This window comes from Quercus robur, chromosome 12 (genome assembly GCF_932294415.1).
Source record: "Quercus robur chromosome 12, dhQueRobu3.1, whole genome shotgun sequence".
NCBI lineage: Eukaryota > Viridiplantae > Streptophyta > Magnoliopsida > Fagales > Fagaceae > Quercus > Quercus robur.
This window is the reverse complement of record NC_065545.1, coordinates 26,520,686-26,588,291: the sequence shown is the minus strand read 5'-3', so window position 1 is coordinate 26,588,291 and position 67,606 is coordinate 26,520,686. Positions and strand designations below refer to the sequence as shown.

Below are 67,606 nucleotides of genomic sequence, written 5' to 3'. Positions count from 1 at the left end.
AATTGTTTCCTTAAAACTCACAATAAACAATTAAACCAATATTGTCTTAATTTCACTATTTTTTTATCAAAAAAAAAAAAAAAAGTTTTAAAAAAATGGTTCGGGTTCGGGTCGGGTTGACCCGCAAAAAACACAGGTCGGGTCACGGGTCAACCCGTTTTTGCTTCGGGTCAAAAAAATCAGGTTCGGGTCAGGTATTTTTCGGGTCGGGTCATAAAATTGTGACCCATTTTGCCATGTCTAGTTTTAGGCTACAACCAATTTTGTAGCTAAATTTTGTTCAAAAAAAAATGTGAAAGAAGAAGAAGGAACTGTTGGGAGTAAAGTAACTGTTGTGGTCTGACTTGATGGAGACAAGTCATGATTGCGGGTCCCATACAATTGCTTAGATTTATAAGTATGCCATCGAATCTCAATTTTCATAACTTGAAAACTCCAAAAGGTTGTTCTCAATTTCCATCGGTCTAACTCAATTTTTTAAGTTTTGAGTTATGGAAATTGAGAAAAAAAAAAAAAACTAAACCAAATTTTTTTTTTTTGAGGTGGGGCCCATTAATTTTGAGTATTGGATGATCGAAATTAAGTTTTGAGTTAGAGTTTTGTCTAAACCAAACACTCTTTGTCTCTCTCTCCCTCTCTCTCTCTCTCTCTCTCTCTCTCTCTGATTTCTTAGTTGTTCTAGTTTGCTAATGTTTTTATAATCAATATATGTGTATATATATATATATATAAAACCGAAACCTCTGAAACTCTCACAGTTTTCCATGTCAGTATTAATTAATTAATATTATAATTACAAAATGTAGTAATTATTTAGCATTATTTAAATATCTTTCTTCCCCCACCAAATACATCGGATACTTAAAAAAAAAAAAAAAATCTTGTTGACACCCCATTTTGCAACCTGCATTTAACCTCACTTAAAGGGTAAAATGGTAATTTTTACTTGGAAATATGTATCTTGATTCTGGCCATTAGATCCTTAATCTCATTCCACCAAAATAATTTTGATGTTGTAACAATCAAATCGACTGGTCATAAGCCCTTATCGGACCACCAGATTGAAAGTTATCATCAAATCAAGTTTTAATGGCTCAGATGCACTATCACAAATTGAGTTCGACTATATGTAATTATGAACAATTGATCTCAATTGGTTATAAGTATAATCAATTTGAGATCAATGATGTGTCATAATTTAATTGGTTTCGACTGGTCATAAGCCCTAATCAGACCACCAGATTGAAAGTTATTATCAAATCAAGTTTTAATGGTTGAGATGCACTATCACAAATTGAGTCCGACTATATGTAATTATGAACAATTGATTTTAATTGGTTATAAGTATAATCAATTTGAGATCAATGATGTGTCATAATTTGATTGGTTAGGACTACATTTTATGGTAGGGTCGCACACACCTAATTAAATAGATAGTTAAACATTAATCATTCAATGAATGATTTGTGTTATTATCTTTTAATTAGGGTAAATTTGGAACTAATTAGGTCTAAAATGGGAGTGATTGGAGCCTATTAATGTTAATTGGAAACTAATTTGGGACCTATTAATGTTAATTGTGCTGAAATTATTTTCTAACAAATGACATTTGTTCACCATTTCGTTGATATCTCTCAAAATATTTTTAATCTGTGAATGAGGTCAATTTTCTCAGAAACTAGACATCTAGGGCTTTAATTTGAACATACGAATGAGACAATTCCGATCAGAATTGAGTAAGATATGATTTTTTAAAGTTGGCTCTATAGGCTGTTATAGTAGTTACGGGAAAACCGAATTTTGCTTGCTCCTCACTCTCACTAATCTCCACATTTAATGCACCAGATTTCCCCAAAGGCTAAAATGAGGTCTAGGTTCATGATTCTTTGTCAACTCTCATTAAATGACATTATATTCATATTTTCTCCACCACTACTATATAAACCCTCCTCTCTCCTTCATTCCAAGGCATACAAAAAACCCCCTCTCTCTTCTCCTCTCTTGAATTCTAGTGAAGTTGAGTAATCTTGTCATATCTTGATCTTCCTAAAATTCAAGGTATTGAGTGAGACTTACTCTTCTTCTCCTAGCTCTTCTTTTTCTTCACCCTTAGGACCTCCTTCAAGAGTCTTCTCCTCCACCATATGGATCTTGCATGAAGGTATAATTCATTTCCCTAATTGTTTTTTGTGTTGCTATGATGAGAGTTTAAGATTAAAGCATGATAGTAATCATTTAAATTCCCTTGAACATGTTGTTCTTATATGTTCTTGATTGTTTATCACATGTTCATGTATAACACTAATTTTAATCTTAAATCCACATAAAAAAAATATGAAAAACATGTTTGTTTAATAATTCTTTCAAATCCTTGAATTTAGGATATCACCATCCATACACATTCATTAGAATTTATTTTTCAATCCAAATGACATGCTTAAAAAATGGAATTAGGGTTTATCACATGCACACAAGATGAATTCAACATGCAAATTGATGGATAACATATTGGATGATGTGATATGAATGTTGGCCACTATAATCTAGAAGACCGGTTTCACCGGGCAAGATGGGTGCCTAACACCTTCCCACCTTGTAACATAGCCTCCGAACTTAGATCAAGGGTTGATAGACCAATGCTTATCATTGTAATTTTCAATTTCTAGATTGTAACTAGGAAACAAAACTATGTACTTTATCTTAGATTGTATCTAGGACGAAAGCCAGGTAATTTTCCTATGATCAATGTAAATTCAATTGAAAATTAATAAAATGAGGAGTTTTTTAATTTTGGTTTTCTTATTTATCCCAATAATTAAATAAATTGTGACTCCAATGTAAAACTCTTAATCTAGAGAGGAAAATATAACTAGTCGAACCTTTATTTTGAGAGATAATGACACGACTTCACCCATTCACGTGGGTTTGACCCAACATCCTATAAAACGGGCCGGGGACGCGGTCTCTCACAGTGGTGACTCCACTGGGGATATTGAGGGCTAAGTTTCAATTAGATTATGGTGGTCAACCATGTCATTGTTTGTTTATTGCTTTTTTATATATAATATGTCTAATATGTCATTATTTTGCATGTCATGCATCATTTGCTTGAATGAAATTTATTTTATTTGTGTGCTAGCTCGGAAGCCCGGTAGTATTAGCCGTGGATTGTGGTCTTCCTGAGACTCACATACCCAGCGGTAAACCTACCACCCACCGCGACAAGGATCATTATGGTTATGCCATGGTGGTTCATAAGAACAAACCGTACCGTTTAGACCAACACGGTGCTCTTGGTGTCACAAGTTAGGAGGTACGATGTCCTAGCTTGTGGGGACCTTTAACCTACTTTCTACCCATGTTGTAATGACCAATAGAACCTACCTTTACGTCGGTCCATGTAAATTGCATTGCATTACTCATGTGTATGGACGTTGTTTGAACCATGATGACTCAAGTCCAATGCTTGAGCTTTGAACCTTGTATGCTATGAATGAACTCAAGCCCAAAAGCCAATGATTGAACTCTACTTGGTATGGAAGCCCAAAATTGTTTCTTGAATCATTCTAAGCCCAAAACTTGAGCCCATCAAAGGTGTATATGCATGATCAACGTCAAAGGCCAAAAGCTCACAAGATGCATGCCTTTCAAGTGTAAGCCCAAGTTCAAGCAAATACCAAAATATCATAATCAAGGTTCAAGCTTTCCAAGTGTAAGCCAAGCCATTTTATCATAATCAAAGTTCAAGCATACCAAGTCTCAAGCATCTTAAATGGACCAAGAAGAAGCAAGTAGCCCAACTTTGCCTCACTCCACATTTGGTTTGCAACATCATGGTTAAGCTTAAAGTGTGTTTGTTTATTCCATGTTTATATGTTACTTTGAATTCTAAAAATCCATGTAGCATTTGATGTACTTTGTTAAAAAAAAAATTCCAAAAAAAAAATTCAAATGAGAAAGTGTTTGGATTAGGGGCATTGGGCCTTTGAGTCATTAAAAAAAAAAAAAAAAAAAAAAATCTTTGAACTAGGACCATTGAACTTCCTAGTGACTTTTTCAAAAAGACCCAATTTTTTTCTTTCAAGATTTAAAAAGGAAGAAGAAGAAGAAGTCTCCTTTTCAAAATGGTACATGAGGATCCCTTGGACAAAACATTTTCTAAATCTTGATGTTTAAAGGCTTAAGCAATCAACTTGTACCAAGGAATGATTAATTTCATTTGATCCATGTAAAGACTTTTGCTACTTGACTTAGAATATAAGAAGAAATGGTCTTAATAGGCAATAAAAAAGAATCCATCCATCGGAAAATCCCAAGAATCCATGCACTTGATCCAATTTTCAAAAGTTTTTTGTTTCACATCATTAGAGCATTCATACTTTTTCTTTTAAGATTAATTTATTAAAAGAGCTTGAATCATTATGCCTACAAGCAAGCATTACTAGGGATAGGAGGCCATCTTTGGTTAAACCAAATTATTTCATATTACCTAGAATGTTCATCATCTATTGCTAGCCCATTTAAGCCTTCAAACATTTAGCCTTTTTTTTGCATGAACCCACTAAAGTCTAAACTTGGGGTGGAAAAAATTCAAAGTATGCATGCTTAAATCTCATGTTAAGGAGGAGTCGAACTTGTAGCTTTGAAGCTAATTGATAAAGCTCTCCTAGAAGACATTAAAGACAAGTAGAGAATTCATTAAGCTAAAGATAAGAGATCATCAAAGAAAAACAAGCTTTCACTCAATCAAGGAAAGAGAAATGAAATTCCATCAATGTGAGAAAAGAAATGTGCATCAAGTTTGAAGAACCTAAAATTCATCATGCCAAGAAGAGTAGAAGGTTCATCCAAAAGAAAGTTCATCAAAAAAAAAAAAAAAAAAAGGAAAAGATTCATCAAGCATAGAAAGGTGAACGCGCATTGAGGCAAGAAAGAAGTCTAGAAATCTAAGAAATACAAGGAGGGCAAAAGGTCCCCAAAAGTTCATTCAATCAAGAGATTAAAGAGTTAAAAAAGAAAAGAAGCCCGCTAGGCTGAAAACCCAAAAGGGCGGTCTAGGCAAAAGCTAGGGCTAAAAAAAGAAAAGAAGCCCGCTAGGCTGAAAACCCAAAAGGGCGGTCTAGGCAAAAGTTAGGGCTAAAGAAAAGAAGAAGAAGAAAAGAAAAACTCTACCAAGTTGGAAACTTGAGGATGCAACCTAAAAAGAGAAGAATTTTACAAGATGAAAGTCTAGAGGTATGATTCAAGATGAATGAGCATAAAAACAAATGTTGATACAAGTGACCAATGAAAACTAGTGAGAAGATGACAACGAAGAAATGAGAAAACTCCTCCAAAACTTGATTTTTGAGTAATGCATACTTGGGGGAACATCATAGGGAATTTTGAGCCTTTTTATATCATTCATTTCATAACCTAAACCCGGCCTACATTGCAACCCATGTATAAGACCTCCTTGAAGTCTTGCTAATTGTAGGCGCATCTTAAACTCTAATAATATTTTTCTCTTAAATTAAAAAGGAAAAATTCTTAAAATTGTCAAACCCCACAGGATGATATGTCCGAAGACAAATTTTCTCAAATTCTCAAATCCTCAAAATGACTCAAAAGAACTTCCAAACTTGGAGCACTCTCCTAGTTTGAACCCAACAATGTGATTCATAAATATTATCACATTTCATTTCTTGATTGCCTTTGGAGACTTAATCTGACAATGTTCAAAAGGATGAAGCAAATTTGATTACATAAGTTTAATGATCTTGATCTTTCCTAATCAAAGAAATTTGTTTGATTCTTAAACACTTTGATTTGCCAAAATGGTTGTTTAAAGGATCACCTCTTGTTCATAAAAAAATAAAAAAAATAAAAAAAAAAGAAGAAGAAAGAAGGAGAAATCTCATTTCCACCAAAAAAAAAAAAAAAATCATTCTTTTTCAAAATCCAGTTCTCTTGAACTACGTCTTGACCTGATCCTCTATGAGAGAGGTACGTAGGCAGCCTTGCAGAGGCTCGGTCCCAATCACCGAAACAACCTTGTGGAGTAAAGTAAAAACAATGTGACAAAATTGTTTGGGTGCAAGTTAGGCTAAGCCCATTTGTTTTGCATCAAGCATGCTTAAACTTGGGGCATTGGCCTATTTATATTGTATGCAGATATGTCCTTCTTGCATGAAAGCACATTTTCATTTGAGGCATCATTCCATTTTTTTTTTTTTTTTTTGTAAGCATGTCCACATTAGGGGCATTGGCCAAACTTTTTTCATGATATTTGGTTTCTAATAAGTTAGAGAAAGAAAGCCATTTTGTAGGAACCAGTGATGGCGGACCGTGATCTTCTTTCATGTTCCCCAATGGTTTCAACATCAAATGAACTCAACTTCAATCTAAGCATGAAATATGCCCCAAACTAGGGGCATTGGGTAAGTACTTCCAATTCATTTCAATGAATCAATCCATTACTAATTGAAATTATTATTATTATTTTTTGTAGGAATTAAGCAAGGACTTATGCAGCAATCCGCATCAACTTCTAGCCAAAGTTATTCTCATTCAAAGGATAGGTTTTTCAAAAAAAAAAAAAAAATCATGAATAAATACTCATTACTTTAACTCCATCTTCATCTTCATCTTCTTCACTTTTTGGTAATGAAAAAATCTTCAAATCTAAAAAAAAAAGAAAAAAAGAAAAAAAAAGAGATAAATTAAAAAAAGAAAAAAAATTTCCATATCTTTCAAAAGAGAGAGAGAGAGAGAGAGAGAGAGAGAGAGAGAGAGAGAGAGAGAGAGAGAGAGAGAGAGAAGAAAAGAAAAGAGAGAATTTTCAAAAAGCCTTGGGATTAGGGGCATTGGGCTCGAACTTCTTAGGTTACCATAAAAAAAAATCATCAATCGAAATTTTCAATTCCTTCAAAAAAAATGAAAATAAAAATTTCATCAATAAAAATTTTCAATTCTTTCAAAAAATTCAAGATTCCCAAAAAAAAATAATAATAATAATTTCATCAATAAAAATTTTCAATTCCTTCAAAATATTCAAGATTCCCCAAAAAAAAAAAAAAACATCCATCAATCAAAATTTTCAATTCCTTCAAAAAAATTAAAGATTTCCAAATTTTTTAAAAAAGAAATTCATCAATCAAAATTTTCAATTCCTTCAAAAAAAAAAAAAAATTCAGGATTTCCAAATTTTTCAAGAAAAAAAAAACAATCTTCATTAAATTCTTATTTAGGAACAGAAAGCTATGATCCTCTTCCATATTCTCCAGTGGTGCAAGATCAAGTCAATTTTCCACCCTTAGCATTTTTCGAAGCATGGAATATGTCTCAAACTAGGGGCATTCGCTAGGTATGCCAATGTCTTTTCAATGAATAACTCTGTTACTAATTGAAAGTATTTATTTTGTAGGTACTAGGGTAAAAGGCCCACACACATCAGTATGAATAATGCCATCCAATTCCATTGGACCTCTGGGAAGCGTGTCCTAACTTCAAATCCATCGGACCTTGGGGAAGCACGTTCAAAATTCAATTTCAATGGACCTCTGGGAAGCATGTCCAAATTTCAAATCCTTCCGACCTCTGGGAAGTACGTCCAAATTTCAAATCCTTCGGACCTCTAGGAAGCACGTCCGAATTCAAATCCATCGGACCTCTGCGAAGTACGTCCAAACTTCAAACCATCGGACCTCTGGGAAGCACGTCCAAAATTCAAATCCATCGGACCTCTAGGAAGCATGTCTAAACTTCAAACCATCAGACCTCTAGGAAGCACGTCCAAAATTCAATTTCAATGGACCTCTAGGAAGCACGTCCAAATTTCAGACCATCGAACCTCTAGGAAGTACATCTAAAATCCAATTCCATCAGACCTCTGGGAAGCACGTCCAAATTCAAATCCATCGGACCTCTGGGAAGCACGTCCAAACTTCAAATCCATCAGACCTCTGGGAAGCACATCCAAATTTCAAATCCATTGGACCTCTAGGAAGCATGTCCAAACTTCAAATCCATCGGACCTCTGGGAAGCGCGTCGAAACTTCAAGCATGTCCAAACTTCAAACCATCGGACCTTTGGGAAGGACGTCCAAATTTCAAATCCACTGACCTTTAGGAAGCACGTCCAAAACTTCAAATCCATCAGACCTTTGGGAAGCATGTCCAAAATTCAAGATCACGACTGAAATCCTCATTTTGTTGTGACCACTAGTAAGCATGTCTTGTACTCATTTTTTTCCAAAAAAAAAAAAAAAAACTGCATCCATGAATTACGTTTAGACCTGATCCTTCCATCAAGAGGTACGTAGGCAATCTCCCTTGAGATTCGGTCCAAATTTTGATCCACAACATGACCATCTGCAATTTTATCTACATGCATAATACATTCACCACGGTTAAATACTGATTGGAAAGTTAGGTGTCTCTTTCATACATTGACATTCGCTTTTCAAGCTCTGTCAATGAGGGGCATTCTGTTGACACCCCATTTTGCAACCTGCATTTAACCTCACTTGAAAGGTAAGAGGGTAATTTTTCATTAGAAATATGTATCTTGATTTCGGTCATTAGATCTTTAATCTCATTCCACCAAAATGGTCTTGATGCTATAACAATCAAATTGATTGGTCATAAGCCCTAATCGGACCACCAGATTGAAAGTTATCATCAAATCAAGTTTTAATGGCTGAGATGCACTATCACAAATTGAGTTCAACTATATGTGATTATGAACAATTGATTTCAATTGGTTATAAGTATAATCAATTTGAGATCAATGATGTGTCATAATTTAATTGGTTTCGACTGGTCCTAAGCCCTAATCGGACCACCAGATTGAAAGTTATCATAAAATCAAGTTTTAATGGCTGAGATGCACTATCACAAATTGAGTCCAACTATATGTGATTATGAACAATTGATTTCAATTGGTTATAAGTATAATCAATTTGAGATCAATGATGTGTCATAATTTGATTGGTTAGGACTACATTTTATGGTAGGGTCACACACACCTAATTAACTAGATAGTTAAACATTAATCATTCAATGAGTAATTTGTGCAATTATTTTTTAATTAGGGTAAATTTGGAACAAATTAGGTCTGAAATGGGAGTGATTGAAGCCTATTAATGTTAATTGGAAACTAATTTGGGACCTATTAATGTTAATTGTGCTGAAAATGTTTTCTACCAAATGACCTCTGCTCACCATTTCGTTGATATCTCTCAGAATATTTTTAATCTGTGAAAGAGGTTAATTTGCTCAGAAACTAGACATCCGGGGCTTCAATTTGAGCATAAGAATGAGACAATTCCGATCAGAATTGAGTAAGATATGATTTTTTTTTAAGTTGGCTTTACAGGCTGTTATAGTAGTTACGGAAAAACCAAATTTTGCTTGCTCCTCACTCTCACCAATCTCCACATTTAATGAACCATGTTAGGACATATGTGTTTCACATGTTAAGAACATATGTCATGATTTTATGTAATTGGCTTATCCTTTGACAAAACGCACTTTACTCGTAATTGGGTAAATTTAGGATGTGTTTAAATACTTCAAGAAACCATGTTTCAAGATCAAGTGTTGAAACCTTCAAGTCTATCCAAGAAAACAAGTTGAAAGTGCAAAATTACTAAAGCTCGACAACTAGCATGTGTCGAGATTTAGGGAAGCTGTTTAGCTTGTGTGCTTGAAAGCTACTCGACAGCTACTTGACACCTTCTATCTGTCGAGGTTTAAGAATTTCAGAATTCTTGATCTGATTTTCTTGGGATTCGTGAATGTGTCTTTGGGCTTTCTTTTCTCCTAACCCTAGACATATAAAAGGATTGTTTTAAGGGCCGTCAAATAGTTCACAAGTTGCACAAGTATTGAGCAAACTCTGTTCAAGCAAATTGTGACTGGAGACAAAGTTCTTGCCTTAGTTCATCTCTTTCTCTTGAAGAAGTTGTTGTGTATGTGCACTGTAGGGTTTTGTGACCAAGCATCTTCTTGATCTTCATCGTGTGGATGAACTGAAGAACTTTTCTGTCAATAACCTTCTCTAGTTGATGGTTGAAGTTACGTATAGGGATCCGCGCAATTGGTTAGTCACGTACTTGGGAGCCGTGCATTGAAAGGGGAACTGTCACTACAAAACAAGTCCAATTGGGTATTGGGGTAAGGGTTCAACTGTAGGTTAGTAAGGTACTTAGAATTTCTTTACTTGTAACCGCTTGTTATGATAATAATGGAGTTTCGAGAGTGGTGACCTGAAAATCATCCAGTGGGATTTTTGTCGTGTAGGTTTTCCCCATTCATAAACAAATCACCGTGTCTTTTATTTTCCGCTGTATATTTAGTTGTTTGGTGATTTATTTGTACTATCACGCGCTTTGCATGATAAATTGATTAATTAATAACTTGGCTAATTAATTAATTAATTTCAATCATAAGGGGTCAATCCGTATTTGGCCTATCAAGTGGTATCAGAGCAGACACACTCTAATTAGGTTTAATCTTTGCTGTGTTGATCCATTGACCCCTGTTTGTCGTGGATAGAGGACAGTCATTAATTATATCTCCTTTATTTGATGGCACTAACTATGCATACTAGAAAGTACGCATGAGAGCTTTCTTACAGTCTTTAGATGAAAAGGTGAGGCAAACTATCGAGATTGGTTGGACTAAGCCAAAGGAAGCGTCAGTCGATTGAGATGAAGCCAAGATCAAGGTGGCAAACTTCAATAGCAGGACATTGAATGCTTTATTCAGTGCTGTCATCAATGAGGAGTTCAAGAAGATATCATCTACTAAAATTGCTAAGGAAGCATGGACCATCCTCCAGACAACCTATGAGGGTACAAAGGCTGTCAAGGATTCAAAGTTTTAGAGGCTCACTACAAGCTTTGAAGAGATAAAGATGGAGGAGGATGAGTCATTCGATGAGTTTTATGCCAAGCTAAAGGATATAGTGAACTCAACCTTCAATTTTGGGGAAACCATTCTTGAACCCAAGATTGTAAAGAAAGTGCTCAGATCTCTACCTGAGAGATTCCATGCCAAGATCACGGTGATAGAGGAATCAAAGGATATTGACAAGATTCCTTTGACTGAGTTGGTTGGAAACTTGTAGACCTACGAGCTAGGGTTAACAAGAATCGGCAAGTCGGGTAAAGGCAAGAGTATGGCTTTGAAGGCTAAGAGTAGTGACACAAATGAGTCTTCCGACGATGAAGATTCCAAGATGAAGTCCTACATCACCAGGCAGTTCAAGAAGTTTATGAAGAATGCCAATGGAAAGGGCTTTGACTAGGACCGTAAGTAATCTAGTTCCTCTCAGTTCAAGAGTCAAGACAAAGGGAAGAAGGCTGCTAGAGATGGCAGTCAGTACACTATTCCCGTAGGACCTAAGTGCTTTGGGTGTTAAGGCTTCGATCATATGAAACATGAGTGTCCTACATATCTCAAGAGTATTGGGAAGAGCAAGGCACTTGCGGCTACCTTGAGCGACACCGAGCCTGAAGATGATTCTGACAATGAGGATGACAGAATCTTGAATGCCTTCACTGCCACTGTTAATCCTACTGATGGGATTGTTGAAGATGTGGTTGAAGAAGAGGAATTGGTGGAATCCAAGTTTGAGAAGATGGATGATCAAGATGACATCCATACAGCCTATGAAAAACTGTACAAGCTTTCTGAGAAGTATGAGAAACTGTATAGGCTAACCACTAAGAAGCTTAGTGATGTGGAACTTGACTGTGAGGAGCTTTCCAAAAAGTTTGATGAGGCTAATCAGACTATTAGAGCACTGAGGTTCGAGAACAATTTTTTGGCTGAAAAGACCAAGAAGCTTGAAGCGGAGCTGTTTCAAGTTAGAGCTTAATTGGAAAGGACTTCAAGTGCGAAGCTTGACGAGATGCTTAACATTCAGAAATTTGCTTCAGATCGAACAGGTTTAGGATATGGTCTCTCTTCCTCTAATATTGCTTCAACTAGTACTACTATTTTTGTTCATCCTGCTAATAATGTTAAAATTGTGGATAATGAGATTAAAACTAAATTAGCTAGTGAGAACTTAGACAATGGTAAATCTATCTTAGGAGCACCCCCTAAGCTTAAGAAGAAAGATGTAAAAAACCCTAGGGCTAAAAAGGCTAACTCTCAAAAGCCTAAACAGAAGAAGCAGCATCTCTGTCATCATTGTGGAGCAGCCGATCATACTCTACCAAATTGCTATAAGTAGCTAGCCACTCAACAGAATAACGGCATTATAGCATCTGAAAGCCAGAATCAGCTTCAATCCTCTCTTGCTCCTCTTGGAGATATTCTCAAAGCCCTCATATTCCTTTCGAACTTGAATGGTTTTAATTCTTCCCCCTCACCGCCAGTTCAAGGGTTTGCTAGACGGAAAGGTTCTTCCAAGGTGTAGAAAGAAAAGGGCCCCAAGTGAGTCTATCACTTTTCTCTTTCTCTCTTTTTGTTTTTTTGTGTGCATTTTTTTTTTCTGTGTTTTGCTTTCAAGTTTTGAGTTAGTCTAGTTTTTATACTTTGCTTTGCTTAACATGTTTTTGTTTGGTTGTTTCAGTTTTGCTTTGTTTTGTTTTTCATATAAAAATTAAAATTTTTTTTTTGAAAAATCAGAAAAATACAAAAATAGTGTGTGTTTGGTGTACATTGGTACTTGTGTACCTTGGATGGCTATTGAAACAAAGTCTTCTAAGTTTTGTATCTTTTGTAGCTTAAATGAGCATCTCTATGCACAACTAAACAAGTGAGCTTTGTGGCTCTTGTTTGTGATGAGTAAGATTAAGTTATCTCTTGTACTTAACACTCGTGTCACTCTTTTTGACGAGTAGGACTAAAAAAATTCTAAGAGAAAGGCATAAATAACCATCTCACCACTGTTGACCGCCAATCATAATATGACACTTGTATGCTTCGACATAGTAAAAGTGCAATGTCAATGACATTTGTGTGCTTCGGCATAGCAAAATTGGAATGTCAAATGCTTACCATCATGGGGTATTTTCTTTTCTATCTCTTATATGCCCATGCATGATTTGCTTAAATAAAAATATGCAAAGAAAATAAAAAGCAAAAAGATCAAAAATGCTTTAAATATGATTGCAAGCGTGTATTTTAGGAGATGTGGGAGTTATAGGATGTACATCGAAGGTGATAGTCCCCATCAAGCAGTAATGATTGTGTGAGAGTTAAAGTGATTTTCTCATACCTCAAATCGTCATAACATGTATACACTTATGCAATCTTGCGATGTTTTTCACACATAACACACAATATTCTTTGCTACTTTTGATACATGTGCAGGTACAATGTGATTTGGCCATTACAAGGTTTTACATGTGTTAATGTATGCTCACTAAATTGTCTTGACATGTTTTTGAAAAATAAAATCGGTTAGACTTGTTTAGTGTGTGTGTATTTTTGAAGATCCATGTGCTTAAAATTGCTGTTGAGAGATGATTTTGAGAGGTTTATATGTTGATTGGATCATTGGTTGAGTTGCATGTTGGATTGCATTCATGTCTGTCTTTTTCACTTCTCGAAAAACTGCTTTTAAAAGCTAGCTCGACACCTCCTCGATACCTTGCTATCTGTCGAGCTTCTTTAGCTTTTCTTATCGCAATCTCGACAGCTTCTCGACACTTGGTGGATTGATCGAGCTTCTGTTCTTGTATCTGTTGATTTGTTCCTCGTCACCTGTATCTGTCGAAGACCATTTTCTCGACACCTTCCTCGACAGATGTCTCGACACCTTCATCTGTCGAGATTTACTGAGGCACTATTTAATCTTTCTGTGTGATTCGAACCCCATTTCGTTCGATCTCTCTCTCTCTCTCTCTATAGCTCTTTCTCTTTCTCTACCAAACAATCTCATCTCACTCCAATCTTGATTCTTAAGGTTTCTTCAAGCTTTTTTAAGATTTTCTTCACTTGGTAAGCTTCTAATCTCTTTCATATTCATGCATTTCATGTTTTGAAACCTAGATTTTGGGGTTTTTTCAAAATTGATGAGTTATTGTTGAAATTTTGGGATGGATTTTCACTTAAATGAGTTTAAAACCTCATACATTGCGTCACATTAGCATCATAATAGTATTTTCATGCATTTAGATGTGTGCAAACTATTTGTGTGCTGATAGGTTTGGATTGGGTTGAGCCCATGATGCAATTTCTTTTGCATGTCACATGTTTATACATTTCCCATGCATACGTACTCTCTTTTCAATATACTTGTTATATTTGAATTGCTTGGGACTTTTCTGATTGTCTTTCTTTCTTTCCCTCTCTTTATGTTTACGTTAGTCGTGTCTATGGCACCTAAGTGTAAATCTACTCCGACTCAGAACCCTCTTTGTTTCGGAGCTTCTTCATCTTCTGATCTTGTTCCTCTTTCTCTTCGGTTCTGTGATGATGATGCCCACAAGGCATTCTTAGAGAACTTTTCTAGACGAGGTGTTCATTCAGAACGCCAAGTCATTCTGGCGGACTTTGCCGACACTGACTTTCCCACTATTTTTCACAGTCGGGAATGGGAGTCATTGTGTGACGTCCCGGTCACTTGTCCTCTCGTACTTATCTTGGAGTTTTACTCCAACATGCATGGGATTGATCATTCAGTACCTCTTTTCTTCACTTGCATTCGAGGTACGCGCATTCCTATCACACCGTAGCTTGTTGCGGATGTGCTTCGGGTTCCTAAGATAGAGTTTCCTGACTATCCTAGTTGTGAGCGTCTGCGGACTATGTCCAAAGATGAGCTCATGGCTGCTTTCTGTGAATGCCCTTCTGATTTGCTAAAGGTCCTAGATTCATTAACATAGTGATGACTTTTGTACTCCATCCACTCTCTCACTACAACTCCATCACAGAGTCTTGTACTCGGTTTTTGTTGTCTCTTCTTGAGTATCTTACTATAGACTTCCCTTCTCATTTCATTCTGTCTATTTTAGATGTTCATCTTGATTCAGCGTCCCATGATAAGCTCATCTTTCCTTCCGCTATCACGAGGATCTTACGTCATTTTTCTGTTCCTTTTCCCTCTTCCGACCATTTTTTTGTTATGTGTGCCATAGACTACGCTACCGTTAAATGTAGCGAGGCGCAGTTTCGGTCAAGGTAGTCGAATTCAATAGCTCTTCCCTCCCGTTCAGCTCCATCCACATCTGCTCCCTCCTCTTCTATGAGCAATATGTCACTGGGAGACATCATGGCGCAAATTCAGTGCATGGATGCTCGTCTAGATACATTCTTTACAAAGATGTATCAGATGAACGTCCGTGTTGGCCGTATTGCACGACGTCAGGCGACCATGGGCGGATTTGCTTTTGAGGCTACTCCTTCACCACCTTCCTTTGACTCTGATTCTAATGATGATGATGGAGATGCTAGCTCTACCGATGAGATGTCTACTTGACACTCTTACAATTTGTCACTCTGACAAAAAGGGGGAGTAGTTTTGGATATGAGAGTAGTCTTTCTTAGGGGGAGAGTTAGTATAGGACCATTTTTTTAGGGGGAGAATTGATATGTTTTGAGGGATGTAGTGAGGCTATTATGTATCTTTTCTTTTCTTTCTTTTATAGATACATTGTTCTTGTACATTAGGTCTTGTGACCACTTTTACACATACATTGTACTTATTATCTTTATATGTGGATGTATGTTTCTTTCACTTACCCTTACATGTGTTGTTTCTTTTCTCTCTTTATACACATGTTTCTTATACTTGTATGCAATCTCTTATTTCTATTTCACATTAAGATACCTTGATGAGTTTTGTTTAAAGTGTTTCAGAAATATAGGTTGTCAAAGTCTACTTACCATAAACTCTTTTCTTGCAAAATTTTTCAAGAGTTTGTGTTAGGATCAATTTTATTGTATTCAACAAGTGAATATGAGTTGAGTGATTTATGACTTCTCTCATATGCTCATTTGTTTGTTGTGGTTTTGTCACGGATTGCCAAAGGGGGAGATTATTAGGACATATGTGTTTCACATGTTAAGAACATATGTCATGATTTTATGTAATTAGCTTATCCTTTGACAAAATGCACTTTACTTGTAATTAAATAGATTTAGGATGTGTTTAAATACTTCAAGAAATTATGTTTCAAGATCAAGTGTTGAAGCCTTCAAGTTTGTCCAAGAAAACAAGCTGAAAGTACAAAATTACTAAAGCTCGACAGCTAGCATGTGTCGAGGTTTAGGGAAGCTGTTTAGCCTGTGTGCTCGACAGCTGCTCGACACCTCCTATCTGTTGAGGTTTAAGAATTTCAGAATTCTTGATTTGATTTTCTTGGGATCATTGAATGTGTCTTTGGGCTTTCTTTTCTCCTAACCCTAGACATATAAAAGATTGTTTAAAGAGCCGTCAAACAGTTCACAAGTTGCACAAGCATTGAGCAAACTCTGTTTAAGCAAATTGTGACTGGAGACAAAGTTCTTCCCCTAGTTCATCTCTTTCTCTTGAAGAAGTTGTTGTGTATATGCACCGTAAAGTTTTGTGACCAAGCATCTTCTTGATTTTCATCGTGTGGATGAACTGAAGAACTTTGTAGCCAACAATCTTCTCTAGTTGGTGATTGAAGTCACGTACAGGGATTCGCGCAATTGGTTAGTCATGTACTTGGAAGCCGTGCATTGAAAAGGGAACTGTCACTACAGAACAAGTCCAATTGGGTATTGGGGTAAGGGTTCAACTGTAGGTTGGTAAGGTACTTAGGATTCCTTTACTTGTAACCGCTTGTTGTGATAATAGTGGAGTTTCGGGAGTGGTGACCTGAAGATCACCCGGTGGGGTTTTTGCCGTGTAAGTTTTCCCAATTCGTAAACAAATCACCGTATCTTTTATTTTCCGCTGCATATTTAGTTGTTGGGTGATTTGTTTGTGCTACCATGCACTTTGCATGATAAATTGATTAATTAATAATTTGGCCAATTAATTAATTAATTTCAATCACAAGGGGTCAATCCGTATTTGGCTTATCACACTAGATTTCCCCAAAGGCTAAAATGAGGTCTAGGTTCATGATTTTTTGTCAACCCTCATTAAATGGTTTTCTATTCATATTTTCTCCACCGCTACTATATAAACCCCCCATCTCCTTCATTCCAAGGCACACAAAAAACCTCCTCTCTCTTCTCCTCTCTTGAGTTCTAGTGAAGTTGAGTAATCTTGTCATATCTTGGTCTTCCTAAGTCTCAAGGTATTAAGTGAGACTCACTCTCCCTCTCCTAGCTCTTATTTTACTCCACCCTTAGGACCTCCCTCAAGAGTCTCCTCCTCCACCATATGGATCTTGCATGAAGGTATAATCTTTTTTCTTAATTTTTTTTTTGTGTTACCATGATGATAGTTTAAAATTAAAGCATGATAGTAATCATTTAAATTCCCTTGAATATGTTTGAATGTTCTTAATTGTTCTTATATATTCTTCACATGTTCTTTGTTGTTTATTACATGTTCATATATAACACTAATTTTAATCTTAAATCCACGTAAAAAATATGAAAAACATGTTTGTTTAATAATTCTTTCAAATCCTTGAATCTAGGATATCACCATCCACACATATTCACTAGAATTTATTTTTCAATCCAAATGACATGCTTAATAAATGGAATTAGGGTTTATCACATGTACACACGATGAATTCAACATGCAAATTGATGGATAACATATTGGATGATGTGATATGAATGTTGGCCACCATAGTCTAGAAGACCGGTTTCACTGGGTATGGTGGGTGCCTAACACCTTCTCACCTTGTAATATAGCTTTCAAACTTAGATCAAGGGTTGATGGACCAATGCTTGTCATTGTAATTTTCAATTTCTAGATTGTACCTAGGAAACAAAGTTATGTACTTTATCTTAGATTGTATCTAGGACCCAAGCCATGTAATTTTCCTATGATCAACGTAAATTAAATTAAAATGAGGAATTTTTCAATTTTGGTTTTCTCATTTATCCCAATAATTAAATAAGTGGCGACTCCATTGTAAAACCCTTAATCTAGAAGGGAAAATATAACTAGTCGAACCTCCATTTTGAGAGGCAATAACACGACTCTACCCATTCACGTGGGTTTGGCCTAACATCCTATAAAATGGGACGGGGGCGCGGTCTCTCACAAATCTCTCTCTCATTTGTCACGCTAAGTCTCCTTCCCCCAAAATCAAAACCCAAAACTCAGTTCCTCCCGCCACTGTCGCCGCCACCACGGATCACCACCACCGCATCGATTTCTCTCTGCATCTCCATCGTTTGTATTCTAATATCTGCGTTCATAGTTTTTTTTTTTTTTTTTGGTTTTTGATTTGGAAAACCGGTTTTGCTTTTGATTCACCACCAATCTCCTCTTTCACAGGTAAATTCTTTTCTCTCTTTGGAGCACTGGTCATTTAGGTTTTTCTCTCTCACTCTTTGGGTTTTCAGTTTTGGTAGATATCTAGATTCCAATTGGTTCTTAATTTTTCCACTCCTACTTAGAATTTTGATTTTTAGGTTTTTGAATGTTTTCGTAGATATTTAGGTTATGCTTTCTAACAAGCGTTTAGGTCCTATGCATCTTAGAATATTAAAATTTTGGTAGGGTGTTTGATGATGCAAAAAATCAACAGTTGAGCTCTTCATCATAGTAGATGTACGATGCTGTGAATGGAGTCATCTCTGTAGGTGAGAATCCTACAAAATGAACTGAGGGGAAGAGTAACACACCGATTTGGCGCCAAACCGCCTTTGATGCTTAAGTCAGTAAGGGAGAAAGATTCTATAGAGAAAACGAGTTGAGAGTGATTTCATAGAGTATTTGTGTGTACCTTTAACTTCTATTGTCTTCTCTTTTATAGTTATGTGCCTTATTAATGTGCAATGATGTGTTGTATTTATGCTTAATGGCTAGTGCATTACAGAATCTTCGTCTGGAGATCACAACTCATTTTGTGACTGTTGCTCCATCCATTACGTTTCGTCATCAATGTGCATAATAAATGCGTAGCATCTTCTCTGGGTGAATGATGATCTTCATGTAACGTCGACCATAATTTTTCTGGTTCATCAGCTACCCCCTTTTTTCGTTTTCTCATCTTTTAGACGAGATAAGAACAAGTTCATCCGACGCTTCGTATTTCATGTACTGCGCATTTATGACAACTTGATGTCTAAGTGGTTGGGTGCCTTGTGTACGACTTGGATGTGCTCGACGTGCGAACGTGTCTCGGTTTTCCTGCGTGAGTTTTGGCAACTTGTTTTGCATTTTTCCCTCCTCTTTCCTTCCTCCTGTATTTTTCCTTATTCAGTTTTCTGTTTTAGGGTTTGTCTCTCCTCCAAGGTTCCTTTCTCTGTTCTACGATTCCTAGTAAGTCCTTCGTGTTTTTTTTTTTTTTTTTTAAATTCTTCCATGGTAGATTATTCTGCTATTAAAGCAGATTGTCCTTCCATAACTTTCGTTTTTGCTCATTTAGGTAGTTTACTTGAGTCCATAGAGGGGGAGCATCTTGAGAGGATGAGTTCCTTCATAAGGAAGGACTGTCCATATACTTCTGTCCTTTCTTCCTTATTTCCTTTAGTTTCCCATTCGGCTGAGGTAGCTAGGTTGTTGAGGATGTCCAAGGTAAGGTCTAGTGACCTAGAGATAGGGTTATCCTCGTTTGATGATCTTGTGGTCTTGGAGGCCACTTCTGTTTCTACCCCTTATAAGGGCCTAGAACATATCGTGTTCTCTCTCCGGAAAGGATGAGAAGCAAATTAGGATAGATTTCAGTTCCATGGCTTTGTAAAAATTGGGATCTCGAGTGATGAAGAAAAACCTTGACACTCGTATGCTGATAAGGTTTCTTTCTATGAGGTTGATTTTACCAGCGGCCTTCGTTTCCCTGTTCATCCATTTGTTAGGAAACTTTTTTCCTATTTGCATCTTGCTTCGGTGCAGTTGGTGCCTAACTCTTGGCGGATCCTTTTTTCTTGAATGGTGGTATGGATGTCTGCCAATGAGGGTGATGTCATTAAGAGGGATGAATTCCTTCACTTTTATTGTCTAAGGAAGTCTAAGGACCCCGGCTACTATGAGTTTAAGCCATGGGATAGGGCTTCTGGGTTAATCCTTGATTACCCCACGTCTCTCAGAAACTGGAAGCTGAATTTCTTTTTTGTCTCTGGAAATGGTTGGGAGTTCGTCGCTGGTGAGGACTTGGACAAAACCCTTAAGTTTTTTCGTAGTTGGGGAGTTCCCGTATTTGGTGCGTCTTCTTTGTCTTTTTAGTTGTTTTTCCCTTTTTCTAGGAGTGACGGTGATAGGTGACTTGTATTCTTGTTTTACAGTTACTCAACGTCCTCATTTGAAGAAGAGGTATCAGCTTCGTGTTGAAAGAGTAAAGGAATATTTGGAGACCGTCAAGGATTTTGACGAGCTTATCTCTCCTCAATCTTTAATTCTTCATATCTTGGGCCTGGAACAGTCTACTAAGGTTCGGAAAGACTTGGAAGTTGTGAAAAAGAGTAAGTGCTTCTTTTCCTTTTGTCATTTTCTTATCTCTTTTTTTTTTTTTACCTTTTCTTCGTCCTTTCAGGAATGATGACTAGGTTTAGTATGCTAAAATTAGTTGAAATTTAAGAGAAGAAGGCCAAGGGCGGAACCGTCAATGGCCTTTTGTCCAAGAAGAAGGCCGGTGACGTTGTTAAGAAAGATCCCACAAAAATGCCTCCTCCTGCCAAGCGCCCTGCCTCTCCCACTTCGTCACTAGAGATGATTGCCTCTGGTGGAGAGGAGGTTAGGACGAAAAAGAAATCTGATGGTAAATCTTTCCTTCCTACCTTTTGGGACGATGCTGATGCGGTAGCTTTGAAGGCCCACAAGGTTCTTTTTGTGGACGATCTGAGTCCTCTGATGGCGAAGTCATCTAGTGAAATGATGTGGTCTAACATTCAAAAGCTTATGCAGGTAAGTGTTTTAGGCCATCTTTACTTTTTCTTTTTCTTTACTTTATTTCTGCTAAGGATGGCGCTCTGTAGGCTTTGGGGGAGTCTCTGTTTGTCTCTGGGTAGTTCTTGGACTTGGAAAAGAAGGTGGCTATGTTCGAGCCTTTGATCAAATCTTTATCCACCGAGAATGAGACGTTTAAGAATAAGGTTGTCATCCTTGCTGCTGAAGCTGAGAATGACAAGGAGCGTGTGGCAACCTTAGAAAAAAGCCTGCAAGTGGAAAAGGACTTCTGCAAGTTGAAGGACAAGCAGATTGGTGACTTGGAGCTGAAGCTACCTAATTTTGGGGCCACGACAGTGCAGGATTTTAAAGACTTTGACGAGTACTCCGAAGAATTATACAAGTACTACATGGAGGGCTTTGATCTCCTCATGAAGTGGATGGCAAAGCACCACCCTGGCTTGGACCTTTCTGGCTTGGCTGTTGACAACGTTGAAAAAAAGCTTACGTCTGATCATCCTTCTGAGGCTACAGCGGAGAATGTGATGAAGGAAGCCACAAACGTTGTTGAAGGAATGAAGGAGGCCATTGTTGTAACCCTTGCAGACCCTGTCCTTGATGAGTGGTAGTCTTTTTTTTTTTTCTTTTTTTTTTTTTTAAATTTATTTGCAAGGCAAGAACAATATCTCTCTTTGGGCTCGTTGTGTTTGAACAACTTAGTATTTTTTAGCTGTGTTTGAACAGCTTTTTATTGGGTCATGTTTGAATGACGATCTTAGTTGTGTTTGAACAACTTTTTATTGAGTCATGTTTGAATGATGATTTTGCGCTCTACTCGTGACTTAGAGTCGTGGTATTGGAGTGTCTTCTAGGTTAACCATTTTTTTTTTGTCTTGAATGACGATTATACTGGTTGTGTTTGAACAACTCTAATTTAGTCAACTTTGGTAGTTGCGTATCAATAACTTCAATGGCTATGATGTCGTTTACTATGCGTGAATAGCTTTTGATTAAAAATTTCAATGACGGAAGTCCTTGAGACGTCTCCCAAGGACGACTCCTTAGCGTTGCGCACATTTTGATAGTGACAGATCATGGGTAATCATTGATAAATATGCATGGATAATGCTTTCATGTATCATTGATCTTATAAATGATGAAAGTAATGTTTGTCATACATATTGATGTGAAGGTTAGGCAGCTTGAAATGTAGAGCATTCCTTACAGGTAGTATTTCTTCAAGTATTCTATGTTCCATGGTCGAGGCAACTCCTGGCCGTCTAAAGACTTCAAGTAGTAAGAGCCTTATCTGGAATGACGGATTACCTTGTAGGGGCCTTCCCATGTTGGTCCAAGTGTTCCTTGGGATGGGTCCTTTGTTGCCTATGACACCTTCTTAAGGACGAGGTCTCCTGTGTTGAACCTTCTCACCTTAACCTTTCTGTTATAGTATCTGGCCATTGCTTCCTTGTGCTTGGCCATTCGCTTCATAGCTTCTTCTCTGACTTCGTCAATTAGGTCTAGGTTGCTGTTAAGCTCCTACTGATTTTTCTGGTCTTCATATGTTTTGACTCGGTAGCTCGTCAGTCCTACTTCCACCGATATAATAGCCTCGTGCCAAATGTTAGTCTGAATGGTGTTTCTCCTATTGGAACTTTTATGGTCGTCCTATATGCCCAAAGGACATTTTGTAGTTCTTTAGGCCATGCCTCCTTTGCCCCCTCAAGCCTAGTTTTGATAATTTTGAGCAAGCTTCTATTCGTCACTTTTGTCTAGCCGTTGGCCTGAGGGTGTCTTGGAGAAGAATAGTGATTCTTGACTCCTAAGTCTTGGCAAAATTTTCGAAACTTGGGGTTGTCAAACTTCTTTCCATTGTCTGATATTATGACATGTAGGACTCCAATCTTGCAAATGATGTTTTTTCATACAAAGCTTGTGACTTTAGCCTCTGTTATCATCATCATTGGCTCTGCTTTTACCAATTTTGTGAAGTAATCAATTGCGACTATTAGAAATCTGAGTTGCTTCTTCCTTAGAGGGAATGGACCCATAATATCAATTCCCCATTAGGTGAAGGGCCATGGTAAGGAGATGGGTGTCATCGTCTCTCCTGGTCTCGTCTGGATATTTATGAAGCATTGACACTTGTCGCATGCTCTAATGATGTTGTATGCATCTTTCTGTAGGGTTGGCTAATAATATCCTGCTCTGAGCACCTTTCCTACTAAGGATCTTTCCCTAGTGTGGTTTCCACAGGTTCCCTCATGTGTCTCGCGGAGCACATAATCTGCTTCTTCTGAACTAGCGCATCTTAGATATGGGAGTGAATACCCTCGTCTGTATAGCACATCGTCAATAATGATGAAGCGAGCTACCCTGATCTGTAGCTTCCTTGCCTCCGTCTTATCTTCGAGGGGCCATCCTTCTTTCAAGTAACGAATGATGGGAATTATCTACTCGTCTTGCTCTTTTATCTTTATAACTTGCTCACCTTCTGTGCTCGGCTGCCCCCTTATCTCTACACATAGTTCGGAGGTCGCATTGTAATTGTTCAACAAGGCTAATCTTGCTAGAAAGTCAGCTTCTAAATTTTTGGCTCAAGGGATTTGGACAAAGTCCAGACTGTCAAAGTGCTGTGAGAGTTGTTGGACGATCTTTAAGTACTTTTGCATCCTTTCTTTTTTGGCTTCATAATCTCCCTTCACTTGTCCAATTATTAGCTGAGAATCAGCTTGGACGATAAGGTTCCTTGCTCCTAGAGCCTTTACTAGACTCAGCCCTGTTAGCAATGCTTCGTACTCTGCCTCGTTATTTGTTATTGTGAATTTTAACCTAACTGCATACTTCAGTGTTTCTCCTTCTAGAGGTATAAGAACTACTCCTGCTCCTCCCACTTTCTTCGTGGCTAACCCATCTGTTAGGACTGTCCATATTTCCATAGGAGGTTCTTCTTCCTTGCATGGGTAAGTGAATTCTGCAATGAAGTCCACCAGTACTTAGGCTTTGATTGCTACTCGAGGTCGATATTCGATGTCAAATTGGCCTAATTCAATTGCCCATTGAATGAGTCGTCCTACTGTATCTATCTTGTTTATCGTCTTTCTTATAGGCTGGTCAGTCATAACAACGATGGGGTGTGCTTAGGAATAAGGACGGAGCTTTAGGCGACCAATAATTCGAAAGCTATCTTTTCCATCCTTGGGTAACTTGCTTTTGCTCCTTGGAATGCCTGACTGGTATAATAAACTGGCTTCTGAACATTCCTTTCTTCTTTGATCAGTGCTAAACTTACTGCAATATTGGATACTGCTAAGTAGAGGAACAACTTCTCCCCCATCACTGAGGGGCTTAACAGAAGTGGTTTCGTCAAGTACTCCTTCAACTTGGCAAGGGCTTCCTCGCATTCGTCATTCCATTGTAAAGCTTATTTCAATACCTCGAAGAATGGCATGCACTTGTTTGTTGCCCTAGAGATGAATCTTTTTAGGGCTACAACTTTCCATATCAAGCTCTATCCTCCTTCACTGTTTTTGGTGATTTGACCTTGATTATTGCTTTTACTTTGTCTGGATTTGCCTCTATTCCCCATTGGGACACCATGAATCCCAAGAATTATCTTGAAGCAACAGCAAAAACACATTTTGCAGGGTTTAATTTCATATTATACTTACGTAGTGTGTTGAAGGTTTCTTTGAGATCATCCAAGTGCTTCGTCCTTTCTTTTCACCAGCATATCATACACGTATACCTCCACATTCCTTCCAATCTAGTGAGAGAACATATGGATCACCAATCTTTGGTAGGTGGCTACTGCGTTCTTCAGTCAAAAGGGCATAACCTTGTAGCAGTATAATCCTTGGCTAGTGATGAATGAGGTCTTCTCTTGATCGTCTTCATCCATAAGAATTTGGTTGTATCCAGAGAATGCATCCATGAAACTCAATAGCTTGTGTCTAGTAGTTGAGTCTACCAGCTGGTCAATCCTTGGCAAAAGGAAGCTGTCTTTTGGGCAGGCCTTATTCAGGTCTGTGAAATCGACGCACATTCTCCACTTACCGTTGCTCTTTTTTACCATGACCACGTTTGCTAGCCAATTTGGATAGAAGACTTCCCTGATGAAATCAGCTTCCAGCAACTTCTCTACTTCTTCAGTTACAGCTTTGTTGCGTTCTGGTGCAAATATTCTCCGTTTCTGCTGTATAAGTTTGCATTCTGGTTTAACGTTGAGACAATGTTGTATGATCTTCCTATTTTCCAAGTGAAGACGTCCTAGTTTGCCCTTAAGAAAGAGATCATTTTCTCTTTCTCTAAAGCTGGGAGTGCTGTTCCAATCTTCAATACCTTCGTCGAATCTCCTGGGATGATTTTAACTTCTTGTGGTGTTTCTAACAGTTCGGGAATGGGTTCTGGTTCATTGATCATCCATGTGTGGTTCTCTCCCAATGCTAGGGCAGCTTGATAGCACTCTCTTGCCAGAACTTGGTCTCCTCTAATTTCTCCTACTCCATAGGCTATTAGAAACTTCACCTTCAAGTGATATGTTGACTTCACTACTTTTAGTCTATTGAGTGCAGGTCTTCCCAAGATGATGTTGTATGTTGAAAGACAATCAACTATAAGGAAATTAATTTCCTTGGTGACTTGGGTAGGGTAAGTTCCTACGGTCACAGTTAGAGTGACGATGCCTCTAGGGACGATTCTATCCCCTGTGAAGCTTACCAGAGGCGAGGTGAAAGGCATGATCCTTTTCTTATCCAACTTCATCTGCTGAAATACGGGCAAGTAGATGATATCTGTTGAGCTTCCATTGTCAATGAGCACTCGGTGGATGTTGAATTCTTCTACTCTGAGCATGATTACCTGTGGATCGTCATGGGGTTACCTAATGCCATGACTATCTCTTTCAGAAAAGACAATATCAGGCTCGTCATTCTTTGGCATCTTTATTGGAGGGACCTGTAAATGGACGCAGTTTATTTCTCTCCCTTATGCTTTTTTAAGAACTTCAGCGTTCCGCCTGCCGTCAATCCTCCCAAGATCATCTTTATTTCTCCTGCAAGGGGTTTGCTATCCCTTACCTCTGGAGTTTTTTCCTAGTTGTCCTTTCGTTGGTATCTATATGGCTCCATCTTTCTGACGTATTTTTGCAACTTCCCTTGTCGGATTAAAGTTTCCACCTGGTCTTTCAAGTGCCTACACTCATCAGTATAATGCCCGTGGTCCTGGTGGAATCTACAGTACTTGCTCTTGTCCTTTCTTTCTACTAGAGTGCTAATTGGCTTTGGCCATTGCAAGGAAGGATCGTCTCTTATTTGCATAAGGACCTGCTCAATTGGCATTATTAGAGGAGTGAAGTTGGTGAAGTTGGGTTTCCTATTTGGAAGCTCCTTCTTTTTCCCTATGGTCTGTCTGCCCTTCGTGTCTCCTTTTTCTTCTCCCGATTGCTGTTTGTTCCTTCGTCTCTCTTCCTTTTCCCTTTCATCTCCTTTACGACCACTGTGTCCTCTGCATTCATGTACTTCTGAGCTTTATGGAGTAACTTTGCTACTGTTTTTGGTGGACTTTTAGTGATTGAGAAGAAGAAATCTCCTGGTAGCAATCCTGCTTGGAAAGTTGTTAGGATGACTTGATCTTCAACTTCGTCTACCTGCAGCAACTCCTTATTGAACTGAGTTACGTATTGCCTTAGTGATTCTCCTTCTGCTTGCTGAACGTTGAGAAGATGGCCAGTTGGCTTTTTGTGCCTTTGCCCCCCAATGAAATGATGAACAAAACCCTTGCTGAGTTGTTCAAAGTCTACAATAGTTCCTGGGGGTATCTTGCTGAACCATCCTTTGGCTGCTCCCTTCAGTGTTGTTGGGAATGCCCTACTCATCATTTTGTCTGGGGTCATCTGTAATAACATCAGCGTCTTGAATGATTTAATGCGATCCAAGGGATCTTTGGAATTGTCATATGACTCCAACTGTGGGAGATGGAATTTTGGTGGGAGGGGACGGTTCAGTACTTCAGTGGTGAAGGGTGAGTCCGTCCTTTGAATCATCCCATCCGAATTCTGTCCGCCTTTGTCCTTCATAGCACTTTTTAGTTCGTCCACCTCCTTCCTCATGTTGTGAAGCTCATTTTCCATTCTAATGGAATCTTCTCCTGAAGTTCTATCTTGCCTATTGGCTTGAGAATTCGATTCTTCTTCATTTTGGTTTTCTCCTGTTCGTCGATGTTTTGCAATTTTGAGACTCCATCGTCTTTCTAGCTCTTCATTCTGGCAAGTCAGCTTTTCCACATTAGCCAAGAGGGCTTGGATTTGTTATTGTTGCATAGCATCTGGCTGAGGTCCAGTTTCTGCTTCCATCTCATACTTCGAGGAACTCTTTTGTCACTGGGAAAGATGGCTTAAATGATTAGCATTCCCATAGACGACGCCAAACTGATGATGCAAAAAATCAATAGTTGAGCTCCTCGTCGTAGCAGATGGATGATGCTATGAATGGGGTCATCTCTGTAGGTGAGAAACCTGCAAAATGAACTGAGGGGATGAGTAACACGCCGGTGCGGCGTCAACCAAACCACGTCCAATGCTTAAGTCAATAAGGGAGAAAGTTTTTAGAGAAAAAAAAGAGTTGACAGTGATTTCATAGAGTATTTGTGTGTACCTTTAACTTTTGTTGTCTTCTTCTTTTATAGTTATGTGCCTCATTAATGTGCAATGATATGCTGCATTTATGCTCAACGGCTAATGCGTTACAAAATCTTTGTTTGGAGATCACAGCTTATTCTGTGACTATTGCTCCGTCCGTTACGTTTTGTCATCAATGTGCGTAATAAATGCATAGCGTCTTCTCTGGGTGAATGATGATCTTCGTGTAATGATGGCCATAATTTTCTGATTCATCAGTGCGTATGACGCAAAGATCCTCTCATTGAGCTTTAGCTTATCAAGTAAAAAGGAGGCTAGTTCTGAATAAGTCGCAGATAGCCAGTCCTCCCTCTGTTTTTTATTTTTATTTTCTTAATCTTTGTTCACACACTGGGGTTTTTGTACTGCTATTTATCTTTGTGAGTTGTGGACTTCTTTCATTGTAATTTTGGATAGTTCTTACTTCATTTTGAACAAAATTTCCTGAATTTGTTGCAATGAAAAGTTATCTGTCTCATATATGTGACTTCAACTTTTTTTTTTAATCTAAGTTTATATCAAGGTTAGCAATCTGACATTGACCCAAAAAACAAATGAAATAAATATGGCTCTAGGCTTACTTTGTCTTGAAGATTTTCAGTTTTTTTTTTTTTTTTTTTAAGTGTAATATATGCTTACATTAATGATTTTTTTTTTTCATATAGCGGGTAATTTGTTTGTGTATTTTAAAAACATTTCAATGGGTAATATAATATTTTTGTCTTGGTTTGTGTCAAATTGTAATTTATAGGTCTTAATTTTATGTTTTCAATTAGGCTGTAGCTGTTGCTTTGTAGATAGCTTTTGTGTGCAGCATATATTTTTTGAAATTCATACATATATTTTTAGGACATGAACTTTCAACTAAGAAGACATATGCTAGATACATGGAACTTTTCTTCCTTCTAATTTCAATTGGGTATTTGTTCTTGTGTTCCTTATTTTGAATTATGGCAGGGCAATTGATGTTTGTCATGTTTCATTTGTTGTTGTTGTTTTTTTTGTAGTGTCTGGATTTTTGCTGCCTAGAATGTTACTTTTATGTTGATGAAATATCTTAAAGTGCATATTGGGTTTTCATTATTGGATATTTTGTTGCTCTTATTACTGCAAGGCTGAATAGAGTCTTCCTTGATTGCATATACAAACATAGATGATTTTGAAAGAATTGGAAACGACATTTATTATTTGGCTTTGGAACTGTAACGATTGTGTTGTCTGTTTTAACTATACTCTTGATTAGAGTCAGTTATTGTTGAAATTTTTATTTGACTGTTTTGGAGGTATTATGGTATTCTATTATTGTTGAAATTATAGGTAGTTCTTTGATCACATTATATGTAGGGATGGTTGCAACAATAATGTATGATGTGTGTTTGAAAAAATGTCTCAAAAATCTGCACTGCACACTATCTTTAAAATCTGCACTGCAGTACACTATTTTATAAAATCTGCACTATTTTGAATAACTTTCTGCAATGTTTTTAAATAACTTTCTATAAACCAATTTTCTATTTTGTATGTTGGTATTTGTTGTTTCATATTTTGCAACAAAGTGAAAAGAAATCGAGTTAATGCTTCTATGTCATGTAAGGTTTTGAACATAGGAGGTTGTAATTTTGTTGTTTGTTGCCTTTTCATAATTTATTATATGTTAGTATTGCATAAATTGTACTGGCATAAATTGTTTTATTTTTTTGTTTGTAATCTTTACATCTATGAATTCATACTGCAATTACAATTAAGGCTTAGTTGATTTGTTGAGTTGACTAATGTTTGCTCTATTATTTTAGGCGTTGATTTTTTTTTTTTTTTTTAATGCATGTTAAGGTTGTTTCATTTTGTTAGAAATTCCCAGCCAAGAGGCTTTAGGCTTTGCTTGAGGACTTTTGTTTTTATACCATGAAATTTTTTCTTTCCCTGCCTCAGTATTGATAAGTAACATCTGTTTATAAAATGTGTGGCCTTTCAAAAAGCCACACATTGAGTTATTCCTTTGTTTAAAGTTCCATTGTAAAGGTTGGATTTGGCATGTTGGATTATATTCTCAGAGTTCTAATTGAGCATCTGTTTGGCTGTTGAGGGAAAAAAAACAGTGAAGCAAGAGTAAATGGGAGCACAATCAGTTGTGAAGGGGTTTTATAGATCCATTGGTGAATTGTGAATTTTGATTTGTTAATGTTCAGAATGTTCACTGTTGCGAACATGATGTCCTTTTCTATGTAATAAATCTTTGATTACCTATCAAAAAAAAAAAATTTGAGTTTTGATTTGTTAATTTGCCAATTGTAGATTACTTTATAGGTTTTGGTTGATATTTTTTAGGTAGAGATTTAACAAAGAAATGAACTATAACTTTGCTGTTATTACTTTTTTTTTTCTTCTAATAACTATTTTCTTTATGTTCTTTCTACTAAGATGTGTCTATGCCCTATAGTATTCTATTTGATTTTCATTGCTTATCTTTTCTGCAGATTATTCAATCCAACAGATTTCTGGATAAGCATCTCGCATTTTTTTTTTTTTGGATAGGATAAGTGTTAGGACATATGTGTTTAATTTGTTAGGAACATATGTCACTACTTTATGTAATTGGCTTATCCTTTGAAAAAACGCACTTTACTTGTATTTGGGTAGATTTAGAATGTGTTTAAATACTTCCAGAAACCATGTTTCAAGATCAAGTGTTGAAGCCTTCAAGTCTATCCAAGAAAACAAGCTGATAGTGCAAATTCATTAAAGCTCGACAGTTGGCTTGACAGCTACATCTATCGAGCTTAAGAAAGCTGTTCAAAGCCCCGTGTGCTCGACAGCTGCTCGACACCTCCTATCTGTCGAGGTTTAAGAATTTCAGAATTCTAATATGATTTTCTTGGGATCCGTGAATATGTCTTTGGGCTTTATTTTCTCCTAACCCTAGACATATAAAAGGATTGTTTTAAGGGCCGTCATATAGTTCACAAGTTGCATAAGTTTTGAGCAAACTCTGTTCAAGCAAATTGTGACCGGAGACGAAGTTCTTGCCCTAATTCATCTCTTTCTCTTGAAGAAGTTGCTGTGTATGTGCACCGTAGGGTTTTGTGACCAAGCATTTTCTTGATCTTCATTGTGTGGATGAACTGAAGAACTTTGCAACCAACAATCTTCTTAGTTGATGATTGAATTCGCGTACTAGGATCCGCGTAATTGGTTAGTCACATACTTGGGAGTCGTGCATCAGAAAGGGGAACTGTCACTATAGAACAAGTCCAATTGGGTATTGGGGTAAAGGTTCAATTGTAGGTTGGTAAGGTACTTGGGATTCCTTTACTTGTAATTGCTTGTTGTGATAATAGTGGAGTTTCGAAAGTGGTGACCTGAAAATCACCCGGTGGGGTTTTTGCCGTTAGGTTTTCCCCATTCGTAAACAAATCACCGTGTTATTTATTTTCCGCTGCATAATTAGTTTATTGGTGATTTATTTATGCTACCACGCGTTTACATGATAAATTGATTAATTAATACCTTGACTAATTAATTTCTATCACAAGGGGTCATTCAGTTTGTGGCCTATCAAGTGGTATTAGAGCAGGCACACTCTGATTAGGGTTTAATCTTTGCTGTGTTGATCCATTGACCCTTGTTTGTCATGGATAGAGGACAGTTATTAATCATACTTTCTTTATTTGATGGCACTAACTATGCATACTGGAAAGTACGCATGAGAGTTTTCTTGCAATCTTTAGATGAGAAACTATGGCAAGTTGTGGAGATAGGCTGGACTAAGCCTACAGAAGCGCCAGCCGACTGGGATGATGCCAAGTTTAAGGCGGCAAACTTCAACAGCAGAGCATTGAATGCGTTGTTCAGTGCAGTCACCAATGAGGAGTTCAAGAAGATATCCTTATTGAAACTGCCAAGAAGGCTTGGACTATCCTCCAGACAACCTATGAAGGTACAAAGGCTGTAAAAGATTCAAAACTTCAGAGGCTCACTACAAGCTTTGAAGAGATAAAAATGGAGGAGGATGAGTCATTCGATGATTTCTATGCCAAGCTAAAGGACATAGTGAACTTAGCCTTCAATCTTAGGGAAACCATTCCTGAACCCAAGATTGTAAGGAAGGTGCTCAGATCTCTACCTGAGAGCTTTCATGCCAAGATCACGGCAATAGAGGAATCAAAGGATATTGATAAGATTCCTTTGACTAAGCTGGTTGGAAACTTGTAGACCTACGAGCTAGGGTTGACAAGGATTGGCAAGACGGGTAAAGGCAAAAGCATGGCACTGAAGGCCAAGAGCAGTGAGACAGATGAGATTCCAAGATGAAGTCTTACATCACCAGGCAGTTCAAGAAGTTTATAAAGAACGCAAATGGAAAGGGTTTTGACAAGGACCACAGGCAATCCAGTTTTTCTCAGTTGAAAGGCCAAGACAAAGGGAAGAGGGATGCTAAGGAAGGTGGTCAGTACACTGTTCCCGCAGGACCTAAGTGCTTTGGTTGTCAAGGCTTCGGTCACATGAAGCATGAGTGTCCTACATATCTCAAGAGCATTGGGAAGAGCAAGACACTTGCTGTTACCATGAGTGACACCAAGCCTGAGGATGATTCCGGCAATGAGGATGACGAAATCTTAAATGCCTTCACGGCCACTGTTAATCCTACTGATGGGATTGTTGAAGATGTGGTTGAAGAAGAGGAATTGGTGGAATCTAAGTTTGAGAAGATGGATGATCAAGATGACATTCATACAGCCTATGAAAAACTATACAAGCTTTCTGAGAAGCATGAGAAACTGTATAGGCTAACCACCAAGAAGCTCAGTGATGTGGAACTTGACCGCAAGGAGCTTTCCACAAAGTTTGATGAGGTTAATCAGACTATTGGAGCATTGAGGTTTTAGAACAATTTCTTGGCTGAGAAGACCAAGAAGCTTGAAGTAGAGCTATTTCAAGTCAGAGCTCAATTGGAAAGGACTTCAAGCGCAAAGCTTGGTAAGATGCTCAGCATTCAGAAATCTGCTTCAGATCGAACAGGCTTAGGGTATGGTCTCTCTTCCTCTAATATTGCTTCTTCTAGTATTACTGTTTTTGTTCCTCCTGCTAATAATGTTAAAATTGAGAACAATGAGATTAAAATTGAATTAGCTAGTGAGAACATAGACAATGGTAAATCTATCTTAGGTGCACCCCCTAAGCTTGAGAAGAAAGATGTTAAAAACCCTAGGGCTAAGAAGGCTAACTCTCAAAAGCCTAAACAAAAGAAGCAGCATCTCTGTCATCATTGTGGAGTTGTTGGTCATACTCGATCAAATTGCTACAAGTGGCTTGCCACTCAACAGAGCAATGGCAGGATAGCATCTGGGAACTAAAATCGGCTTCAATCCTCTCTTGCTCCCTTTGGAAATCATCTCAAAGCCCTCACGTTCCTTTCGAACTTGAACGGTTTTTCCCCCTCACCGCCGGTTCAAGGGTTTAATCAAAGGAAAGGTTCTTCCAGGGTGTGGAAGAAAAAGGGCTCCAAGTGATTCTGTCACTTTTCTCTCTCTCTTCTTGTTTTTGTGTGTGCATTACTTATGTGTTTTGCTTTCAAGTTTTGAGTTAATCTAGTTTTTATGCTTTGGTTGTTTAACACGTTTTTGTTTGGTTATTTTTTCTGTTTTGCTTTGTTTTGTTTTTCATATAAAAATAAAATAAAATAAAAAATTGAAAAATCAGAAAAATACAAAAACAGTGTGTGTTTTGTGTACATTGGTACTTGTGTACCTTGGATGGCCATTGAAACAAAGTCTTCTAAACTTTGTATCATTTGTAACTTAGATAAGCATCTCTATGCACAACTAAGCAAGTGAGCTTTGTGGCTCTTGTTAGTGATGAGTAAGATTAAGTTATCTCTTATACTTAACACTCGTATCACTCTTTTTGACGGGAATGACTAAAAAAATCCTAAGAGAAAGGCATTAATAACCATCTCACCACTGTTGCCCGCCAATCATAATATGACACCTGTATGTTTAGGCATAGCAAAAGTGCAGTGTCAATGACATTTGTGTGCTTAGGCATAGCAAAATTGGAGTGTCAAATATCATTGGGTATTTCTTTTCTCTCTAATATGCCCATGCATGATATGCTTAAATGAAAAAAATATGCAAAAGAAAAAAAAATCAAAAGCAAAAAGATCAAAAATGTTTTTAAAATGATTGCAAGCATGTATTCTAGGAGATGTGGGAGTTATAGGATGTACCTCGAAAGTGATAGTCCCCATCAAGTAGTTATGATTGTGTGTGAGTTAAAAGTGATTTTCTCATATCTCAAATCGTCATAACATGTATACACTTATGCAATCTTGCGATGTTTTTCACACACAACACGCAATATTTTTTGCTATTCTTGATACATGTGCAGGTACAATGTGATTTGGCCATCACAAGGTTTTACATGTGTTAATGTATGCTCACTAAACTGTCTTGACTTGTTTTTGAAATATAAAATTAGTTAGATTTGTTTAGTGTGTGTGTGTGTTTTTAAAGATCCATATGCTTAAAATTTTTATTGAGAGATGATTTTGAGAGCTTAATATGTTGATTGGATCATTGGTTGAGTTGCATGTTGGATTGCATTCATGTCTGTGTTTTTTTTTTTCACATCTCGAAAAAATGTTTTTAAAAGCTATCTCGACACCTTCTCGATACCTTGCTGTCTGTCGAGCTTCTTCAGCTTTTTCTTATCGCAATCCCAACAGCTTCTCAACACCTGGTGGATCGATCGAGAATGTTTCTGCATCCTCGATAGCATCTCAACACCTGGGGGATCGATCGAGAATGCTTCTACCTCCTCGATAGCTTCTTGACATCTGGTGGATCAATCAAGATTCTGATCTGATATCTGATGATATGTTCCTCGATACCTCATCGATACCTTTTGCTGTCGACGACCATTTTTTTTCTCGACACCTTTCTCGACAGATGTCTCGACACCTCTTGACACCTCATCTGTCGAGATTTAATGCTAGTCTATATAAGCTTCCTCATGCAATCCGACCCTCATTTCTCTCGATCTCTCTCTCGATACTTCTCTGTTTTCTCTCCCAAACTCTCTTATCTCACTCCAATATTTGTTCCTCAAGGTTTCTTCAAGCTTTTTCAAGATTTTCTTCACTTGGTAAGCTTCTAATCCTTTCACATTCATGCATTTCATGTTTTGAAACCTAGGTTTTGGGGTTTTTGAAAAATTTTAGGGTTTTTCAAAATTGATGAGTTATTATTGAAATTTTGGGATGGGTTTTCACTTAAATGAGTTTAAAACCTCATACATTGCATCACATTAGCATTATAATAGTATTGTCATGCATTTAGATGTGTGTTATCTGTTTGTGTGCTGATAGGTTTGGATTGGGCTGAGCCTATGATGAAATTTCTTTTGCATGTCACATGTTCATGCCTTTCCCATGCATACATACTCTCTTTTCAATATAATTGTTATATTTGAAATTACTTGGGACTTTTATGATTTTCTTTCTTTTTCTCCCTCTCTTTCTGTTTACGTTAGTCGTGTCTATGGCACCTAAGCGTAAATCTATTCCAGCTCGGAACCCTCTTCGTTCCGGAGGTTCTTCATCCTCTGATCCTACTTTGTCCCATATTCGGTTCCGTGATGATGATGCCTTCAAGGCATTCTCGGAGAACTTTTCTAGACGAGGCGTTCATTCGGAACGCCAAGTCATTCTGTCGAACTTTGCCGACATCGACCTTCCCACTATCATTCATAATAGGGGATGGAAGTCACTGTGTGACATCCTGGTCACCTGTCCTCTCATACTTATCCAGGAGTTTTACTCTAACATGCACGGGATTGATCGTTCAGTACCTCTTTTCTTCACTTGCGTTCAAGGCACGCACATTCCTATCACACTGCAACTTGTTATGGATGTGCTTCGGGTCGCTAGGATAGAGTTTTCTGACTATCCTAGTTGTGAGCGTCTGAGAACTGTGTCCAGGGATGAGCTCATGTCTACTTTCTGTGAGCGCCCTTCTATTTGGGGTGAGCGTCAGTTTACACCATGTAGACCTTTTGCTAAAGGTCCTAGATTCATGAACATGGTGATGACCTCTGTTTTGCATCCACTCTCTCACTATAACTCCATTATAGAGCCTCGTGCTCGATTTTTGTTATCTATTCTTGAGCATCTTACTATTGGTTTCCCTTCTTATTTTATTCTTTCTATTATAGATGTTCATCTAGATTCGGCGTCCTGTGATAAGTTCATCTTTCCTTCTACTATCATGAGGATCTTATGCCACTTTTCTGTTCCTTTTCCTTCTTCCGATCATTTCACCGTCATGTGTGCCATAGATTACGCTACCGTTAAACGTAGTGAGGCCCAGTTTCGGTCGAGGCAGTCGAATTCAGCAGCTCCTCCCTCTCGTTCAGCTCCATCCCGTTCTGCTCCATCCACATCCGCTCCTCCCTCTTCTTCGGGCAATGTGATGTTAGGAGACATCATGGCGCAGCTACAGTGCATGAATGCCCGCCTAGATACACTCTCTGCGGAGTTGTATCAGGTGAACGTTTGTGTCGGTCGTATTGCACGGCGACAGGCATCCATTGGTGGTTTTGCTTTTGAGACTTCTCCTCCACCACCTCCTCCCGTGGCTTCTGATTCTGAGGATGAGGTTGATGATGATGGTGATGACGATGATGCTTCGAATGATGCTGATGGAGATGCTAGCTCTACCAATGAGATGTCTACTTGACACTCTTACCCTTTGTCACTTGTGACAAAAAGGGGAAGTAGTTTTGGATATGAAAGTAGTCATTCTTAGGGGGAGAGTTAGTATAAGACCATTTTTGTTAGGGGGAGTGTTGATATGTTTTGAGGGATGTAGTGAGGATAGTATGTATCTTTTATTTTCCTTCTTTTTAGATACATTATTCTTGTACATGAGGTCTTATGATCATTTATTGACATACATTGTACTTATCTTCTTTATATTGATGTATGTTTTTCTTTCACCTACCCCTTCATGTGTTATTTCTTTTCTCCCTTTATACACATGCTTCTTATTACTTGTATGCAATCTATTATTTCTGTTTTACACAAAGATGCCTTGATGAGTTTTGTTTAAAGTGTTTCAGAAATACAGGTTGTTAAAGTCTACTTGCCATAAACTCTCTTCTTGCAAAGTTTTTCAAGAGTTTGTGTTAGGATAGATTTTATTGTATTCAACAAGTGAATATGAGTTGAGTGATTTATGACTTCTCTCATATGCTCATTTGTTTGTTGTGGTTTTGTCACGGATTGCCAAAGGGGGAGATTGTTAGGACATATGTGTTTAACTTGTTAGGAACATATGTCACTACTTTATGTAATTGGCTTATTCTTTGACAAAACGCACTTTACTTGTATTTGGGTAGATTTAGGATGTGTTTAAATACTTCAAGAAACCATGTTTCAAGATCAAGTGTTAAAACCTTCAAGTCTGTCCAAGAAAACAAGCTGATAGTGCAAATTCATTAAAGCTCGACAGTTGGCTCGACAGCTGCATCTATCAAGCTTAAGAAAGCTGTTCAAAGCCCCGTGTGCTCGACACCTGCTCGACACCTCCTATCTGTCGAGGTTTAAGAATTTCATAATTCTAATATGATTTTCTTGGGATCCGTGAATATGTCTTTGGATTTTCTTTTCTCCTAACCCTAGACATATAAAAGGATTGTTTTAAAGGCCGTCAAATAGTTCACAAGTTGCACAAGCTTTGAGCAAACTCTGTTCAAGCAAATTATGATCGAAGACGAAGTTCTTGCCCTAGTTCATCTCTTTCTCTTGAAGAAGTCGCTGTGTATGTGCACCGTAGGGTTTTATGACCAAACATCTTCTTGATCTTTATCGTGTGGATGAACTGAAGAACTTTGCAACCAACAATCTTCTTAGTTGGTGATTGAAGTCGCGTATTGGGATCCGCACAATTGGTTAGTCACGTACTTGGAAGTCGTGCATCAGAAAGGGGAACTGTCACTACAGAACAAGTCCAATTGGGTATTGGGGTAAGGGTTCAACTATAGGTTGGTAAGGTACTTGGGATTCCTTTACTCGTAACTACTTGTTGTGATAATAGTGGAGTTTCGGGAGTGGTGACCTGAAAATCACCCGGTGGGGTTTTTGCCGTTAGGTTTTCCCCATTTGTAAACAAATTACCATGTTATTTATTTTCCGTTGCATAATTAGTTTATTAGTGATTTGTTTGTGCTACCACGCGTTTGCATGATAAATTGATTAATTAATAACTTGACTAATTAATTAATATCTATCACAAAAGGTCATTTAGTTTGTGGCCTATCAATAAGCATCTTGCTTTGATTGGTAATTTGGTGCTTTTTTTTGGTTTTCTGCATAAATTTTATTTTTCACAAATTTGTTATTCCATTGATTTTTTGAGCTATATTTGTTTCTTTTTTATCTGTCTATGGTATTTGGATCTTGTTTCAATGAATGGACCAATACCATTGGGTGTGTATGTATAACAACTTGAGTTTCTTCTTATAGTGTTATAATTTTTTCAATGATATGATTATGATTTAAAATGGTATGGAGAACTGTAAAGATATGTTTGATCCAAATTCCAAAAGGAGCAGCTATGCTAATTGTTACTCCCTATAAGATGCATTTAGATGTTATTTATGCTGCCACTTCCCCTATTCTTATGTCACTGAATTATCCTCTAGACTTATTATATTCATAAATGCTCTTGACTGATTTCTGTCTTTGAAAGAGACCTGAATAATGGTTGGTGGCCTCCTTTGCAAATCAAATTTTTTTCAAAGCTACCAGCCAAATTCCACTTTGATGATAGAATATTGAAGGGTTGATTTGGAACCATTGTAATGTTTGAATAGTAGATCTGCCATGCAATACTACAAAAAGAGTATAATCAGCCCAACTTAGAGTTATCTAATCTAGAAGAAACTTGAAAGTCACAAATTTTGGAAGCCTTGAACTATTTAGAATTGGTTTTCAAAAGGATCTTGCTGTTAGTCATTTGCTATTATTTTAATGACTTAATTTAAAAAAGATTGCATTAAATGACTTCATTTTTGGAGGTTTGGTTATTTTGGTGTTTTAGAAGGTGTAGAAGTGGTGGAAAAAGTAGAGGTAGAGGTAGAGGTGGATGGATGAGTATGAAGCCCTTGAAAAGTTTGGAAAAGACATCTGACCTTCAGGTATGATATCTTCCTTTTGTTTTTTTGTTAAAATATTTTATCCGGTTATTTAATTTTGATTAACTTTGCATTAGTTAATGGTTTAATGATTAATATAGATTTGTTGATATTGGGACTAAGGGAAAAGAAATTGGTTTTACATTTTAATCTTAGGTCTCATGTTCTTTTCATTGTTTAGGATTGAACTTGATTTTGAAGTGATGATGTCTCTCTCAATTGTCTATGCTTTTGAGGATATGTTACATCTTTGTCTAATTATTTGGCTAGATTAAAAAATTTTAGATAAATTATTGACTTTGTGTTTGATTTGGTTTTACAGATTTTTGTAGATTAGCTTTGATTTTGGGAACATTTTTTTTTTCTATTCAAATCAATGCCATTTGGGTTCTAAATTTTTTTTTCCTGTATATCACTTCCTTTTTTTTGGAAAAAGTCACACTCAAAAACTGTTGATTGGTATATATATCTCTATATATAAATATATGTGAATTTTGTTGACAAAATTATAAAGCCTGATATTACTAAGAAGAATATCCTCCTAACAAATAGTTTAAAATCTTTGTAGCAAGATGCTGTTATTTACTGGTACACACAAAAGTCATAACTTCCACCATTGTGGTGGTTTTGGTACAGGTATGCTTTCTTTTCATTGCAAGCATTTGGTCTTCCTCAATGATACAAGGTTGCTTATTCTGTTCTCATAATGTTTTTGTCTCTCTTTAACTTCTGTTTACATACTGTATATTTTTTATTGCAGGGAAAATGTCATATCTCAATTAGGAGAGGTTGAGGAAGAATAGGGTCAAAGCCGAAGTCCGACATGGAGATATAATCTCATTTGGTAAGAATATCATTCCATATTTTTATATATGATAAATATTATTGATGTGGTAGATATTTACTATCTTTTTTTTTTTTTTTTAAAGAAAAAAAGAAGAGCTTTGGGAGAGGTGGGTTAGGCTGATTTCAAGACTCAAACTTGGAACACATTGCTTGAGGCAAACATAACTTGCCATCACAATGTCTTTTATTTTAATTTTCTCTATAATCTGTAGGATTGGTCTTTGATTTCGTAGGTTCCTTGAACAAATTGAATTTGAGGAATTGTTACCCTTAAAACATATATTCTAATGCTTTCAAGTGATCATGTTTGACAACCTACATAGTTATTAACCTTTTTGTCTCCTTCAACTTATAACTTGCATTTACATTTGTTTACTAAGAAGTTCTTGTGTCTACATCGATGCTAGATGGTGCAGTTTTAATAAGAAAGAAGGTATATTCTTGATTATATGTTATTCAGTTTAATGGTATTTTGTTGTATATTTACTTCTCATAGTGCCTACTAAAAGTGGTTGTATTGGATATTGCATGATAGTGGTAATGTTTTTTAGAGACTTTTAATTATTGATTTTGTCCTTTTCAATGTTGGGCTTTTCTGGGTTTTGCATGTAATACTATTCTTAAAATTTTAGGTGATAATCTATTTGAGTGATGAGGGGAAAAATTCAAACGTCTTGATTTGAATTATATGGAGTAGCAAGTATGGTTAAGCTATATACAGGTAAAACATTCCAAATTTTTGCAACCTTCCCAGTTATAATGTTTTGAAGATAAAATGTTAAGTATAGTATTTTCTTTAAAAAAATATTATGTAGAGGGTTGTAATTTAGTGCTTGAGTTTTTTAATCACATTTATGATGAGTATTTTTGCTATATGTTATGTATATTAAGCAAGTTTAGGGGTGATATTGTCAAATTTACATCTTGAGAACTTTGAAATCTTTGTGAACATGTAATTTTTTTGTTCTGCCTCCTATCCATGGCTGTGGCATGTTCTTTTTGATTTTAGGGTAAGGATTCTACAAATTTCTTAGAGTAATGCAGGATGGAGGTTATCTAATCTTGGTTTTTGAGTAAAATTTGATGGCCAAAATTACACCATATTTGTCACAAATAAAAAGATATATGTTGCAACTAACAATGGCAAAATTGCTGATTGATGTGCAATCATTAAAATGTTGAATTTTGGTTAAAAGGTTGATATCAACCTAATTTTTAGCATCTGTCACAATTTTAAGTGAATGCATGTAAATTTGTTTAAATGTTAATTTTTATGCCTTATAGGGCTTTGAGGAGTACTTGAATTTGATTCTGGATGATGCTGGAAAAGTCAACATCAAGAGGAAGAGAAAAAAAATTTAGGTGGGTTCATTTTCTCATTTTCCTTTACTTTTAATCTCCTAAATGTGCATACTCTGAATGTGGTACATCTATTTTGTTATGGGTCAATTACATCAAAAAAAATGTAAAGGGTAGATTCTTCTTAAAATATGTAACACAACAACCACCTCTCTCTCTCTCTCTCTCTCTCTCTCTCTCTCTCAATAGTGGAAAGTGATGATTTCAGCAATTGTGTAAATTGGCATTATGTTTCCTTTTCAATCCCATTGAGGTCTAGCATCTTTGTTTACTGGCAATGTTAGAATTTAGATACATCTTGGATATCAAGAATGATTAATGTAATTTATGAAAGATATTTGATTGAATGAGTAGGGAATTAACTATACTACCATGTAACTCCATGCAAATGCATGGATGTATTTAAAATTAAACAAAGTTTTTATTATAAAAATATGAATAATTAGTCAAATTATTAATTTTTTTAAAACCATGTAATACATGCATTCATGCATACGTATAGATACATTTAAAATTAGACATAATTTTTATCATAAAATATAGATAATTAGTCAAATTATTTTTTAAAAGTAAATATAATTAGTCACATATTAAAATTCTTACCTAAATTTAATACTATTTATGATCATTTTTTTTTTATAATTTTTAATAAGATAGAACGTGTGGTGATTTTTATTTTATTTATTTTTTGAGAAACATGTGATGATTTTTATTGAGTATATGTAATTGTTTTTTTATTTTTAAATTTTATACTTCATTAATATTAGATTCTTAGTTTTTTGCACTCATTAACTCACTTAACACAAAGATTAAAAAACTTAAGTAGATACATGGCACATGCTTAAGTGGATAATTATGGTGTAGTCCCCACATAAATCTAGACACATGCAAAATTGAATTATAATTTCACATTCTAATTCAACTTTCTCTAAGTTTTACCTATTAATATATATATATAGATGACTTATAAATTTGAATCTTTTTTAGTTATATGATTATGTTTTTTATGGTTTATTATATTGGATTCCTCATTTTCTACACTAAATTAACTAATTTGGTACAAAAATTTAAATTTTTTTATTAAATAAGACATGTGGCGCAAAATTAAACTTTAATTGAAATTCAATTTTTACACTAAATTAACTCACTTAGCACAAAATTCTAAAATTTAAATTAGATGAGACATGTGGCGCAAAATTAGACTCTAATTGAATTTCGATTTGAAATTTAATTAGATTTTCTCTCTACTTTACCTATTATTATATATATAAATTTGCATAATTAATTGTATTGGAGTGTACTTATATAAGTTATATATTTTCTAAATATGATCTCAAGCTCTTAGTTATCACGATATCTCATTGTATGTAATAGATTTTATTACTTTGTAAGTGATAAATTTTATTGGTTTGGTATATAATTTATACCATGATCTTGATTTTTTTTTTCTTTCATATTTATATATCCTTCTTTATTTCTTTATCCCACAATACTAGGTCCCAGTCTGCCAGACAAATTTGAAGTCCAAACAATATTTTTTTGAGGTTAAAATTGGCTCTATGTCCTACACGTTTATGCTTTTGTCTTCGAAAGCAAAAGCAATACTTCCAATCAATTATTTATTAGAATCACAATATTTTCAGGCATGACTTTTCTTCAATTTGTTATTTGTCATTAAATTAGCATTTATTAATAATATATAAATATAATAAACGATCACTGAAATTGATAGTATATTATGTATAAAAGGATATTGTGAGAGGGTTTTGTTTTAGGTGTTTTTTTTTTTTTTTTTTTTTGGTGATTAAGTGTAAGTTCTTCTAAAAGAAGAAGAAGAAGAAGAAGAAGATTTAAGTGTAAGTGGTTATTTGATTATATAATTTTGTATGTATTCAATAATTGTTTGGATACATTGTTTTAGAAATTTATTTATTTTAAATAAATACAATAGTTGTAATGGGATCAAAGACATTTGAATTTTGGATGTTCCCGTTAGAAACTCCAGAAAGTGCTAATTGAGTACAAAGCTTTTGAAAAAAAAAAAAAATTTCTTATAAGTATTTTTTTAGAAATCTTTAATCATCTCATTCAACTATAGTATATAGTATAGATATAGGCTTGTATAGTATATGCAGAAAAAAAATACTCATTTCATTTTTTGTGTCCCATCCCCCCACCCCCCCAAAACATAGATTCCTAGCTTTGCCACTAAGCCTAATGTAAAGAACCGAAACCATAGGCCTTATGTGAATAAAAAGGACCAAAGTTTCGAGGGGAACTAACCCATGAAAGAAAAGATGGGGACCCACGAATAAGAGCCAAAGCCCAACAATAAAAGAAATTAAAAAAAAAAAAAAATTCCTTGAATAAGGTGTGAATGACCCAATAAAACGGTTGCTAGAGAAAGGGTCCTTGAATGAGACCTGTATGGCAAGTCCGAGAGTCCACCAGGATAAACAGACACAAAGTACCGAGTTCCCTTGGAGAAAAGTTGAAAGGGACAAATGATCCCACTATAGCAAGAGCAAAGTCTTGGAACCCAAGAAGAAGAAGGTGGCACGCAAAGCGGCAAAGGCCAACAAGCCAATGAAATCAAGGCCCAAGAACTTCAGCCAGAAGAAAATCATGTACGAGGAAAGATGCGCAACAATTGTAGAAGGCCACCCGAATCGAAGAAGTATCTATACTGTTAACTTGAGAAGAAAACACTGAGTACTCTTTAAGGAATGAAAAGGCAGTTTAAGAACATGAGAGGAAGACCAAGTACCTGACATTTCATGCCCTTGAATACGATGGCTAAGTAATGATGGTGGCGACCTGATGTGCATCAGAAGTGGTTTCTTGGGATGTTTGAGTATCAAAATGGCTTTGAGAATTCAACAAGCCAAGTAACTGTTGATATTCTGCTCGAGTAAGACTGACACTTTCTTCAGGAGCATCAGTAGTGACAACACTGTTGACAAAAAAGCTTCCACCTTGCTGACCTTTGGTCTTGAACTTATAACCAGGGGGTAACCATATAACTTGTAGCATTTGTCAGCTACATGACCCAAAATCCCACAATAGGTAAATTGAGGTCTCCCAGACTTAGCCTTGTTAAAGCCTTTAGCAGAACCATTGGTCTTGACTGCTAGAGCAGAAGACTCAATGTTGAGTTTCTTTCCTACCTTTCTTTACTTCTCATCTTGGAGCAAAAGAGAAAACACCTTGCTCAAAGAAGGAATAGGATCCATTAGTAAAATTTGCCCTTTCACTGTTGCATAAGTATCATTGAGGCACATCAGGAAAGACATGACACATTCTTCTGTTTGATGACCACAAGAACAGGTACTATAATCTGAGAGTTCTTCCCACAGTCCCTTAAATTTGGTATAATAACCATTGATGCTTACATCTTCTTGAACCAAAGAACAAAGTTCCTTTCTCAACTCAAAGATACGAGGCTCATTGCCTTGAGAAAACCTGTGTTGCAAATCCAGCCAAACCTCCCTAGCTGTTTTGAAGTAAACCATACTAGGTTGAAGATCCTTTGAGATGGAGTTGAACAACCAAGCTAGGACAGTGCTATTACATTTGCACCAAGCGGTGTAGCAAGGGTGGTCAACTGACTGAGGCTTTGGTATGGAACCATCAATGAAGCCTATTTTGGACTTAGCATCCAAGGAAATGAGAACAGCCCTACTCCAAGTGCTATAGTTTTCTTCAGTGAGGTGCTGAACAATAAGTGAAACATCAGGATTGTCACTATTAGATAAGAAATATTGACTAGAGGAATTTTCCCATGGCTGAATAGTTGGAACAGAAGTACTTGATGTACTATCACCCATATCTTCAAATCAGAGTTTGGCTAATCAAGAACTGATACACCATTGTCAAGATTGACAGATTCTGAAACCCTTAGGTTCTTTTCACAAGAAATGAAATTGAATTCCACTAATCAAATCAAGATCCAGATGAAAATTCAATTACTGAAAACCTAAGTTCTAAATTGAATTTCTAAGAATTGCAAAAGGAAAACAAAACAAAGAGAAAAAAAATGAAGTGCAAGAATCAAGAGAAAATATAGAAGAAAATTTTCTACTTGATCTGAAGCTAAGCACTGAAAGAGAATTACAAAGAGAAAACGAACTAGCAAATTCAGAGAGTACCAAATTGAAAGCTCTCAACTAGCTCAGCTCTAATACCATGTTAGAGTTCGAGCACATACATCTTCAGCAATGGTGGAAATCAAGGAAACCACGTGAGAGAGAAAAAATAGTATGTGAAAGAATTCTTCTGTGTTGTATATATTATTCAAGCCTCTGTTCCTTATATACAGAAAGATTAAGAAAAGCTTAACAACTAACTAACTAACGAACTCAACAATATTGAATTAACACGTGTCTATAAGCAACAAACTAATTACACTAACCTTAGACAAAACTACTTGCAATTTAACTACATATATACAAAACGACATGCAGCTTGCTCTATTTTGATTCTTGACTTCTGAAGCTTCCTTTCTTTTTCTATCTACCTTGTCCTCAAGCTTTCTTCAAGAATCCAATCACATCCACTGATTGGATTCTTGATAGTGGAGCTACTGATCATATGATCCATTCCTTTACACTCTTTACATCCATTACTTCTACTGTTCAAATTTCTATTAGGTTATCTAATGGAGATGTAGCAAAGGTTACTCACATTAGGACTGTCCAATTGTCATCGTATCCCCACATTTTCTTTTAATCTTAGAAAATGTGCTTTGTATTCCCACATTTTCTTTTAATCTGATCTTTATTAGCAAACTGACCCAATCTGCTACTTGTTGTTGCATTTTTCTATCACATTATTGTTTTATACAGAACTTGCAGCCTTGGAGGATGATTGGGTTGGGTAAGAAGCAAGGGGGCCTTTACACTTTACAATCTACATCTCATGCTACTCTTCCAAAGCCTGTACAAGATATCATTTCCAACTTGTCTTCACTTAGTTTGGTAGGTTCTGTTAATACTTGTACTGCTGCTCATGCCATGGATAATGCCAGTCTTTGGCATTGCAGGTTAAGGCATCCTTCTGCACAAAGACTAGCTTTGTTGCACTCTATTGTATCTGGTATTGTTTCTTATAACAATAATAAATTTTTTTATTGTTCAGTATGTCCCCTTGCCAAGCAGAAAAGATTGCCTTTTCAATCTTCTACTCACTCTTCTTCTTCTTGTTTTGATTTAGTGCATGTTTATATGGGGTCCTTATTCCACCCCTTCTTTAAATTGTTCAAAGTATTTTCTTACCATTGTAGATGACTATAGAAGGTGCACTTGGGTCTTTCTGTTTTTACAAAAAGCTGATGTTGCTTCTCTTATTTAGTCCTTTTATAATCTGGTGCTTACTCAATTTCATTCAACTATCAAAGTAATCAGGTCTGATAATGGTCCTGAGTTTGTTTTACAAAATTTTTATAATTCTAATGGTATTGTTCACCAGTTATCTTGTGTAGAAACCGCACAACAAAACTCCATTGTTGAAAGGAAACACCAACACCTTCTTAATGTAGCTAGAGCCTTGAGGTTTCAAGCCAATTTGCCTTTAAAATTTTGGGGTGATTGTATCCTTACTACCTCTTATCTCACTAAAGAATACCTAGTCCATTATTGAATAATGTCACACCTTATGAAAAGTTGTTAGGTCATCCACCTACATATGCTCACCTTAAGGTGTTTGGTTGCCTATGTTATGCTTCCACATTATGCAGAAATAAAACCAAGTTTAATCCTAGAGCACTAGCTTGCATCTTCCTTGGTTATCCACATGGTATTAAAGGTTACAAATTGTATGATTTGGCCAATAAAACTTAATTTTTCTCTAAAGATGTCATTTTCAAGGAATCTGTTTTTCCCTTTAAAACTTGTTTTTCTAAACCTGTACCACCTTCTACATCTGTTGATCATTCCATGTTTCCCTTTCATACTTGTGTTTCAGATCAACCAACTCACTCTATCTCTGCTACTACACCTTCACCTACTGTTTCTACTGAATTTTCTCCACCTTTCAATCTTTGTGATACTGTTGTACCCCCTGATGAATTCCCTGACCTTGTTCATTCCGACCCTCCTTTGTCATCTGTTCCTGATCCTATTCCTAATACTAGTCTACCTCTCAGACATTCATCTAGGGTGCATAAACCTCCTGCTTATCTTAGGGATTATCACTATAATCTTGTCTCTACTTCTGTTTTGGCCTCTGCTTCACTCATCTCCTTCAATGACTCCATTGCTTCAAGTTCAGGTATCCTATATCCTCTTTCCTTTACTCTTTCTTATGATAAATTTTCCCCTCCACATAAGGCTTTTTCTATTGCTTTAACCATTCACAAGGAACCTAAATCCTATGTTCAAGCTCTTTTAGATGCTAAGTGGCAAGATGCTATGCAAGCTGAGATTGAAGCTTTGCAGGCAAATAAGACTTGGGTCATAACTACTTTCCTCCTGGTAAGGTACCAATTGGTTGTAAGTGGGTGTTCAAAATTAAATTGAAGGTAGATGGGATGTTGAGAGGTATAAGGTCAGGTTAGTGGCTAAAGGTTACACACAGATTGAAGGGATTGATTTTTTTGAGATATTTTCTCCTGTTGTCAAGTTTGTTATTGTTAGGACCTTACTTGCCTTAGCTACTGTTCAGGGTTGGCATTGTAAAGTTGTGATTTACAAATATGTATTTTGTTGGCTTTTATTCCGTGCGAAATTTGATTGTAATTTTATTCAATCTTTTGTACCCTGTATTTGTTGTGGGAATTAATTGTAAGGGTTGTGTGATAGTGAGAGAGAGTGTGAAAACTCAAGTTATTGAAGACTGAAGAGTTTTTCATCGGTATATCGCGACTTAGCATCCCGCGAAAGGAAGCATGTGCCTTGTACATGACTAGAATGCGAAGAGTCAGGGCAGATGGAGACAGCTGTGTCTCGCGAGTATCTCACGAGTAAAGCCTTCCCGCGAGACACCCGCAAGACATTCTGTTCTGCCAACCTGTCCAGTCTGATACACACTTTCTGTGCCTACACTATTTATACCCACATTACCTATAAATGTAAGAGAGAGCTTCAGAGAGAAAACCCTAGCTAAAACACTTGAGAGTTAGAAATTGTTCATCCAACAATTCTCTACACATTTGTTTGTGGAATTTCCTCATCTCCTACCTCTCCATTTCCATACCATTGAGAGGACAATAGCCCAAACACTTACCAGACCTTTTAAGAGTGTCCAGTGAGGTTTTGGTGCTGCTGGGAAATATTGGAAGAAACCAAGGATGGCAGATGCAACATGGAGCTTGTTGCGGGATCTGGAGAGCTAGACAAGACACAGTTCCAAGAAGTCTTGTTAGAGTAGGAGCTTGGAGGGCTTAGGTACAGAGGGTAGATTAGGCTTGGAAGGTCTCTTGCTTACCCATGTATCCCAACTGATTGTCTAGTGGATCGATTTCCGCTTGGAGGGTGGTGGAGAGGTTTTTCGCTAAGTTCTTCGGTTTCCTATTCAATAACACGTCTCGGTGTTATCTATGTTTGCATCTCTCTTCCCTACTCTTGTTCATTTCATTTTAATGTTGTGTTGCTTTGAATATGGATTAGAGTAGCTCTCGTGTTTGTATGCTTGTGTTTACACTATTCCACACTTAGTATTAAGTTAGTGTAAAATTAACCAAGCCGTAATTTGAATTAGGGGTCTAAACAAGCTCTTGTGTTTTCACACATTTCGAGCTTTCAATTGGTATCAGAGCGGGTACACTCGTTGTGGTTTAAATACCTGAGTGTGTTCCTTGACCCCGTATTGAGATGGACCGGTCTCAATCTTTGAATGTTCCACCATTCTTTGATGGTAGTAATTACGCTTTTTGGAAAGTCCGAATGAGGGCATTTCTGTGTTCAATAGATGATATTGTTTGGGATGCCGTAGAAGTAGGTTGGACTAGGCCCGAGGCTGCTAAATCCACTTGGGATAAAGTAGCACTTGCGGCGGCTAATGCTAACAGTAAGCATTGAATGCTATATTTTGTGGTGTTTCTCCAGATGAGTTCCACAGGATTTCTCACATAACAGTAGCCAAGGAAGCTTGGGAGATATTAGAGACCACCTATGAAGGAACAAAGAAAGTTAAGGACACAAAGCTTCAGATGTTAACCACCAAATTCAAAGAGCTTAAGATGGGAGGTGCTGAGTCCTTTGATTCATTCTATGGAAAGCTCAACGAAATTGTGATCGCGAAGCTCAATCTTGGTGAGAAGATTGAGGATGCTAAGGTGATGAGAAAAATTTTGAGGTCCTTACTAGAAAGCTTCCAAGCTAAAGTCACAACTATAGAGGAGAGTAAAGATTTGGATGAAATTAAGATCCAAGAGCTCATTGGGTCTCTTCAAACGTATGAGCTTGGACTGCCTTCTCATAAGACAAGTAAATCTCTTACTCTTAAAACCATCACCAAAAGAATGAATGATTCCTCCGAAGAAGATGGAGTGGAAAAGGATGTAGTATTTCTTGCAAAGAACTTCCGGAAATTTCTGAAGATGAAGAACAGTGGGAAACCGTTTAGCGAAGGGAAGTTCTCATCCTCCAAAGGTGATAGGAAGAAGTTTAAGAAGAAAGAAGGAAAGGATTCCCAGTCTCCTCAAGGCATTGTGTGTTATGAATGCAATGTCCATGGACATCTCAAGAAGGAGTGTCCCAACTATCTAAGCGGAAGGGCAAGGCGTATGCCACAACACTTAGTGATTCAGATTCTTCAAATTCTGATTCTGAAAAGAGTTGTGATGGAAAAGGGAACTACTCTGCATTTATGACTATTACCCATAATAAGTTTTCGAAGGAGTTGAACTTTCTAGTACAAGAGCTTGGGGATCATAGTGATAAAGAATCAATGGGAGTTGTCAAAGAATTTGATGTTGAAGAAGATGAAAACGTAGCCGGCCTTCAAGAGAACTACAACTCACTCCTTGAGAAGACAGGGGAGTATACAAGGATAGCCAAGGCTGCCGTAAAGAAGATGAAAAGGCAGAGGAGGACTATAAAAGCCTTCTAGCATGGTATAAGGAGGCCAAGTGTGAGATAGAAACGATGAATGGTGAGCTGATTGAAGCTTATTCAAAAATCAGATTTCTTGAGCTAGAGGTAGTGCAAGAAAATGCCAAGATAGAGAGGGTATCCACAAAGAAGCTAGATGATGTTATTTCATCTCAAAAACATTTCTCAGACAAGTCCAAGTTGGGATATACCGGAGGGAGTAGCTCATCGGCCAATGTCACCAAAGAAGTAAAGTTTGTGAAGGCCAGAGAGCCAGTTGTAGTTGCCTTTACTCTGAGAAAGTAAAGGATGAAACGAAGAAGAATGTGGCTGACCAACGGGTGCTGAACAAGTCTCGTAACCAATCAGTGGCTAGAACTGAAGCCAAAGGAAGATTACCTCCAAAATCACAAAGAAGTTCGAGAACGAACCATGTATGCCATTATTGTGGACTTCAAGGGCATACCAGACCTAATTGTCATAAGCTGAGAGCATTGAACAATCCTAGGGATCAAAGGTCAAGAGCACCAAGAGATGACAGGAGGAATTGGACTGTTGGGCAACCACGAAGTCAAAATGAAGATTCCGGTGTGATGGATGTAATGAAGATGATTGAGGCATTCACCACATGTTTAGCGAACTTCAACAGCAGGTTTGAAGGTCACAATTCACATACCTAATCTTATAGGGATATCACCCCGAACGCACGTGACGTGTGGGTGAAGAGGGGTACTCATGCATGATTATCTCCCATGTCCATGCATCAATACTTCCAATGCTTAGGATCATAGTTTCATGCATCATATCATGCATTGTTTTCTGTTTATAGCATGTCTTCTTTTACAAGTTTTTTGTGTGTGTTCTTTCAATTCTTGCTCTGTTTTTTAGTGTGTTCAAAATTCAAAAACCCATAAAAATTGAAAAATCTTCAAAAATTTGATCGCTTGTCTTTATGCATATCACATGTGAGTTTGGCCTAGTACCTTCGTACTAATGGCGTAATGCATTTTCAAGCTTAGCTTGTTTCTATATGCACATCTATCTGTGTGGAAGAAATCTTGAAAACTATGCGTGATTGTTGTAAATAGATCTTCAAGCTTGTCAAGAATGATTGGTCAATTGTCTTGATGGTCTTGATACTTGCATAGACTTGTGCCTATATCTCTTCCCACGTTATTTTTTATGTTTTTACAATTGAGCTCTCCAAAGTGAAAAAGAGATATTGAGCTGCAAAAGCCTGTCGCACGTACTAGTATTTGACAAGGAAAAAGGGAAAGCGACTTTCGTATTGAAATGTATGGTGCTCAAAAAGCCAAAGGCTAATCCTCAATGCTGAAATATTAAAAATTTCAAGCACCAATCTCAAAAAGAGATGTCTTTATCCAAAAGGATCAAATGTCATGATTTATGCAGAAGCCAAATGAAAAGCTTCTAAGTTGTGTAATCAATTTGTGGAAGGTCATATATGTGCATTTCTATAATTGAGATTGATCACTTGAGTTAGTACTAGTTGTGTATGACTTGATTGAATTGATCATTGAAGCTTCACTTTGGTCTAAGGACTATTTCACACTTGATACTCACCCACAACACACAAGACTTTGATTCAATAAATGCTTATCTCATTTGTGTGATTGTACATGTTCAAATGTGATGTGTATGCTCAAGTACTTGATGATCAAACCCAAAAAGATTTTTGAGTGTTTTATTTGTTTTTGAAAGTGATTTTATACTTTCGTGCTTTTAGTTTTTGTTCAAAATGCATTTTTGTGTTTTTCATCAAAAACTGTTTCAAAGGCTGTTTCACGAGAAGCTCACGACTTAGAGCTTCCCGCGAAAGGTGCTTGAGGGAAATCAAAAGTTATATTTTTCATACAGAAACTCTCACTACTGCCTCGCGAGTATCTCGCGACTAACCTCTTCTCGCGAAATGGTTTTTAGGCAAAAACTGAATTTTTCTCAAAATCACACAGAAACTTTCGCGACTGTCTTGCTCCTAATTCGTGATTAACAGCTTCTCGCGAAAACATTTGTGCTTCAGTGGCTCTTCTCACGACTTCCTCGCGACTGTTTCGCTACTGTCTAACCCGCGAAAAACGCATGTTTTCAATTTTTATGTAGCAGATGTGACAGTTTTTCAAATTTTTTCACTTCCCTCACACAAGTCTCTCAAACCCCTTTCAACCCAAATCACTATTTCATTCAAACCCCATCATTTTCAAGCAAAATCTCTACAAAATCTTTTCAAGGTATGTGTTTCTAACACTATTTTCATCTTTTATTTTCGGATTATGCAGAATCTGTGCTTAGGGTTTTGAAAATTGGGAATTTTCGAAAATTGGGTTGGGTTTCCTATTTTTGTGAAAATATTTTCATGTTCCTAATTGGGCTTAGTCCTATTTGGTGTTTGTGCATCTGTGTTGGCCCCTTGTGGCAGTTCTAACATGTATTGGGGCATTTTTTTTCACTATGTTCATGCATTCTCCATATTTGTTGTCCACTGTTGCATTCAAGGTGCTTGACAGAATGTCTTAGTGACATTTCTATGTTTGTTTTGAACTCAAGTGAGTTCCTAAGGTTTAGTTCTTATCATGTTTACTCTTGTCTACCTTTTCGGTCAGTGCTCATGTGTGTTACACACTTTGTTTACTTTGTGCATCAATGCCATGCATTGCACACACTAGGCACTCTCTAGGGCCCTTCTAGGCACCCCTCATGCATCTCAAGATGCACACACATGCACAAGAACATGCACTGCCTATGCACACACAGACACACTCACTCTATTCATGCATTCTGATTATATTTACATGCTCTAACATTGTTAGCATGTTGGTTATGTCTGGTTACTCTATTTTAAGTTTGATATGTTCTGTTTTGAGATGTTTTCATTTTTGTTTGATCTAACATGAATTTAATCAATTTTTGCTCTGCTTTGTGGTGTTGTTCTTGGTTCTTTTCTGTGATCGTGTTACTTTGCACAGATGGCTCCTACCAAGCATGCAGCCACCAAGAAGCCATCTTCCAAACGCGCACGCATTGACTCTGCTCATTTCAAGTCTGTTGATGCTAATATGAAGTTTAATGATTGCTACAAGGGCACAACCATTATCATGGAAAGGGTGGTCAATTTAGAATCCCTTGAGGGCACTTTCATCCCTGAGGTGTTCAAAGAAAGGATATGGACCAAACTTTTGAACCTGGTTGAGGTTGTCTATTCAGAGATCATAAGGGAGTTCTTCTCCAATGCTGCTATAAACGGAGATCGTATCGAGTGCTGGGTAAGGCACAAAGAGTTTGTGATTAAAAGGGAGATCATCCAGGATTTTTTGGAAGTTCGTCCAACCTCATAGCCAATTGCAGTGCAGTATAAGGATAGGTTGGGATCTACTAATGAGATGATAAGGACACTTGGTTGCACACTGAAGAAATCATCCATGAACACAATACCATTTTCACCGGAAATGAGAGCTTTGGCATATGTGATGATCCACAACTTATATCCGGTCACCAACCTCACCACTTTATCTGCTCAAAGGACAAGATTTTTGTATGATCTCTTTACCCACAAAGAGATAGATATTTGTGGACATATCTTCCATATGTTGAAGAAGAGTATTGAGAAGCAGAATTCAAGAACTGTAATGCTATTTCCCTCACTAATTATAGGACTAATTGCAAAGACAAAGTTCAAATTCCCGAGTGGTCTGACAGTAGTTCAAAGGGACTATCCCATTGGTGCACACATAGTCAATAGGAGCACCGCTCACATCAAAGGCTCCAAAACTGGTGTACACATGATACCATAGAATCGTGTTGAGGACGAGGGTGGAGATACAAAGGAGGAGATTGACAGATTCACTTCCGCTCCAGAATTATCAACACAGCCATCTTCCTCAGCACTAGCACGGGGACCAGATAGACTTGATCGCATTCTGGCCAGAGTTGAGCAGATGTACACAATGCTGGATTCCCATGTATAGCATACAGCAAACCAGTTCACTTATGTTCAAGGACAGATCACAGCCTTATCTACTTAGATAGAGGAGTTATCCGTCGATCATGGTTCCGACTCCGAGTCCAAGGCATTCTAGCCCTTTGGCCATTCCAGTCAAAAAGGGGGAGAAAATTTTGAGGGGGAGCTGAGGGAGAGCCTGCATAGTGAAAGGGGGAGTTTGAAAAGCTAACACATAAACATAGTTTTTTTGGTTTAAACTATTTTTAGTTTTTATAACTAATAGTTCCTATTTATGTTTTTACTGATTTATGTAAAGCTTTAGTACTCTATGGTTTAATATTCAGTATTTGTTTTTGTTTGTGACTATCTCAATGCTTTTGTAGCATTTTTTCTTGTACTTATAGATATGGCTAAAATTTCTTGAGTACTTCACACTTGTGCCCTTAGTAGGATTGTTCCTAAATGCATATACTTCGTGTATGTTGCATTGGTTGTGTGATTGGACATGCAAGTAATCATAAGTGATTGCTTCGTTGTACATGTCCGGATGAACATTTACTTGTTATATGTTCATTGGAGTCATTCTTTAATGACTGCCCTTATTTGATCAAGTGTTTGTTTGCATGATATCTATTGTTTACATACTTGATCGCTCTATGCTTGCTCTTGTTCATACCCTGTGTTCAACTTGTCTTAAGCTTAATGAAAATTTTGTTTATGTGTGAGTGTTTCAGGTTACAGGTATAAACTGCAAGTGCTTCACTGTTTCTAGATTAGGTGTGAGTGAGTTTTGCCAGTGTTCCCAAACTCATGTTTAAGTCTAGAGTCTGTTGTTAGAGGTTTTGTCACAGAATAGCCAAAGGGGGAGATTGTAAAGTATTGATTTACAAATATGTATTTTGTTGGTTTTTATTCTGTGCCAAATTTGATTGTAATTTTATTCAATCTTTTGTACCTTGTATATTTTATGAGAATTTATTGTAAGGGTTGAGTGATAGTGAGAGAGAGTGTGAAGATTCAAGCTATTGAAGATTGAAGAGTTTTTCGCGGGTATATCGCAACTTAGCATCCCGCGAAAGGAAGCATGTGCCTTGCACATGACTGGAATGCGAAAAGTCAGGCCAAATGGAGACAGCTGTGTCTCGTGAGTATCTCGTAGGTAAGGCCTTCCCGCGAGACACCCGCAAGACATTCTATTCTACCAACCTGTCCAGTCTGATAAACACTTTCTGTGCCTACACTATTTATACCCACATTACCCACAAATGTAAGAGAGAGCTTCAAAGAGAAAACCCTAGCTAAAACACTTGAGAGTTAGAAATTATTCATCCAAAAATTTTCTACACATTTGTTTGTGGAATTTCCTCATCTTCTACCTCTCCATTTCCATACCATTGAGAGGTCAATAGCCCAAACACTAACCACACCTTTTGAGAGTGTCCAGTGAGGTTTTGGTGCTGCTAGGAAACATTGGAAGAAGCCAAGGATGGCAGATGCAACGTGGAGCTTGTTGCGGGATCCAGAGAGCTAGACAAGACACGGTTCTGAGAAGCCTTGTTGGAGTAGGAGCTTGGAGGGCTTAGGTACAGAGGGTAGATTAGGCTTGGAGGGTCTCTTGCTTACCCATGTATCCCAACTGATTGTCTAGTGGATCGATTTCCGCTTGGAGGGCGGCGGAGAAGTTTTTCGCTGAGTTCTTCGGTTTCCTCTTCGATAACACATCTCGGTGTTATCTGTGTTTGCATCTCTCTTCCTTACTCTTGTTCATTTTATTTTACTGCTGTGTTGCTTTAAATATGGATTAGAGTAGCTCTCGTGTTTGTATACTTGTGTTTACACTATTCCGCACTTAGTATTAAGTTAGTGTAAAATCAACCAAGCTGTAATTTGAATTGGGGGTCTAAACAAGCTCTTGTGTTTTCACACATTTCGAGCTTTCAGGCATCTCTCTCAATTGGATGTCAACAATGCATTTCTGCATGGTGACTTGTTGGAAGAGGTTTATATGGTTCCACCCCCTGGTTTTGGCAGCAAGGGGGAGGTATGCAAGCTCACAAAATCATTACATGGACTTAAACAAGCTAGCAGGCAGTGGTTTGCTAAACTTTCTTCCACCATTGTCAATCATGGTTTTGTTTTGTCCAAGTTAGACTACTCCATGTCTACTAGAATCCAAAGAGGTTCTATCATCATCCTTTTGGTTTATGTGGATGGCATTTTGATATCAAGTAATGATGTAGATGCTGTCAATTTTTTCATACAATTTCTAGATAACAAATTCAAGCTTAAAGACTTAGGTACTCTTAAGTACTTCTTAGGTCTTGAAATTACCAGAACAACTGAAGGCATGTCATTATGTCAAAGGAAGTTCACTCTGGAGCTTTTATCAGACACAGGAATCTTAGCTTGCAAGCCTTCAAATGTTCCTATGGAACAATCTCTCAAATTGAGTAGTGGTGTTGGAGAGGTTGTACCATATTATTCATTGTATAGAAGATTGATTGGAAAGTTATTGTATCAGACTTTAACAAGGCATGACATCAGTTATGCAGTTCACAAGCTAAGTCAGTTCATGAGTGCTCCCAAAATGCCTCACCTTCAAGCTACTTACAAGGTTCTCAAATACTTAAAGAAGACACTAGGTCAAGGTCTCTTCCTATATGCAGAATCTAAGCTGCAGCGGAAATGTTTCTGTGATGTAGATTGGGCAGCTTGTATAGATACAAAAAGGTCTGTTTCTAGTTTTTGTATATTCTTGGATGAGTCCTTGATATCATGGAAGTGCAAGAAATAGCAAGTAATTTCCAGGTCTTTTGCTAAGTCTGAGTACAGGGCTATGGCTACTGTGACTAGTGAAATAATATGGTTGATTGCATTGCTTGACACTTCTAGTTTTCAACACAAACAACCAACTGCATTGTACTGTGACAGCAAAGCAGCTTTATATATTACTGCCAATCTAGTGTACCACAAGAGAACCAAACATATTGAAGTTGATTGCCACTTCATTAGGGAAAAGATCCAAGAAGGGGTGACAAAACCTTCCATGTTCCTACACGACACCAATTGGCAGATTTGTTCAGAAAGCCATTGGGTCAAAGGCAATTCTTGTATCTCTTATCCAAGATGAACTTGATTAATATATACAATTCATCTTGAGGGGGAGTGTTAAAGGATGAAGCTTGAAGAAAGCTTGAGGACAAGGCAGACAGAAAGAGAAAGGAAGCTTTAGAAGTCAAGAATTAAAACAGAGCAAGTTGCATGTCGTTTTGTATATATGTAGTTAAACTGCAAGTAGTCTTGTATAAAGTTAGTGTAATTAGTTAATTGCTTATAAACACGTGTTAATTCAATATTGTTGAGTTTGCTAGTTAGTTAGTTGTTAAGCTTTGCTTAATCTTTCTGTATATAAGGATTAGAGTGCTTGAATAATATATACAACACGGAAGAATTCTTTCACATACTGTTTTTTCTCTCTGACATGGTTTCCTTGATTTCTACCATTTCTGAAGATGTATGTGCTCGAATTCTAACATATACCATTTTTAAGTAAGAAATTCAAAGATTGAGAAGTCACTATCACGACAATGAAATCTTTAAAATGTCCCTCTCCCAACCCTGCAAAGGGACCCACACTTGTTGATCTCAACCATTGCATGGTTTGCCAAGGAAAATCATCTTCTATGAAAGGAAATAATTGAAATGCTTTCAAGAGACGAGTTACTAGGAAAGCGAAACAAGAATAAGAAGGAAAAAGATAAACCCAGAGGTCTCATTCCAAGAGAAAATGGCAAAATTGAGGAAGAAGGAGAGAATAATAATTTTAGGCACTCCAACACTAGAATAAAAAGGAGAGTAAACCAGTCATGTAAGAACAACAAGCAACAACAAAAAAGTAATTAATATCCAAAGAAAGAGCACTCTCATTCAAAGAAGAGAGATAGAAATTTAGGCTAAGGTCCTTAGAAAGAAATATTGTAGGAATCCTAGTTTGTAGTAAGAAATACATGGGGGCCCCACATTGATCCAAGATTTTTACTTGAGTTTGTGAAGTTTAAGATTTATGGGCTTTGTGGCTTTCTCCTTAAAGGATTTGTCTCTAAGTTCCACAGCTAATTAATAAAGGTCATTGAAGTGCTGACTTTCTCAAATGTTTTCTTCTTTAGTTCTTGTTGAGGGCCATTTGTGAGAGCCTAGGCAGGAAGAAAGAAAACCCAATAATAAGGGCAACAAGGAATTGACAAAATAGATAGCAAAAAACCATTAGGCCCAAGCGGCAAGAATAATGGATCACAGGTTCAAGAAATAGACAAATGGGTCTTGAAGAGGCAAGTGGGCTCAAAGAAGCCCAGAAAGAAAGAAATAGCATCCCATGGGCAGTGTATGAGATAGAAAAGCGAGAAAGGGCCGCCGCAGGCCCAAGGCAATGCAAACTAAGAGAGTAAGGGGTTTATGGCAGGCCCATGAACCCCAAGGATGAGAATAAGGTTATTGGGCAAGGGAAGCCCAATGAAGTTAGTAAAAAACCCATGGGAGTGTGGAATTAGCAAATGGGCTATGGAAGCCCAAAGAAAGCAAATGGGTCGTGGATGCCCAAAGGAAAGCCCAAAGGGACATAGGAGCCCATAAGTAAAAACAAAAACAGTGGCCACGACAAGCCACTGAGAGAAGGAATAAACGGCTGGCCCAAAAGAGGCCCAGCAGGATTAAGTTATTATGGCAGGAATAACAGTACAACATTGTAAGAAATAAAGAAAACCAAGAGTGGGCCAAAGAAATGTAAGGCCCATCATCAGACACAGTCCAGCTCTTAAAATGGAGCGGAAAAACAAAGAAAAGCTCACATAAGAGGTCAAAAAACACGGACAGCGAGCCTCCAAATCACGGCAGACGCATGAGCAGCAGGCAGATTTTTGGACATATCTGAAAGGAAAGCACGCGCAAAGCCCAGGCACCACCAGCCTGTACCCAGCAATTATGGGACGTGGTGGGGTCATGGGCCAGAGGTAAGAGGTAAATGGGGTATGGTTTGGTGGTGGGGAGAGGGAAAAAGACCTATTTTGCGGCTCCTGTCCAAGCCCTTTTGGGAGGTACGTCTTGCTGGGATGACAAACCACCCAAAAGAGGTAAGGTTGAGGGGGGAACCGTTAGATGCATGCCTTGAGGGAAAGAGAGAGAAAGCATTTATGCCGTGGCAGGTAAGAGTGCTACGGTGGACTGAGGAATGAAACAAACCTGCCTTTGTCTGGTAAGGGTAAGTGTCACACACCTTTGGTGGTCGGCAAGTACGCCCAGACCAGACAAAGACGGTTATGGGGCAAAGTGGTAAACTAGTCACAGCAGGCGCTATAAAAGGACCCTTGTCGTGCCCTGAAGGAGGGATCGAAAAACAGAGTGTATTCACGGAGTAAAAAAAAAAATAAGAAAACAAAGTAAAAGAAAAAAAGAAAAAGAAAGGAAAAAGATAAGAGAGAAACAGAGGAAATCGAGGAAAAAGGAGAGATAACACAATGGGCATGCATCAGTAGGTCGATTTCCCTCTCTCCCCCTTCAAATCCTGCTCTCTTCCAAAACGTAGCAAGGATTCCCTTTGGGCATTACATTCAGGTCCGACTCCCTCAAAGCCATTAATCCCCACGGCAGGATCTTTTCCTGGGAGATTACTTGCATTGAGAGGAGGCATTCTCCCCTCTTTGGTTTTGCTTCGACGGACCAAACTTAAAATTTGACTTTATGCCCATTCTCGATTAGTTCATATTATTTTCTTTTTCCTTTACCTTCTCTGTAAATGACATTATCACGACTGTAATCATGTTTTATAAGTAGAGATTACTTGGCCATTTTATTTAAATAGTCTGAGTACTCTGTTTTGCTATTATTATCATATTTGCCTGCCGTAACTCATCTGAAACAGTTCTGCTTGCCGTAAGCCTACTCCTGGCAGACAAGGCATAGTTTGTGCACAAACCGGCCCAAGTTGAGTTACAATTGGACCGGCCCCAACTCCCTTACTCAGAAACATTCGGGCCCATTACCGCAGAAGGCAGCCCAGCCCAACGCACAATACACAAAAAAGGCCCCTACAGTTCTTTTATATGCATATGTGTGTATTGCTGTGTCTTGAATTTGTTTGTGCGTAGATCAGTTCAATAAAAAAGATCTCATTTGATCATGGTGGGATCGACCCTTGTTCACCCTTATTCAATATCTCTAGGGGTGTCACTTGTCAACCCAACCTGCGAACACGACACGAACCCGACACGGGTTTTTATGGGTTAAGGTTGGGCCTTAGCGGGTTTGGGTCATAAACGTGTCAACCAAAACGTGACATGATAAGAAACGTGTCATAAGCGGGTCAACTGGCGTGACCCACAATAGACACATTTAACACTCCAATTTATTTGTGTCAACCCAAAATGACACATTTAACACAACCCGTTTAACTTATATAACAAATAATATTCATTTTATTTTAGACTTGTCAAATAACTTTTATATCCAACCTATATTTTAAACTTAAAAAGAAAAGTGAGTAATTACAAAAACTTACAAGAAATATAATTGGAAATTGAAATGGATTGAAGACTTGAAGTGTTTGCACTACTTTTGGGATGTAAAAAAAAAATTCTAGATGGATGTTATATTTAATATTAAGCAGGTTGAAATGAGTTGTATTACATTCGCGTCAACCTAACACAACCCGTTTATTAAGCATGTCAAGTGGGTTGGGTCAAGTCAACCCGCCTTATTAACAGGTTGGGTTAGGGTTGAAGGATCATGACACGATTATTAAATGGGTCAGGTTCGGGTTGAGCCATTTAGTTAAATACCCCTACCTTGACACAACTCAAACCCGACACGCTAATCCGAATTAACACCCCTATGACTCATCTTTGCCCCTCAACAAACCCATCGCTCTGTATTGGACTTGGGCCTAAAGAACTATAAAAAGGGCCCATAATACATCAATCATTTATTAAAAAAAAAACTTAAATCAAGCCTAATAATCATAAATAGACACATTCTATTTGAGTTCGAATTATTTATAATTGAGCCTAATATTAGGCTCGTTTGCTAAATCTAAGCAAATGTAAATAAACTTTTTCTTAAACAAGCTCTTGGAACAACACTACCTATTTTTGTCGATTTCATTAAAGGCTCATTGTGCATATTAGCTAATGAAATGAAAATAAAATCGAGCACGACCACAATTGAAATTTATTAGACTAAAACTAATTAACAACTGATTTTCCTCCCACCTCCTCACTTTATGTTCTGTCAAAAATCACTCCCTAGCTTGTTTCCAATGACATGCGTTTTTTTTTTTTTTTTCTCCTGTTCATGCGTCTATCTCAAAACAAGCTGATGTATCATATATCACATCATGTCTAGATTTGTCCAGTTGTGGTGACTGGTAGTGGTTAGTAATTTATTTCTTTCTTTTTTGATAGACTGGTTACTTAGAAGTTAGAAGTAGAAAATGTAGAATAAAATTCTTATTGCACTTTTAAATTGACTTTCTTGCATTATTTTCTTACGGAATGATTGAGAATTTAATTCTTAGGTTGTTGGCCGTTGGCATATAATGATATCTTGTTTCCAATGACATGCGTTTTTTTTTTCCTCCTGTTCATGCGTCTCTCTCAAAACAAGTTGATGTATCATATATCACATCATGTCTAGATTTGACCAGTTGTGGTGACTGGTAGTGGTTAGTAATTTACTTCTTTCTTTTTTGATAGACTGGTTACTTAGAAGTTAGAAGTAGAAAATGTAGAATAAAATTCTTATTGCACTTTTAAATTGTCTTTCTTGCATTATTTTCTTACGGAATGATTGAGAATTTAATTCTTAGGTTGTTGGCCGTTGGCATATAATGATGTCTTGTTTCCAATGACATGCGTTTTTTTTTTCTCCTGTTCATGCGTCTCTCTCAAAACAAGTTCGATGTCATATATCACATCATGTCTAGATTTGGCCAGTTGTGGTGACTGGTAGTGGTTAGTAATTTACTTCTTTCTTTTTTGATAGACTGGTTACTTAGAAGTTAGAAGTAGAAAATGTAGAATAGAATTCTTATTGCACTTTTAAATTGTCTTTCTTGCATTATTTTCTTACGGAATGATTGAGAATTTTTTTTTTTTTTTTTTTTTTTTTTTTTGGTTGAACCACCCGGTATCCAGAACCACAGGGGCTCCAACTAAATCCGGATTCGAGCCGGGTAGGACCACAAGGGTGGCAAAGCTCTCCCAACCGAGTTTTAACGCAGCTGCATTGAGAATTTAATTCTTAGGTTGTTGGCCGTTGGCATATAATGATGCCATCAAGATTAATGGGATCGATGATTCATGACCAACTTTTTTTTCTTTTTGCTATATATATAAAGTTATTAAAAGTTCAAAAATGTGTTAAAAACACAAGAACTGTTTAGACCCTTAATTAAAGTTAAGGCTCGATAGATTTTACACTAACTTAGTTCTAAGTGCAGAATAGTGTAAATGCGAGCGGATAAATAAACAAGCTACTCTAATCCATAATCAAGACAACACAGCAGTAAAATGGAATGTAAAAGAGTAGAGAAGAGAGATGCAAACACAAGATAACGCGCCAATGTGTTATCGAAGAAAAAACCGAAGAACTCGGCGAAAAACCCCTCCGCCGCCCTCCAAACGATAATCGATCCACTTGACAATCAGTTGGGATACATGGGTTAGCAAGAGACCTTCCAAGCTTAATCTACCCGATGTACCTAAGCCCTCCAAGCTCCTACTCTAACAAGGTTTCTCGAAACCGTGTCTTGTCTAGCACTTCGGATCCCACAACAAGCTCCATGTTGCATCTGCCATCTTTGGCTTCTTCCAATACTTCCCAGCAGCACCAAACTATCACTTGACACTCTAAAAGGGTGTGGTAAGTGTTTGGGCTATCAACCTCTCAATGGTATGGAAATGGAAAGGTAGGAGTTGAGGAAAATCCACAAGCAATTATGTAGAGGATTATGGGTAAAACAATCTCTAGCTCTCAAGGTGTTTGGTTAGGGTTTTCTCTTAGAAGCACTCCTCAACATTTATGGGTAATGTGGGTATAAATAGTGTAGGCACAGAAAGTGTGTATCAGAATTGACAGTCTAGAAAAATAGAATGTCTCGCGGGTGCCTCGCGGGAAGGCCTTACCCGTGAGATACTCGCGAGACACAGCTGTCTCCATCCTGTCCTGACTCTTCGCATTCCAGCATGTGCAAGTCACATGGTTCACTTTGCGGGATGCTTAGTCGCGAGATATCTGCGAAAACTCTTCAGTCTTCAATTGCTTGAGTCTTCACACTCTCTCTCTATCACACAATCCTTACAATCAAATCCCATAATAAATACAGGGTACAAAAGATTGAATAAAATTACAATCAAATTTGGCATAGAATTAGAGCCAACAAAACACATATTTGTAAATTACAACTTTACAGTTATAGACTAAAGAATCTACAAGAACAAGTTTGGTGTAAAGGCAATCACATAAATTAAATTCCAACAATAACTTTTTTTGAGCAAAAAGTAAGCAATATATTCTGGACAAAATTGGCATTTGCCCTTTTCGCACAAATTATATAGCATTTTGCCCCCTTACCCAAACTAATTAGGGAAATGTCCCTCTTTTGAAACTCGATTTTCTCAAAATCGAGTTAAGCCCTATAATGGCGTTTTAAGGAGCTCTATAGTGACATTTTAAGGACCTATAGTGGCGTTTTGGAACTCGAGCTCCATGAACTCGAGTTCCATGCAAGTTTTTTGTTTTTTTTTTACCTATAACTCGAGTTCATGGAGCTCGAGTTCCAAAACGTCACTTTAGGCTCCATTAAACGCCACTATAGGACTCCAGAAATTTTCTTTTTTAAAACTCGACTTTGAGAAAATCAAGTTTCAAAAGAGGGGCATTTCCCTAATTAATTTGGGAAAGGGGGCAAAATGCTATATAATTTGTGCAAAAAAGGCAAAAGCCAATTTTGTCCGATATATTAAATTAAGGCAAATCTGATTGGAATACAATATCCAAATCACTAGGTAAATCCTCTACCTAAACATTAGTATCTGTAGCTAAAGCTGCTTATCTAGCAAGGCCATGGGCCAATCTATTCCCATCCTGTCATACATGCCGAAACTAACAACGCCGCAATAGAATTCCCAACCTCTTAGTCTCACCTATAATGTGGCCAAATAAAGTATAACAGCGGTCGAAATCGTGCAAAGCCTGTATGACACGAAGACAATCACCTTCAATTTGCACTTCGAAAAAACTCAGTTCCCTTGCAAACGCTACTACCCTTCTTGCAGCCAACGCCTCTGCCATCTCCACAGACTGGACCAGCTCCACTTTCTGACTTAAGGCAGCCATAACGTTACCTTCACAATCCTTGCACACCACTCCTATCCCAACTCGGTTTGTACCTTCCAGAATTGTCGCATCAAAATTGACTTTGTAACACGCAGCTGAAGGAGGTGACCATCGAACTAGAGATTGACAAGCATGGATCGATGTCTCCTTATAATGGACATCCCAGAACTCCTGAACCAATTCCTTAGGTCTATCACCAACCTTATAAAGCTGCCAGGTTCGTTGACATTCTCTTATTCTATTTCGTCGTTCCCATAAGCACCAAGCAATCATGGCAAACAAAGCACACCAAAATCCGAACCTAGCACTAAATAGTCTCCAAAATCTCCATAAAGGACCTACAATTCTTCTAGTCAAGAAAAAGAAACCTGGATTGGACAACCACGCTGACCGTGCCTGATCGCAAAGCCATAAATAATGCATGAGCGACTCCGATTGGTCACTGCAACCATCACAAGTATCGTCGATTTGAATATGCTGAAGTCTCAAATTTTGCTTTGTAGGAAGAGAATCTTTCGCAGCTCTCCACAAGAAATGGCGCACCTTATTTGGAACTTTAAGCTTCCAATTCTTCTTCCAAATGCTATGTGTGGACATCGAAGAAGAAGAGCTCGGCAAAGCAGAAGTTTCAGCTTCCATAAGCATACGGTATGCACTCCACACACTATAACTTCCAGATGGAGATAACGGCCAAATCAATACATCCTCTACCTCATCCTCACCCACATATATCCCTCCCACCTTCTCGGCTTCCTAAGATAGAAAACAGCTAGCCAATTTACCTAATGCCTGTGGATCGATCCATCATCCATTTAAGCCAAACCACCGTATATCATATATATTTCAATTTTTCCTTTTTTTTTTTTTTAAGTCTTTGTTTAGGGTTTGCAATACGTTATGTGGTTGAAAAAACATGGCTTTAAAGCCTAACATTATTGATATATGTTCCTCTTCTCTGTCAGCTGAAAACAGACAAAACAAAGGAAAAAGGAAGCCAGCATGACCCAGAACATGTAGCAGACAAAGAAGAGACACCAGCCGGAGGTGTCCCACAGAATGTGGAACAACGTTTCATTACTATGGCCGAAGTAACGACTCTCCTGGAACAAGAGAGACCAAAACACCTAAGGAGAGATTCTACGCATGAAGGCCTCCTTACCCACTAAGGGTACTCAGCAAACCGTACCCTGAGAGGTATGAGCCAAGGGCCTTTACACAATACAATAGCAGGAAGGGAGGTGCAGTTGAGCATGTAAGCAAGTTCATTGATACTCTTGGCCCTTACGCCGTAGGCAAAGACTTATGTCTTCGAGAATTTTCCAAGTCGCTATGCGATCGGGCATACACCTGGTACATCAGCCTAAAGCCAGGATCGATCCCAACTTAGGATGATATGGTGGATGTATTTTGCACTAAGTACTTCCATGGGGAAGAAATAGTAACGCTTGCAACTCTGCAAGCAACCAAGCAAAGGAATGGCGAAGATTTGATGGAATACATCAAAAGATTCAGGGACATAGCACTTGATTGCTATGATCATTGTGAAGAAAGAACACTGGTGGAAATGTGTATGAGGAACATGATCAGGGAGTACAGGGCAGTCCTGGAAAACTTAGAAATCTCCCAGTTTGCGCAGTTGTTGCAAAAAGCCAAAAAGACTGCCCAGTCTGTAAAACCAAGTTCAGACAAAAGAAACGCTCCGCAAGCTATGGCAATATCCACTGGCGAGCAGAGAAGAAAGATTGATGAAAGGGAATACGATACTTCCCCCACCAATACCATGCACTCCAAAAGAATTAGATGTGTTGCTAGACAAGTGGATAGCAGATGGAGTTTTCAAGCCTAATCAAGTTTCCAGAGAACCCACAGAAGAGGAGCAGAGGGACCCCCGCTTCTGCCATTTGCACAACTACGTGCAACATCCCACCGCAGAGTGTTGGGTGCTCCGTAGATTAGTGCACCGCAGGATCAAAGAAGGGACTCTAGAACTATCCCAGTAGGAGGTTCAAAGAAACCCACTCCCAAACCACAAAGGGAAGGGTGTAGCAACGGTGGTGATTTGCGCAAATATAGGGGAAGATGAAGGAGAAAATCCAGCCCTGCCTGCCGTAGCAATTACCACTTTACAACGAAGCTCCAAATTCAAAATTTTGTTTGACCAGTTGGGGCTCATAGCAAAGGAAAGAAAGATAGCCACGGAGGCTCTGGTAAGCATCGCCTCCGAGGCAGGAGAAGAATGCGTATCAACTAAAATCCCAGATGACAGAGCCCTCTTACAGGAGTCAACCGAGATCACTTGTAATAATGAGGATATGGAGGTGGGATACCCAGATCACTGGAGGCCCCTCTACTTGGCGGCCTCTATAAATCAAATCCCCATCAAGAGAGTCTTGGTACAGGTGCTTCTATAAATCTCATTCCATTGAGCACTTTACAAGCAGCAGGAATTTCGGAAAGAAAGATTCAGGGATACCCAATGGAAGTGACGGGGTTTGGCGGAAGGGGCGAGTACACCGCAGGCCACATTTAGTTCTAGTTGAAAGTGGGCCCCATAGCTTCTTTAGCGTGGTTCCACGTGGTGAAAACGGAGGTCTCCTATCATGTGCTTTTGGGGAGCCCATGGTTGCACAAACACCGATTGGTCCCGTCTACCTATCACTAGTGTGTAAAAAAAGGTTGAACAGCAGGATGATATGCATAGTAGCAAACCCCTCGCCGTTCGAACAGGCGGAAGCTCATTTAGTAGAAACTATGTTCTACGACCAATGGGCTCCATCTGGGGAAAGCTCAATATCAAAGCCACGAGGTACCTTCGTGCCTAAGTAGGGAAATGTCCAAGGTGACCTAGAGCCTGACTTAAGGGAGTTGCTAGCACAAAAGAAGAAAAGAAAAGAAGCACCCGTCGTAAAATCAGATGACACACCCCAATGTGTCAGGGTCCGAGGCCCTGATGGCAGGATTGTGTACAAATTATGAAGGTGCGCGGGGCCTACAAGTGAAATATAAGCGGGCCCCACCCAAGAGGGGCAGCACAAGAGTTTGGTGTGTTGCATGGCACAAGAAAGTTCGGGGGAAAAAAGTAATAAAGAGAAAGATGAAAAATCACAGCGGAAATAGAGGTGCAAGTTGTGGTAGAAGAAGAGTTGGAGGAAGTTGACCTAGGGTCTGGTTCACAAGAACCAAGGCCTATCTCAATTAGTGCAAGTCTGACAGAAAATGAAAAATCAGAGCTG

General features: G+C 37.6%; 2 protein-coding genes across 2 annotated transcripts; one reads left to right on the top strand and one right to left on the bottom strand.

Annotated features, from left to right (window-relative positions):
• Nucleotides 1–19,987: 19,987 nt before the first annotated feature.
• LOC126708321 (uncharacterized) lies at nt 19,988–21,558 on the top strand. The gene is made up of 4 exons (XM_050408118.1): nt 19,988–20,189; nt 20,290–20,505; nt 20,622–20,947; nt 21,052–21,558. The coding sequence occupies exons 1-4, from the start codon at nt 19,988–19,990 to the stop codon at nt 21,556–21,558; spliced, it is 1,251 nt and encodes a 416-aa protein (XP_050264075.1).
• Nucleotides 21,559–26,327: 4,769 nt separating this feature from the next.
• On the bottom strand, nt 26,328–27,059 carry LOC126708320 (uncharacterized). The gene has a single exon (XM_050408116.1). It carries the CDS (start codon nt 27,057–27,059, stop codon nt 26,328–26,330), a length of 732 nt encoding a protein of 243 aa, XP_050264073.1.
• Nucleotides 27,060–67,606: the final 40,547 nt, after the last annotated feature.

Bases quoted from the DNA above. Each gene is read 5' to 3' on its own strand.
- LOC126708321 (XM_050408118.1), top strand. From the start codon at position 19,988: ATGTCTGCCAATGAGGGTGATGTCATTAAGAGGGATGAATTCCTTCAC. The intron at 20,190-20,289 runs GTGAGGACTTGG...CCCTTTTTCTAG, and splicing joins TGGTTGGGAGTTCGTCGCTG to GAGTGACGGTGATAGGTGAC. The intron at 20,948-21,051 runs GTAAGTGTTTTA...GTCTCTGGGTAG, and splicing joins ACATTCAAAAGCTTATGCAG to TTCTTGGACTTGGAAAAGAA.
- LOC126708320 (XM_050408116.1), bottom strand. From the start codon at position 27,059: ATGGAAAATGAGCTTCACAACATGAGGAAGGAGGTGGACGAACTAAAA.